Raw genomic sequence first — 72,089 nt, 5'->3', positions numbered from 1 at the left:
ACCGGTGATGGACAGTCGATCAAGACCACAACACCGATGGACAGTCAGTCAGACCACAGCACAGGTGATGGACAGTCAGTCAAGACCACAACACCGATGGACAGTCAGTCAAAGACCACAACACCGGTGATGGACAGTCAGTCAAGACCACAACACCGGTGATGGACGGTCAGTCAAGACCACAACACCGGTGATGGACAGTCAAGATTACAACACCACCACGTCCAGACAAGACCACAACACCGATGGACAGTCAGTCAGACCACAACACCGGTGATGGACGATCAGTCAAGACCACAACACCGGTGATGAGCCAGTCAGTCAAGACCACAACACCGGTGATGGACAAGACCACAACACCGGTGATGGACGGTCAGTCAAGACCTACCCAGCACCGGTGATGGATAATCGATCAAGACCACAACTTTGCCAGTGATGGACCAGTCAGTCAAGACCACAGCACCCAGTGATGGACAGTCAGTCAGACCACAACACCGGTGATGGACAGTCAGTCAAGACCACAACACCGGTGATGGACAGTCAGTCAGACCACAACACCGGTGATGGACAGTGGGGTAGAACCACCAACACCGGTGATGGACAGTCAGCCAAGACCACAACACCACCACAGTCAGGCAAGACACGCTTTTAAAAGCCCACAATTGGGCAAGAGCCCCCGCGCCCACGGCCCGGGCAGGGCCCCTTTTACACAGCCAGACAAGACCACTTCTACGGTCAGACAAGACCACAACACGACCACAGTCAGTCAGGCCACAACACCACCACAGTCAGACAAGACCACACTTTGACCACAGTCAGTCAAAGGCCACAACACCACCACATTGGGCCAAGACCACAACACCACACACACAGCCAGACAGGCACAACACACACAGTCAGACAAGACCACCGGTGATGGACAGTCAGTCAAGACCACAACACCACCACAGTCCAGACAACACCATAACACCGGTGATGGACAGTCAGTCAAGACCACAACAACACCTACAGGTAGTCAAGACTGCTTACCACCACAGTCAGACAAGACCACAACATCACCACAGTCAGACAAGACCACAACACCACCACCACAGTCAGACAAGACCACAACACCACCACAGTCAGACAACACCATAACACCGGTGATGGACAGTCAGTCAAGACCACAACATCACCACAGTCAGACAAGACCACAACACCACCACAGCCAGACAAGACCACAACACCACCACAGTCAGACAAGACCATAACACCGGTGATGGACAGTCAGTCAAGACCACAACACCACCACCACAGTCAGTCAAGGCCACAACACCACCACAGTCAGACAAGACCATAACACCACCACAGTCAGTCAAGACCACAACACCACCACAGTCAGACAAGACCACAACGCCACCACAGTCAGACAAGACCACAACACCGGTGGTGACAAGGAAGGGGAGGAGAGTCAACCCTCGCCACCGTTAAGTGCCACAACAGCTTCAAGAAAACATTAGTAACTTTTTGGTCCAGCAGTTATTGATGATGGTGACCTTAACTGTCTCCCTCTGTCACTGTCTCCCCCTGTCACTGTCTCCCTCTGTCACTGTCTCCCTCTGTCACTGTCTCCTTCTGTCACTGTCTCTCCCTCGTGAACACCTGTCACCCCGGGCTGATGCGAGGGAGGGAGACAGTAAGGAAGGAGAGGACAGGGAGGAAAGCATTGAGAAGGGGTAGGGGAACAAGGAAGGGAGACAGGGAGAGGGAGAGAGAGAGGGAGAGAGCATCAACAGTGGATAGAATACAGAGAACAATGAAAGAAGAATACAATACAAAATCTTGATAACAGGAAAAGAAAGTAAGAGAGTGAAAGGGTAAAAAAAGAGATAATTAAAAAGTAGAAGGAAACGAATGGATAAAAGTGTGAGGAGGAGGTGTAGGAGGTGGACGAAGGATGGTACGAATGAAAACAAATCGTAGGATAAGGATGGCGAGCGACGAAACATTACAAGATAAAGAAAGAAAAGGATATCAAGTCTATGTTATCGGACTTTATTGCTAATATTAACTGGGGATCTCACTAGTCCTTCAGTTTCTTCTCTTCTTTCTCTCTGTCTACCACTTCTTTCCATCTCTTTCTCATACTTCCTCTTTTTTGTTGACTTTTTTTTTTATTTGCCCCTTTCTTTCCATCATCTTCTTTAGCTCTGTTTTGCTCAATTTCTCTTTGTGTCTCTTCCTTTATTTTACCCTTCCTTTCTCTCGTCCTCTTTTTCTTTACATTATCGTTTTCCTCTCTCTCTCTCTGGCTATAACACAAGTTAACTGCGTCATTTGGATGATAATTTTTCTACATAAAATCTGAGAACACTTCAACACGGGCGGTCGTTTGTGTGTCGGATGTGGCGCTTGAGGAAGAGGAGTAAGAGGATTTGACACTCAAGGATGAAGAGGAGGAAGATATGACACATGAAGAGGAAGAGGTTATAACCCTTGAGAAAGAGAAGAAGGATGTGTCACTCAGGGAGGAGGAGGAGGAGGAAGAGGATGATGCGTCACTCAGGGAGGAGGAGAAGGAGGATGTGTCACTCAGGGAGGAGTAGGAGGAGGAAGAGGATGATGCGTCACTCAGGGAGGAGGAGGAGAAGGAGGATGTGTCACTCAGGGGAGAAGAAGAAAAGTTTGGATTGATATACACTCAAAAAACAACTTCAGTCAACGAAAACTTTACCATTGAAATACTTGTGGATAAGCAGACTTTCCGTACTTCACACCCACGAACGCACACACATACAGCCATTGTCACAAACACACACACACACACACACACACACACACACACACACACACACACACACACACACATTAGTCTTGTATATTAACCTTCGTCTTTATGGACCATATAAGACATTGTATTACCCACACAGTTCACAATGTTTCAGATAACACAAGAAAAACACAACTGAGGATCACTATAAACCTGGTTTACTGTGGGAGGTGGAGCATGGGAGTGAGGTGGAGCATGGGAGTGAGGTGGAGCATGGGAGTGAGGTGGAGCATGGGAGTGAGGTGGAGCATGGGAGTGAGGTGGAGCATGGGAGTGAACCTTACAGTAGGTGCCTTAACAAAAATAGCAATAAACTCGTATCTACCATCCATAAACACACGTAGCTCTCAAACACAACTAACATAACCTTGTATTTGTACACCCTAGGGTAGACTTATCAGTTCAGTACACCCAGGGGGCTTACCTGTCACTCTTGAGTTATTAAAACAGTTTACCTTTACACACTTTCTCGAAGAAGCATTGTATACGGGGGCTGATAACACATCACATTGGTTTGTGTCATATAATACAGGGTGCCCACATTGACATGAAACAACCTTGAAGCCTTGTATTTTTTTTTAATAATACAGTAATGTAAACAGGGGAATATATATACACAGCTCCTAGTCAATATGCTTGAGTCTCATTTGGTGTTTGGGTACATATCATTCGGGTACATTAGGGCACGTTAGGGTAGACATTCAGCATGTGCACCATTCATAGCACGGAGTAGGTCACAACAGTACTCAGTTTCCCTTCACACCATTTTTATCATCTCAGGGTTACGGAGGCCACCGTCACTGTGATACGTTCTTTCAGCTGAATAATGCACTTTGGACTTCACCTAACCCCAGAAGAAACAAAAATCGAGCGAATTAAGGTCAGGTGATCTCGGTGGCCAAGATACGGGTTCGTCTGCACCCAGCCATGTGATGAAGGAAGGAGGGGACGTCACGGGACCAGTGGGGAGGAGCCCCACCCTGCTGGAATAAGAGTTTCGGTTGGCAGTCCTCTACCTGCGGTGTCACAAACAGCTGCAACATGTCTAAGTACACTTGACCTGTCACAGATTTTTCTGTAAAGGAAAATGGGCCGACATTCCTGTTACGCATAAGACGGCACTGAACGTTTTTGTATTGTCTCTTTTGACATCATGGGTGACATGTGGAAACTCCGCTCCCCAGATGCTGCATTTGTGTCTATTAATGTGCCCACACGTGTGGAATGTTGATTCGTCAGAGGACATGACCCAGTTCAGGTATTCAGGGTAGACTGTGGAGCACGTACAGTCAAAGTAAATAGTCGCGTTACATTTCCCTTGCTTTGTTTTCTGAAACCTAAGACGAAGAATTTGGGTAAATTCTTCGTTCAGATTGGATCCTTGAAGTTTCGCTGTCACTTTACTCCAATTCTTCATCACAGATCTCGAAACATAACGCTAGAAGGGTGTAACACGACTTTTTCTTTGACTATATATAGCAAAATTTCTCCTTTTTATATGATTATCCACTCTGAGCTGCTGAACTTGTTGAAGCTTATAGGCATAGAGCTGCAGCCGTGTGCGCATGACTTTTTGCACAGCTGAACGTGGAATTTGCAATTCGGTACTGGCACGGCAGATGGACTTCCTTGGGCCTCTGTGGAAGGCATCATGTATGCATTTAACATCCTCCTCCGATGTTCTGGGTTTTCCTCCACCATGATGTTGCAGTACACCTCCAGTCTCCTCAAATTGCTTCATCCATACGATGAAGCAATGAAGGTCGATGGTTCCTTGCCAATCGTTGTACGCAATCGTCGTTACACCAGGGTATAGGTTCAGTTTGACCATCCATAACACACAAAAAAAAAACTTTCAGCACAGAAACTTAGATATTGGTGAGGTAACTGTGCAAGTTACAATATAAAAATTAACAAGGCTTCAAAGTTGTTTCATTTCAATATTGACACACTGTACCGTACCGCTGCTGGCTTACTCGTTTCTAGAATATATTTTCTACTCATTCTCGTGCTGAAAATATCTGTACCTGTGCTTGTGTCCTTTACTGTTGAGTGTTCTCTGTGGTGATGGTAATTATCATCCTGTACGCCACAGTGGACAGGTTTTATCAGAGATTATCAGACCCTTGAGAGAGTGACACGTGACGATAATCTTGTCGGTGTTGTTGTCACGCAATGGTGCCCCTCCCCCCCGCCCCCCTGTCTCTATCTCTCCCTTATCAGTCTCGTTATTGTAGCGAAGTTTATATGGTCGACACGTCTATTACAAAAATTGCAAAAGAAGAAAATAATACCAAACACTAAATAATTTTGTAAACATCGCTTAATGAGAACACAATTTATAGTCAAGGTTAGGTTAAGTTAGGTTAGGTTAGGTTAGGTTAGGTTAGGTTAGGTTAGGTTAGGTTAGGTTAGGTTAGGTTAGGTTAGGTTAAGAATATAGTAAAACCTCTCTGTACACTGCTTGCTTCTGTTTCATCGTCCGCCATCTCTGAATATGAAAAACAAAGGTCTCGATATAATGTAATTCTCCTTTTCTTTCTCATCTTCCTCTTTTAATTTTCTCGTCTACTCTTTTGTCCTCCTCTTGGTGATATATTCTGTGTTGGTGTTTCATTTTCCACAGGTTTTATTTATCCTTAAGACGTAATCTCTATAAAAGATCATTAAAAAGGTCAATTTGATATAAACGTTTTGACTAGAATAAAAAAAAATATCAAACAGGAGGAAAAAAACCAGTTCAAATGTTCCTGGTTAGATTGTATTGTTACTTACAACTCTCTCTCTCTCTCTCTCTCTCTCTCTCTCTCTCTCTCTCTCTCCCAAAAATATTGTTTAATCGTATATAATCGATGGTGTAGATTAAGACTACAGCCACCGTTAACTCTACCATCTACCTCCGTTATTACCTAAATATGCATCTTTTATTGCGATTCTAATTTATAAAATGGCTAGAAAGCTATTAGAATTTTTCCCAATGTGAAATTGCGTGGGGTGAGGGAACGAGGTTTGCCCCCCTCAGCGTTCTGGTAGAATCCTCCCCAATGAAGGCATATTGCTGCTCGCTAAAGAAGTCATTTTATTCATTATATCCATCCATCCCTATACATTCATTTATTCATTCATGTTCTAAATGGTGAAAAGTTGACTTGAAATACTTAGTTCTTGACAACCATTTTCTTAATTTATTCCTTTCACTATATTTATTGTCCTATTTTCCACTCCACATTCTTCTCTTTCCTCCATTTCCCCCTTCACACCCTCAACTTCATATTTACGATCCATCTTATCTTCCGCTATCATTAATTCCTCACTACTTCATCTCTTTATCCCTTTACAGTATCCATTTCTCTTCCTTTTTATTCCACCTCATTATTTAATCCACATTCAGGGTCATCCCCTTTGTTCCTCAGTCATCTTCACTACCTCTCTCCCCTCACTCTCCGTGCTTCTCTCTCTCCCTCCGTGTTGGACGTTTTTCTTACCCTCTCCCCACCTCAACGACCATCGGGGTTAATACAAGGTCGCTGATGCACGCCAGTCCAGGAACGTTTGTGAGAGCCAGACCCAGGAATAACACATGTAAGAGCCATACCCAGGGACAACACCTGTTTAAGCCATACCTAGGAATAACACATGTAAGAGCCATACCCAGGGACAACACCTGTATAAGCCATACCCAGGGACAACACCTGTTTAAGCCAGACCCATAGACAACACCTGTTTAAGCCATACCCAGGGACAACACCTGTATAAGCCAGACCCATAGACAACACCTGTATAAGCCAGACCCATAGACAACACCTGTTTAAGCCATACCCAGGGACAACACCTGTATAAGCCAGACCCATAGACAACACCTGTTTAAGCCATACCCAGGGACAACACCTGTATAAGCCAGACCCATAGACAACACCTGTTTAAGCCATACCCAGGGACAACACCTGTTTAAGCCATACCCAGGGACAATACCTGCATAAGCCAGAACGAGGTCAACACCACGTCCTTCAGGTAAACTTTATATAATAATAGAACTCACTTGACGTCACCACACCGAGGAGACTGACGTCACTCCATGTACACTGACGTCACACTGAAATCTCACAAACTTTAATTAATCCAATTTTATGCCAGACATATTTAATTCACAGACCAATGACTCATATCAGATATTAGGATATTTAAAATGAAGTCTTTCTTGAATGTTAACTCTTCTTTACCTAATGATACCTGACAATTCAACCTAATATATTCATTTTTATTCTAAACCTAACCTAACCTAACCTAATAATGGATAAAGTAATAATGGTCATTACAATGTTCAGAATTTCTATCAGCGTCGGTCGTGCTCTTTGATGAGTGGGTTTTACATTACCAGCTTCCGTATCACCATCAGTTACTCTAATAGCTGGCTGACTCCCTTCACTGTTGCATCAATAATGACGTTCATAATATCCGTTCCAGCTTTTAATGAGAACCCAATTATTACAGGTCGCGTCCACTGAAATATATTGCCTATTAGCTAACGATGTATGAGTGAGATTGTATATAGTTGAAATGAAGTAAGATAATTTTTGTTGGTGACATGGTGAAGGTTTTATAGTAATGTCTGAGTATATTGCAAACAGAAGGGAAGATTTTCGTTATGTTTTATGTCTGTATTGATGTTTGTTTGTGTGTCTACCTAGGAAATATCTCATAACTTAAGTAGATATATCCAATGATACTTTGGTATGATCATAGAATACAGCCTTGTATAGAGGGATTCAGTCTCTCACTCACTCACTCTCTCTTTATCATCTTCCACACGCTGACTCTTCGCTCGGATGCTATGGCTGGTTTTATTTATTCCGTTTGGCCAAAACTTTTCCAACTTCCTACTACATTCTTTTCAAGTGTCTCTCAGGTATAGTTGTACGACAAGAAACGATATCTTGTCTGTTTGTATGTAGGTGTAGCAGTGAGATTAATTTTTTTTTGGGGGGGGAGGGAAGGAAGGGAAGGGAAGCTTTTAATCTATATACCTGTAGTTATATTTCCTGTTGTTTGTTTAGTTTTATCTTCCATTACAAAAAGTCGTTCTGGTTACATATTCACCAGTATGCACGCACCCTCCCACGCACCCACCCACGCACCCTCCCACGCACGCACACCACCACCCAACGCACTTAACACCTGCAAACCCACAAATACAGGCATATACAGAGCGTCTAATTAATTCACTCGTTGAATTATTCTTTAATTAATTTTGCTGGTATTTTTATCCACAAAATTATACAATTATATGAGTGTCACGATTATGTCATTAAACAGACTAACGCTCTTACTACTTTATAGTTTTTCTTCACTCATTTATTATATTATATTTTATTATTAAGGTTGGTAGAATAAGACGATAGTGTAAAAGAAGGAAGAGGAGAAGACGAGTATAAAACAAAATATAATCAAGAATAAACATTGTACTCGTATAAATAATAAGGATAAAAAGAAGGAAAGGACGAGGAGGAGGAGGAGGAGATGGGGGAAGGGGGAGGAGGAGGAGATAGGGGGGAAGGGGGGGAGGAGGAGGAGATTACAAGCCAGCCCAAGGTGACCATTATTTACTGTTCTCCAGGACCCCGTGTAGTACTCCTGGTGGGGGTCTTAGAGACACTGAAGGTAATCTAACCTTGATGGCTCCCGGAGTCAAGAGCGACGTTTATTATTTTCTTGTCCAGTGAACTGTGGGATTCCTTTATTGGTTTGGTGACGATGTAGTCCCCACGAGTTCATCGACTGTGATTGGTTGAGGAAGACGAAGAGGAGGCTTTTCATCCACTGTGATTGGTTGGTGGAACAAAGTGATTTAGGCCTTAGGTGTTAAGTATCATCCATTGTCGAACAGAAGTTATTGTTCTTTATCTCTGTATCATATGAAATCCCTTACAGTCCTACCTGTAATAAATGGACATAAAGATGTGTTTTGTCAAGTTCCTGTTAGATCGACTAAGTTTCATTTTACTAGCGTCTGTAGAAGCTCTATTCCAACGCCTATCTACACATCAAGTCACTTATAATATTATTCATGATATTTAAATTGCTCATGTGGCCTTCTAGCTGCGCACACAATGTCTAAGTCTTTGATATCACTGGTGTGTGTAGGAGATACTGTATGGTGGATAAAGCGGTACAAGACTGGATATAAGGTATGCGGAGAACGGAGATGATTGCCAAATAGAAGAAAATGAGGAAGGTGATGATGAAGGAAACAACACGCCAGGTGGTGGAGAGCAACACGAGCGAGTTGTTTCCTCAAACCAGATATTTCCTCCGAGAATTCAGGTAAATGGTGGAGTAAATCAAGACCCAAAGCTATTTTACCTCCACCCCAGGCTACTTGGTTTTAGTTTACTGTCGCCAAGACCACAATAGTTTTATCACTGTGCTTTGTTTTAGTAAACTTTTCACTGATATCATGGGAAAGTTGTTTCCCTTCGTGATTGCGAGGATGGGATGAACAGGAGGGAAGATGGAGGTAAAGAAAACGGAAACTATACATGCTGGAGCCATTACTGTCGTCTCCTACCACCTTCTTGAGTTGCCTTATTTGCTTATTCCTCACCCTTTTTTTGGGTCTCTGAGAGCTTCTTCAGTACCCAGAGTGTTGGGCGGTGAGGGTACTGCCGAAGTCCCTCAGCAGCTACAGTACCCAAGATGCTGCGTGGTGAACGAACTCCCAGGGTCTCTGAAAGATGCGGGTACTCACTCCGAAACATATAACCTGAGGTAATTTTAAGACGTGCGGTGGAGGTCAAGTGGGGTGGTCACTGGAAGCTGGTAACGTCTTGGTGTTATTACTGTGGGTACTCAAGAGGCCCTATTGAATCTAGATTTGTCTCCTACTTCCAGATAACCAGGAATTTGTTCTTGTTTAAATACATGCACAGAGTCAGCAATCTTTGAAACCTATTTAATATACTGATCGGAGAATTAGAACTGACGCTTTTCGATACTGTTTTTAAGTGAAAAGATGAATTATTTCAGCTATCACTAAAATTTAACTCGATATTAAATTGTCTAGACTTATCTCTGTGGCCAAGAAACTAAAGGCACAGTTATTGTAAGAAAAGAAACAGACTGAGTTTCGGGAGGAAGACGCTAGTCGTCCCCCCATGAGAGGTCTTGACGATGCTGGTCACAAGATGATGTTAATTTACAAGATACGACTCTCTGCCTCTATCACTCCCAAGGGAACCTTGCAAGCTCTGCAGCCTGCCCACGTGCTTGAGACCGCCTGCAGTGTTGGGTTAATAGGTCGTCTAGACCCTGATCACAGGACGGTGAAGGGAAGGGAAACAGGAATTAAGGCTACAGTGACTTATAGAGACTCAAAATTATACAAATCAACGAAGCTAACTATACTGTGGAAGGAATAAAAATTTGAGAGACTACAGGATTTTGCACACAGAAAGAAGAGACTGATTAAGTTTTGGAAACATAGAGTTGCTCCAGGTGGCAGTAACATACAGCCTAAAAAGCTCACCTTTATGACAGCTGACATCTGTGTTCAATTTGTTACTAGTATCCTTGGTCTGATAGTACATCTGTTTGATAACTTTATAAGGGAGAGGGATGAGTAGTAGTAGTTTTAAGAGACGAAAGGGGGGAGGAAAAAATAAATAATGTAGAGAAGAGAGAACTTGGTGAAGAAATGAGGGAGAGAAGAAGGAAAGTGATAAAGAGGGAAAGAAAGAAAACAATTAAAAACCTACGTGGAAAGATAAATATAGTGAGATATATACAAACAAATATAGAAATCCGTAAATAGAGGGAGAAAGAAAACAACACAAATCTAAGTGGAAGAATGTCACGTGAATGTTTCAGCGCCACCTTCACCAGCTAGTGGCCACACGGGAGAGCGACCATCCTTCTCCCGACCGGTTCTCATATACTTTTCCACAAATTATTTTTGACAGGTGCCAGAGGTCAGTGTTAACCTAAGGTGTACCAGAACCTCCACTTGTATGAAATTTAGATAGAATTGTGTGGTCTTGTGCAGCGTTAGTCGACCTTAACTCTCTGTTCATATGTTGTGCCATCGTCTGATATAATTAGATTAGATTTCTTGATTCATCTTTTGCATTATTTTTTTTTTATTTTCTCTTTGTGCACATCATCCCTCTCCTCTCCCTTACGTCTCCAAGTGCCGCATGAAACTCGTGCATTGTGGCCTTTGACTGTAGCTGTTCACTTGTTTATTTCATCTCCAGAATCATTTGACTCTTGTGTTCTGCTGTTTCTTGTTTATTATCAACTCGAAAAAGACGTAACTTGAGAAACGACAGATGTGCCATTTGTTTCGAAAACCTAAGTGGGAAGAATTGAGTTCACAAAGGAATGTAGACCAGCCGATTTTACACTTGGAAGAATTGACCTAAATTTCGAGAAAATTTCTTTATTTTTCCCAAAAATACGAGGCAAGAAACTATTCATTACAAGGACTCCCAGCCTCCCTGTGCTATATTTTATACCTTGCTGACATATTTATAAACGATTTAAATTTAAGGAGCTTCTCGCCTCCATAATGTTAAAGACTAAGTTTGTTTTATAATACAGTGTGTTCATAGCGATTATAACGTAAATTACAGGTATGAGGAACGTGTCACAGGTGGCAAGATGACTTAGTTTGGCAGTGGTGAGGAATTTATCACAGTTTAAGGATTGCGGTGTGTGTGTGTGTGTGTGTGTGTGTGTGTGTGTGTGTGTGTGTGTGTGTGTGTGTGTGTGTGGACGTTAGAGATGGCTTACCTAGCTGTAAAAAACATACTGTATGTCACAAAGTGTTTACATAAATGTGTAGTGGGCAGTACTGATCGGTAGGCAGTTTAACACATCAGTTTAATCGCCCAACAGTACTACTCCTTTTTTTCAACATCTTCAACCGCCTGATAATCCCAAAAGTATCACAAACGGCAGAGAAAATTTATGAGATAGAATAATGCATCACTTTTCACCCCAAACATTCCCTACCCTTGCCTTGAATATGAGTGTAACTATTAACTGGTGTACGGGCGTGTGGTCGCAGGTGTATCAGGTGTTCACTCACTGGGATGTGTCTCAGCTTATACAGAATGGCAATAAGATATACCTCCGTGTGGTATTTATAAAGGTGTCAATTAGATGTTACGAAACTCTGGAGAATTTAGTTACCACTGTCAGGTGTCTTTCTTTGAGGTGGTTTATTTTATTGTGATTTTTTTTTTTTTTTTCCTGAAAGGCGAGTCAATTTGTTGAGTACATACCTAAGATAACCTGTATATCCTCCTGTCACTCCGATACTGTATCACTGTACCACTCCAGCACTGTATCACTCTACCACTCCAACACCGTATCACTGTACCACTCCAGCACTGTATCACTGTACCACTCCATCACTATATTACTGTACCACTCCAACACTGTATCACTGTACCACTCCAACACTGTATCACTGTACCACTCCAGCACTGTATCACTGTACCACTCCAGCACTGTATCACTGTACCACTCCAGCACTGTATCACTGTACCACTCCAACACTGTATCACTGTACCACTCCAACACTGTATCACTGTACCACTCCGACACTGTATCACTGTACCACTCCAGCACTGTATCACTGTACCACTCCAACACTGTATCACTGTACCACTCCAACACTGTATCACTGTACCACTCCAACACTGTATCACTGTACCACTCCAGCACTGTATCACTGTACCACTCCAACACTGTATCACTGTACCACTCCAACAAGATGACGCCCAGACATTAACGTGTGTGGTTAGGTTACGGTAACAATGTGCTAGTTTACAAAGGTGAATGTGGGTGTATACACTGTACTACTAAGCCACAGTACACGGAGAAGAACCGGTAGCCTAAGTAAGGTACGTGTGTACGTAAACCATTTACGTGTACAAGCACCAGTCGAACCCACACAAGTCACAGGTGCTTGGTGGTTCTTGTCAGATGAGAATTTTATACTCCGAGAATAACTTTTACCTCCCAGGCAAGACAACAACCACAGTCCTCACATTGACCTTTTGAACTGAAGCCAGATTCTGTTTCCAAAACCCAATCATTCCCCATACAAGACAGTACAGGGTCAGGCGAGAGAAGCTCAGAGCATACACACGGGCAGGATATACTTAAGGTCAATACATTAGAAGTTATTATACTCTACGTCTTATACAGGGTACAGCTTAGTTAAGGTTGAAACAGTAAGAATATGTGGATGATTTACCTATGGGGTTATAATTTAATGACTAGACATGTCCTCAAGTCCAATTAGTATCAAGGGGAAATCCCAGTGGAGTGTTATTCCTAATTAGTATTTCAGATTTTAGTTGGAATTCAGAACCAAGTAGAGGAACACAAAGGCAGATGATCACTTATAAGTAGGTTCCTCTCTGTTCCTTCCACTTGAAAATCATAAGAGGTTACTTAACGGGTCATATGGGAGTGTTAATGAGCCGTTCACTCTTTGTAGTCGTCTCAAGAGGTGTGGGAGAGACAGTTCTATACGTCTGTAATTATGGATCACAGAAAAGAAACAATTATTCGCCTTCATAGAGTTACTGAGGACGAAGATACTAGTCTATATAAGTAGTGCACCTTAAGAGTCGCAAAATCCCTCTCTATTGATAAAGGATAACGTTCTTATCATCCCTCCTGTCGTTACTTAACACTCACTTGTATAACCCCCCCCCCCCTGTACTTTTTTTTCCTTAATCATTCGCTTTTATTTTTTTCCCTTTTTTTCGTATCTCTTGTATTAAACCCTCTGTACTTTTCTTTTTGTTTCCCTTATTCGCTTTTGTTATTTTTATTTTTTTTACTTCGTATCTTTCATGAAAGGGATAGTGCTGTATAGTTCTCTTGAAGCCGTGATAACCTGACCAGATCCTCTCAGCTTTCATTATTCTGCCTCTTCTAATAATGTATTTTGGCTCACACTAATTATGTTTCCTGGCTCACTATAGTTATGGTCATGGCTCACACTAGTAATGTTTCCTGACTCACGATAGTTATGGTCATGGCTCACACTAGTAATGTTTCCTGGCTCACACTAATTATGTTTCCTGGCTCACTATAGTTATGGTCATGGCTCACACTAGTAATGTTTCCTGACTCACGATAGTTATGGTCATGGCTCACACTAGTAATGTTTCCTGGCTCACACTTGTAATGTTTAATGGCTCATGCTTGTAATGTTTCATGGCTCACGCTTCTAATATTTTGAGGAGGGAGGCGCTAAACAAAAACACCCTCACATCACATGGTATCGTCTCGTCACTCCAAGAACTATCTATTATAAAATTATGCTGAGAAAATATGACACAACGGACGAAGGATTTTGACAACCCTACCGAGACAACAGGAGTCACAGTGTTCATTCTGAAACTCATCGATCGTCCCAAGTACAGATAATTTTTTGTGTGGCTGTTTATCTAAATACTTAATATATATTCGCTCATATATCCTTATAATAGTCGTCCATCTGTGCTTACACAATTTATATCGCCGATAAAACTCCCCCTCCGCCCCCCCCGACTTGGCTGGTCTGTTATTTTTCGATTATTCATTTTAATGATATGAAGTACTGTTCCAAATAAGTTTTGGCAGGGAATAAAATATAATGTATTGTATTTATTTTAAAGACTGCAAAGTGAGGGTAAAAGTTTTGTTGGGTGTAATTTCTATGTTTAATTTATAGTATTTTATGAATGTAGAAATATTAACTTTGTAAACAGTTGCTTATGTGTTTTTGTTTTGTTTTAAGAGTGATGATACACATTGCCATACACTAACACTTAATTATACCTACATAAAATATATAACATAAAAAGTTTAATTTGTATTCGATCTAAATGAAAGAATTAACACCATTACAGGTGATTTAATGGAAATACAGGCCATCCAATGTAACTTCACAGAACCCAGTGTAAACGTAAATGAATAAGTATATATGTTAAAAAAAATTACCACTCTTTTAACATAAATATATAGATTTTAATGCAAATATTAACATCGTTTTAAACAATTTAATGCAAATGTATATATTTTCCTAGCAATATATAATTAATCATAAACGCATCTTATAAAACGTTAAAAAAATGGTAATAAATGCAACTGGAGCTAAATTGAACACAAGCATAAAGAACTTAAAGTATCTCGGGGGTCAGTACCAGCTTCAGTTCTTTCACCAATTCTAGTACCATTACATCCCCCAATTCTAAACTCCTGCATGTTTGAGGTGGCGAATAAAGATGGCATTATTTCTTAAGTGGAGAAATATGCTTATCTATGCTTGTCTTGTTATCGCCCCTTAACCCTGCCAGAGTGTTGCTAAGGCTTGTATCGATGCATTTTAAGGATTTGGAATATTTTTTTTTTACGCCACTTAATTCAATGTTCGTGAGTGTGTGTAAATCTAGTTGGTGTTAATACCTGTTAACTTATTGCACTATATTTTTATGACAATCTCCCACTATTAAAACTGGTTCCATTAGTATATTTGTTCATTATTGTGAATACTTTATCTGATAAAGTAGAGCTGTTCATTGTCACCTTCTTCCTGGATTATTTTTTTAAGGGTTAATTTGTTGATTAGAACTAGGAATTATTATTATTATTATTATTATTATTATTATTATGATTATTATTATTATTGTTATTATTATTATTATTATTATTATTATTATTATTATTATTATTATTATTATTATTATTGTCATTAATATTATTAATTTTATTATTACACACACACACACACACACACACACACACACACACACACACACACACACTCCATGTGTCGTATAACACCTCAGCTCTCGGTAATTACCTGTCTGGATGCTATACAATACTCCACGTTCGACTAATTCATTAAGGTAAATGTATTAATCATTAGTCATATACACAGCATAATAGCTCCCATCTCTCCTCTCGTATCACCACCATAAAGGACTTTTATAAACCAACTCACTATTTCTCTTACGTTAACTTCACTATATCTAGGTTTATTTACAGTAAATCTGGATACATTATAATATTCTCCCTCACATTGTACATAACACCAACTGTAAAAGGTTTCATCTCTAATTAGGCCGTCGTATTATTTGTTTCACTGTGTTATAAATAATGGGCAATGGCCTGCATGAACAAACTTTATAATTAAAGTACAAACACAATTATTTGAGATTCATGAACTGTGTCCATCTCTAATAATAATAATAATAATAATAATAATAATAATAATAATAATGCTCAAAGGAAGGTGGTAATGGAGGCTATAAGGCTCACTGGCACTGACCATGAGTCTTATTATTGAACAAATAAGTATAATGACACTCCTGGGATGATGATAAGTTTGACGTATTGTGTTCTTTTATGCATTGTCTCCGAGCAATAATTAGTTAATTAATTATTTATTTATTTGTGTATTCATTATTATTATTATTATTATTATTATTATTATTATTATTATTATTATTAGCAGCGCTGACTTCTCCTACTCCACCTCCCAAGGGCCACATCCTCGCCTCCCTCCCCCTCCTACTCCATCTCCCAGGGGCCACATCCTCGCCTCCCCTTCCCCCCTCCTACTCCACCTCCCAAGGGCCACATCCTCGACTCCTCTCCTCCTCCCTCCTCCACCCTCACCCAAGGGCCACATCCTCGCCTCCCCTTCCCCCTCCTACTCCATCTCCCAAGGGCCACATCCTCGCCTCCCTCCCTCCCTCCTCCTCCTCCCACCTCCCAAGGCCACATCCTCGCCTCCTCCCCCCATCCTCCTCCACCTCCCCAAGGGCCATATCCCGCCTCCCCCCCGTCCTCCTCCACCTCCCAAGGCCACATCCTCCCTCCCTCCCCCCTCCCTCCACCTCCCAAGGGCCACATCCTCGCCTCCCTCCCACTCCACCTCCCAAGGGCCATATCCTCCGCCTCCCTCCCTCCCCCTCCTCCTCCACCCTCCCAAGGGCCATATCCCCGCCTCCCTCCTCCTCCACCACACCCTCCCAGCGGGCCATATCCTCGCCTCCCCTCCCCGTCCTCCTCTCCTCCACCTCCCAAGGGCCACATCCTCGCCTCCACCTTCCCCTCCTCCTCCACCCTCATAAGGGCCAAGCATCCTCGCCTCCCCTTCTCCTCCTCCACCTCCCAAGGGCCACATCCTCGCCTCCACCTTCCCCTCCCTCCTCCACCCCTCATAAGGGCCACATCCTCGCCTCCCCTTCTCCTCCTCCACCTCCCAAGGGCCATATCCTCGCCTCCTCCCTCCTCCTCCACCTCAAAAGGGCCACATCCTCGCCTTCCCTTCTCCTCCTCCACCTCCCAAGGGCCACATCCTCGCCTCCACCTTCCCCCTCCTCCTCCACCTCATAAGGGCCACATCCTCGCCTTCCCTTCTCCTCCTCCACCTCCCAAGGGCCATATCCTCGCCTCATTTAGCGCAAAATAGAAGAAGACAAATTGGTGTCCGGTGACCAAGGGAACAGGTTAATGGAAGAAAATTTTTTGCCCCCGGTCATCACACCTTCTATAATCATTAATATGATAATGAAATACCTGACCCGCTGACCAGGCTCGAGGCTTCCTTCAGCTGCTTCAGAACGACTCAGGCTTCGAATCACCTTCCTTCTCCTCGAATCACCGGCTTCGTTCTGCAGCTGTTTCATGATTACCGAGATACCAACTCTTTCCATCAGCTCTTTATTAACTTCTCAACTGCTAAAGAACTTCTCTTCTGAACCTAACCTAACCTAACCTAACTTAATATACTGTACATAGGTATACATACACTGTTATGTCTCTTACTCACTGTTACTCAGACAACCTGATAAAGACATCCTAGTACGTCCCTATATCTGTTAGTGAAGAGATAATATATACAATTAATTACCTACACAACCAGAGAAAAAATTCCATCGTCATTACAACACTTACTGCCCCCCCCACCACCACCACCACCCACCCACCCACCACCACCCCCACCCACCTACCCACCACCACCCCACCCACCACCACCACCACCCCACCCACCCACCCACCACCACCACCCCACCCACCCACCACCACCCACCCACCCACCACCACCACCACCCCACCCACGTCCTTCCCAAACAAACCAAATTTATTTTCTCACTTCATGAATACCCCCAGAAACAAACAACAAAGAAGTACATTACAAAAGTTCTCCTGTCTTCCTATTCGTTTTTTTTTTTTGCATCTTATTCCTTCTTTCTTCCTCTACCTCTCTTCCTCCTTCTCCTCTCTTCCTCCTCCTCCTCTCTTCCTCTTTATTGTCTGTATTGTGTTTATCTCCCTGTGCTCCCCGACCATCGCTCAACCCATCATTATTAAACTGTAAGGAGATGTCGGAGTGGTTGAGGAGAGAGGGAGATAAAGAAGAGATAGAGGGATAAAGGATTGAAAATGAGAGGAAGGTAAGAGAGATGAAGGAAAGAAAAAGAGGAAGTTTGTCGTAATGTAGGTGGAATTTTTAGTGTCAGCGGGGAGAGAGAGAGAGAGAGAGAGGAATGGGAGGGTGGATGGGTAGGGGATAAAAGGGGAAAGGGAGGGAAGGGGAGGCTAGGGGAGGTTAAATGACGAAGGGAGGGCGAGAGGAGTTACTGCGTGAGGCCTCGGTAGAGTTTTAAAGCTGATTTTGTTGCAATACTAGTGAGATGAAATTCGACAAACTGATACAAAGAGTCGTGAAATTAGTTTTTATTTTTCTATTGTGAACAGGACTTGATTTTATCAATGCTGGGAGACGACTGTGACACTGTATACGAAACTCTGTAGCATAGACACCCTGCAACAGCGTTTAATTTGAGTTGTAGTATTAATAATGCATGGATATACATTAGTGCCACAGCAAATATTTACCTAAACATGCAAATACGCACAAAAGTATGCACACACACACACACACACACACACACACACACACACACACACACACACACACACACTACAAACAGGACTCGAGAAAACGTAAAAAACAACTCTCTCTCGAAATACTATAATTATATCCGATATAAAGGGAAGGAAAAAAGTTCTAGTGATCAGTGAACGAGTAAATGGCGCTATTTACCCAACCTTTTTAATACCTTTTCTATTAAGGAAATTCAGGGCTGGACTAAACCTTTTTAAGTTAATGTAAATGTAAATCCTTATTCAAAGATTATAGTTTCCTTTAAAATAATTATGACCTCCTCTATCGAGCCCTGAAACACCATAACTAACACCATAACTAAGATCATAACTAACACCATAACTAACACCATAACTAACACCATAACTAACACCATAACTAACACCATAACTAACACCTGTGGATGAGGATATTGACAGCAACAAGTTATACTCTAATAGTCTTTCTAGCTTGAAGAGGTGTATGAGTGTGTCTATATATTGCTATCAAACTCTTCATCATTCTATCAACGTATTTTATTATACATGAGTTAACTCGTTACCATGATTCAATTTCAATAAAGCTACATGAACACTCCCCTTCTCAGCGTCAATACATCTGAAAGTCGAATTTTACTCAATAAAATGTAGACCCACAAAGATCAAGTGATGATGGTGGTTGTCGACTTGGCCTGAGAGTTGAACCTCTTTGTTTGTTTACTGTGTTTACCCACAGAGAGACGACCACTTGGGGGAGAGAAGGTTGTGGTCGAGTTAAAGTTTGTGTAATAGTCTGTTGTACTCTGTGAAATACTGTTCCTCAATATCTTATTTTGTCATTTTATTTCGTATTTTGAGATTTAATGTTAATATTTGTTGATTTTGTTTTTAATATAGGGGGTGAAGGGGAAGATAATTTGATTTTTTTTATAATATTCTGGAATTCATTATTTTGATTATTTTCACGCACAACTTCTAATCCTTTCCTTTTCGACTAAATTTAAAGTTATTTGTAAATATTAACTCTGCAGAAAGTTTTATATATAATTTAAGGTAACTTTGTCTACCTCAAGAGACTAATGACATTAGGGAACTTTATACCTGTAGTAGTAGTAGTAGTAGTAGTAGGTGTGGAAAAAGGTGCGGAAAAAGGCACTGAAGACTCGAGGAGGAGCCGGCCCTTCAGGTCTGGATGCAAACGGTTGGAGAGTCATCCTCAGCACTAACAAGTTTGGCCCTGTAGCAAGCGATCTCTGCACTGCCATTGCTGCCCTTGCAAGAAAGCTTGCATCCTCTTGCTGCCATCACCTCCAGGCCCTGACGGCCTGCCACCTTATTCCTATGGAAAAGAAACCAGGATGTAGACCTATAAGGGTGGGGGAAGTGCTGAGGCGGATCATCGGAAAATGCATAATGGAGGTGGTAAAGGATGATGTCAGGGCAGCAGCAGGGAACCTACAAGTGTGTGCTGGCCACCAGGCTGGTGGGGAGGCCGCCATTCACGCCATGAGATTGATATTTGAGCAGTGTGATTGTGAGGCCGTTCTCCTGGTGGATGCTTCAAACGCATTCAACATACTTAACCGCAAGGCTGCACTGCACAACATCAAGATCAAATGTCCAAGCTTTGCAATGTATGTTGAAAATTCGTATAGGACTCCATCAGACCTCTATATAGTAAACAACAAGACTCTAAGAGGTGATAACATCTTACAGTCAACCGAGGGAACAACACAGGTGGACCCTGTTGCAATGGCAATGTGTGCAATTAGCCTATCAGTGCTCCAACAAGAAATAAAATTTGAAACAACTGGGGTCAAACAAGTGGCATATGTTGATGACCTTACAGGAGCAGGAAAAGTGGAGGGCATCAAAAAGTGGTGGGACTTGGTAGCATCGCGAGGTCCACAAATAGGGTACCACCCAAACGCCAGCAAGTCCTTCCTCATCGTGAAGCCAGAACATTATGAACGGGCATTGGAGGTTTTTGGCGGAAGTGAGATCAAAATAACTAAGGACGGCCAAAGACATCTAGGCGCAGTAATTGGCACTACGGACTTCAAGACCGAGTACGTAGCGGGAAAGGTGAGTGGGTGGGTTAGTGAAATCCAAGTTCTGTCTGAGATTGCTAACACAGAGCCGCATGCGGCCTTTGCTGCATTCACCCATGGAGTCAAGCATCGTTGGAACTACCTGATGCGTACTATCCCTGATATCGGACCCCTCCTCCACCCTCTGGAGGAAGTTATCAGTGTCAATTTCATTCCTAAATTAGTGAAACACCCTGACTTAACCCCAGCAGAAAGAGCACTTCTTGCACTTCCATCAAGACTGGGAGTGATGGGACTAACAAATCCAGAGGAGATTGCTGTCACTGAACATCAAAATTCACTTAAGCTCACAGCAGCCCTCACGGACCACATAATAGCCCAGAATGCAACAGGGGAAGTGGACACCAGTGAAGTAAATAAGATTCGTAGGTCCATTACGACAGATCGACAGCACTGCCAAAATGATAAGTTGCAGCAACTGTTGCTACAGGTACCAGAAAATTTGAAAAAAAAAGTAGCTACAGCGCTGGAGGTGGGCGCCTCGAACTGGTTAACTACGTTACCGATAAGGGCAAATGGTTTCAGTCTTAATAAACAAGAATTTACAGATGCCATTGCTTTAAGGTACGGTCGGCCAGTAAAAGGTTTGCCCTCCCAATGCGTGTGAGGCTCTTCCTATGATGGCGATCATGCCATGGTGTGCAAGAAAGGGGGCTTCATATGCATGAGGCATGACGAGGTAAGGGACCTCACAGCAAATATGTTGAAGGAAATCTGCCGGGATGTCATGGTAGAACCGACCCTCCTTCCATTGGATGGTGAGATCTTCCAACACAGGACTTCAAACACATCGAACGAAGCCCGTGTGGACGTCAGTGCTCGAGGATTCTGGACGCCGGGGCAGCGAGCTTTCTTCGACATCAGGATTTTTGATCCCATGGCTGCATGTCACCGTAGCCTAGCTCTCGATGCTGTACGTAGGAGGAACGAGAACGACAAGAGAAGGGCATATGGGGAGAGAATTCAAAACGTTGATCAAGGCAGCTTCACTCCTGTTTTGTTCACAACCTCTGGTGGGATGGGACCAAGTGCAAGATGTTTCTTCGTCAGACTCGCGGAGGTGATCTCCGAACAGAAGCAGCAGCCCAGAAGTTATGTTACAGCCTAGATGAGATGTCGACTGTCTTTCTCTCTCCTTCGGTCGGCTTTGCTCTGCCTCAGGGGAACGAGAGCTTCTGCCCCAACTCCGACAACTGCTGTAGATATTGACTATGAGGCTACAGTCACTGAATGCCGCATAGATCTGCGGCTCAACTAATTTAACACAGATAGGATAGCTACTTATGTATTAGGATATTTAATATTAAGGTAATTAAATGGTGGCGAAGATGTGGCTATTGGGGGAGGCTGGAGGCCACGTTAAAAAAAAAAATAGTAGTAGTAGTAGTAGTAGTAGTCCTGGGGGGCGGGGGTAGTCACTGTCTCCTCCACACGCCTTTAAGTCGTACAACCAGACCATGAACCATCTGCCAATAAAACATGCAACTATATATAAAGAGAAGACGAAAGAACAGAGAGAGAGAGAGAGAAATAAAGAAAGAATGTGAGTAAGAACGAGGAAAATGATAAGAGGGATTGTGGGAAAGAGAGAAGCGAAGAGGAAGAATGTGAAAAGAAAAAGAGGAAACAGTATTGGCTGAAGATCAACAAGACTGGTGGGAGATTTTTGTGTTGGTGAACTATATGACCCGAGGTGTCTGGCCCGTGTGTAGATGGGAGGGAGGAGGGATAGAGAGAGAGAGGAACAGATTGGGATCGAAGGAAAAAAAGTAAGGAGGGGGAAGAGATGAAAGACAGGTGAGAAGATTAAAGGAACGAGGGAAGTAGTTATGTAGGAGGGGTGAAGGGTTTTGGATCGAAGGAGAATGAGAAGAAAAAAAATTGAAATAGGAAGTTGAAAGCAATAAATAGTTACTAACGACAATATTGAGTTGACGTTAAAAATATATATATATATATATAAAGGTAATGAACATGGAATGGAAGGAAGATGAAAGTAGGAGTAATTTATTTATTTATTTATTTACTTTTTTTTTAATCGATTACAATACATGGTCAATCGTTATTCTCTTGTTTCTGTGGCAGTGGCTTGGTCCTTCCCCAGAGCAAGCTATGATGACCAACCATTAATCCCCATACATCACCTCTAACACTTAGATAATATTATAGTGTGGAGGAACTTCTAGCGTTACCTAATGGCCCAAACACATCACCTCCCATGTTGGCGTGTAATGTCCCTCCTAAAGCTAGTAAGATGTCTAAGCTGACTAAAACCTTACCATTGAACAATTACTAGAAAGCTTAAGTGTGAAATTACACCAACAGGTTTAAATAGCATTAGTGGAGAAGAATATCACTTTATATATTCAGGTGGTGAAGATATTGAGATAGGTGGATGACGCTGGGTGTATTATAGTAAACTAGAAACTGTTGGAACAGAGACCAAAGGATAAAACTTGAAAAAAGAAGGTAAAACGGAAAAAAATTCTGAGATTAAGGAAAATGAAAACAGAGGCAAGCAGTGAGGATTTGGAGAGAAGAAATAGAACAATAGTGAAGTGAATTAAGAGATTTTTAAACACTATGAGTAGAGCAATATTTGTAAGCTGCAGTGAAGCGTGAAAGAATTCTACAAAAATATAAATAATTGGAACTTCAACAGGTGGTATTGGTGATTTTTATCAGAAACAAACTAAAGGCGATGTAAGATATTGACAAGAGACAACTGCAGGGATGTGTTTGAAGATTAAAAAAATGTCCCAGATGAGAGGACAATGTTAATGTGAAACTAGAAAAAGCAAACATATTGAGATCATATCTGAGGCAGAAGTAAAGGAAAGCTGCTCCAACAAGTACTAGAAGCCGACTGGAAGCTTTCGGAATGTCAATATACAAGAAAATGGTAGAAATAAGATATAAGGTTAACAATATTATTTCTGAAAGCAATGCCAGACGAACAATCGCTCGGCATCTGCCTGCAGTATCACCCTTTTATGGCGGGGGTTGAGAGGTGTGTGACTGGGAGGAAACTGGTGACGAGGATGTTGTAACCAGCTGGCGTGTCACACCAACACCTCACGTTACTGGCGTATTGTCTTATAGAATCTTTTGTCAATATCCACATAATTTTAAACAAGTAATTATTTATCGTTACTGCTCAAAATATAAATACAAATGTAAAAGAAAAAAATATTTCAAGCAAACAAAAAAATATATGTTCTTACCATTCATTGATTTTTTTTTCCATCACTGTTTTTGCGGCTTCATTTTCCCCCTATTTTAATCCTGGGTAACAAGGGTAATCCTCCTGTATTGTATGACGCTGTGAGCTGGCGGGGATAAACGGGAAAAATATGTACCGCACTGTAAGCTACTGCCCGATACATGTCTGTGTATTGGGATGTTGGTGAAGTGTAGTTTTCCTTAGTAAATATTTTGTGTCACTCTGTAAATGAAGTATCCAAATATGTTTTAGTCCAAGTAATTTCATTTTGTTTTGTAAATGTCTGCCTGCCTGCCTCTTCTTTCCTCGACAGTACTATTCTTGTCTCATACTGTGCAGCAATCCATCGTTTCATCTTTCACCAATACTAAGGATTTGCTTTATTTATTTTTCACCTAAAAAATTCTTTGGAGGATGAAGAAAGGAGAAGGGTAACTCAGCCAATGTAGTGACCCTTTCACTGTCGTCTCTATCCCTTTCTCCCCTTCATCCACCTCTTCTAGTCCCTCACCCCTTCTTTATTTTCGTTACCCTTCGTCATTATCATCAAACCACTCCTGTTCCCTCTTCCCTCTGTGTGATCCACCCTCATGATCTGCTCTCACCTTCCTCCTCTGATCATGTTTTATTTTTTTTACTTTGTGTTCCTCACCACAATTATTATTTTTATCCTCGTTTCCTTAACCTTCTTGATCCCCTTTCCATCCTTCCATTTCTCTTCCTTCCTTCGCATTAATCCTCTTTCTCACCATAACACTTCCTTCCTGACTATAACCTTTCCTCCCTCTCCATGATTCCTCTTCCTCCCTCTCCATGATGCCTCCTCCTTCACCGCCTTCTGTCCTCCATCCTCTCTCTGGTAACTTACCTCACATGTTTGGCATTTGAGTTCGGTTCCACATCACTCAAGTTATGACGAACACTTGAAAGTTTTAATGCTGGATCCGTGTTATCTGAGACCCTCCCCTTTCCCCTTCCTTCCCCCTTTGACAAGATGAGAACCTACCTCAACACAGCTAAGAGCTCCTTCAACACAGTTAAAACACTCCCTCAACACAGCTAAAACCTAAAACACTCCCTCAACATAGCTAAAACACTCCCTCAACATAGCTAAAACACTCTCTCAACACAGCTAAAACACTCCCTCAATACAGCTAAAACACTCCCTCAACACAGCTAAGAGACTCACTCATATAACCCTTTTCCTTAACATCTGTCTCCCTTTACATACTCCTAACATATATTCATATGGTATCACCTGTGTTGCTACTGAACTAAAGAAACCTATTAACGTTTAGACACCCGTAGCAGTATCACCTGCACCAGCCCCTTGATATTTCTTATATTATAGGATCATGAGAAGCAAAAACATGCCACCTGAACCAGTCTATACCTCTCTCTCCCCCACGGGCACTAAGAGGTAAACGTAAGCAATGTTTAAACAGCTGATGCATCGTATAAAAACACACACAGTCAAGCATTGATAAAAATACTCCCCTCAAGAACCCCTGTTACGCTTCAGCACCACCAACTAACCTACTTTGTCCTAGTTATTCTTCTCTTCTTAAATTTAACCCGTTTTCTGTTTTTATTTACACCTGAATCATCTCCCTTGAGGTTATTTTTGCTTGCTGTTACAGGTAAAACTTTTACCTTCGGGTCATTAACGGCCATCCAATCAGGAGTCGCTTCTGATATCGGGTTAAAAAATTAAAATGAGTCAAAACATGGCGACCCGTCTTTGGCCACCACTAGAAAAGTCTCCGTCTTGATTACTGCCGACACACCCAGGACGGTGAGGGTCTTGTAAGAGAGAGAGAGAGAGAGAGAGAGAGAGAGAGAGAGAGAGAGAGAGAGAGAGAGAGAGAGAGAGACTCTAAGGCTAATCAAACTGCTTATATCAAAGGTGTTTAGATGCAGATAAAATGTTCACAAATATAGTAAGACATCACATGACAACAACAACAGTAATGTCCTTGGCGGTGTTGACGTAAACAACAAACTGAATACAAACTGTTATGGGTGTCTTCAGGATATTTCTGCCTCCAACCCCACCACCCTATTTTATAAACTATGACACACACACACGACACGCACAGTATACAGTGCCCCTCCCTCGCTCTCCTCCGCTGCCATATGATTGATTAAATTTCTAGGTTGTGATGAAGGTCAGGGGAAGGAAAAGTTTGAGAGGGAGTTTTGCCGCCTCACACAGCTATACCAACGACTTGTGGTAACGAGAAGGTGTGAGAATGTGGGGATGGGAAAGAGGAAAATAAGAACAGGAGAGGGGGGGGGGCCGGAGGAGGATTAAGAATGTGATGGAGGGATGAACGTTGAGAGGAATGGAGGACTGATAATGTTGGGAGGTGAAGCTAGAACGTGGGAGAGAAAGAATATGAGAGAGTGATAAAGTGAGAATGTGAGGTTAGGAGGGAAAGTTATGGAAGTTGGGGGAGGGAAGGAGGGAGGGAAGGGTGAAAAAGTGTAAAGAGAGGGGGAGGAAAGTAATGAGCCGAATAAGTTAAGTAAACAAAGTAAATATTGTGAGGACAGCAAAAAATAAACTGTTAACTAATGGGATAATTGGTTGACAGGTGGAGGGAGATGTTAATTGTCTGGTAACAGGTACAACAACAGGTGGACAGATAAAGAGATATGTTTATTGACAGCTAATTGATGAAGCAACAGGTTAACAGATGGAAAGGGACGTTAATATACAAATAACTAATAGAGAATCGGATAAAAACCGGAGTAGAGAAAGGGGTGAAGGAGAGAGAATAAATAAAATGGCTCATACCGACAATAGTAATAAAGGGAAGAACAATGAAAACACGAAACTAATTCATGAGTAAAAGGGTAACTTGACATTATTGTTCTGTCATTCTCTTAAGTGTGTTTTCCCCCCTCAGCGAACAACGATAACATGCGAGACTATTTATCTTCCCACACACTGTATGATCTAAGAGTGGAGGAGATGCTACTGGCCAACTTTAAGCTGTGACTCGTGTGTTTGTTTACCCTAGTAAGGTGCACTCGCTGCGGCGTCCCTCGTCTCTCCCATCCACAAGTGACAGTGTATAGCGGTATCGTGTCTTAAGAGTCGAGGTGAGATTCTCATTAGACTGGTGACCGCAGACTGGTGACCGTAGACTGGTGACACACAATTTATCTAGTTTCTTGTAAGGTTTAGTCAGTGATTCTACGTGTTTAATTAAGGGTAATTATCATAGTCACGCGTCATCACCCCTCCCCCCCGACACAGACATTTCGTGAAGACATACATTACAGCTCTTTGTCTCCCTCTACCAACATCATACATGTAACTTACACTATAACTTAGGTATTAACTCTTCCTCGGCTTCCCACTCTCAGTAAATTACAGAACCAGTATATTTTATCCTAACTTTCTCTCTCTCTCTCTCTCTGTCCCATATTCACTTTCTGATCCAGTTACCCTCACACGAGACAAATGTGGATCATATATTTCCTTCGACTGCGACGATGGCATACAAAAGGCCTTATGTTATTTGGCTAAGTTCCTTTTATTGTCATTTTTCATTTTTTTTCTAGCTCTTAATCTTAACCAATTGCCCTTACCTATTTCTCAATCTAATATAAACCTTCCTCCTCTTTATCATGTGTTGTTGGCTTCCTCCCTACATCATCACCCTCCCTCTCTTTGTTTGCATTTACTTCTAGTTGCTAATACCTCTCATTCACTTTATGTTTAATTATTCATTCTCTCTCTCTCTCTCTCTCTCTCTTTTGCCTGATCCTATGTATTTCAGGAGATACATTTGAAATAGCAATATGTAAATACGATTTATTTGCATGATACTTGTACACGCTAACAACTGACTCGTTATTTACACCAGCACGTAAATTATAGTTTTTCTTTATCAAATTTGTATCAATCTTTTTTAACACCATAACTGCTAATATTTTTTTTTAATGTTTGTAAACTTTCTTTTCATTGCTATGTCTTTGGTCCACATATAAAATCATACCTAAAAATAAGGAATATATCGATTTTTATTCCTTAATGTTTAGTCCTTTCAAATTGTATCACTTACTTTCGTGATAATAAAAGTATGAATTACTGGCGTCCAATTATTCACACAGTCGGTGAAGGTACGAGAATGGTACTATTGGGTCCCGTAGTTTATTAGGTGTGTCTTGACATTGGTTTCGTCCTGCTCTAAGTCATAACCGTGAAAAATGTGATTCAAGAAATGGATTCCAATATGTTTACACTCCACAGAATCCCCCCACCCCCCTACGCCGGGCGTCTCTCAGCTGTTGGGGTGTTCACGAGGCGCTCCTCTGCCACACCACCTACGATATAGACTAGACTGCTCCCCCTGCAATTACCAGGTCAACCCCCCCCCCTTCAATTCCTCTTTCCCTCCTAGACAAATACTCTCACAGGTACATCTGAGCTCCGATACAAAGTCTATTAGCTCTGGTACGATTAAATTACACCAAGAAAATAGGGGAGTTCTCTGTCTTACTTCCCGCCGACTCCACCTTCACCTCCCACTTTTACGATCCGTTGATGTTATGGCCTGAAGTTTACTGTTCCGTAGTCCATTTGTTACCCCCGCCTGGCCTCTCTTGCCGCCTCCTCCTCCGCCACCGCCTCCTTGGTATCAGGGTCTCAAGACGTTACTCGTTGAAACTGCGATTTTTTTCGTTCATTCTGAGTGTCTGGGTTTAGTAGTGTTTACGGGGGGTACTATAAGGTGTTTCAGGGAGAGTTAGACTTTTGTTTTGTACACTACTTCAGGAATAATACAAGGTTATCTTAGACTAAATAAAGTGACTCAGGTGTTATAAATCTCATCAAAGTCTACAAGTAACCTATTCATTCTTTCTATTAAATACTGAATTTCAATTTACTTCAATTCATCCGACCGAATTAATTTGTTTTTACAAGAAATATTAAATTAATCCTTACCATTGTTCCCCTCACAAACTCTGATCACCTTCCACTTTAAAACTTTCTAAGAACGATAGTTGGATTATGAGTGGGATTTCCTTAGCTTGGATTATGTACGATATTACTACACTCTGGATTATTTACGGGACTGCTGCATCCTGGGCCGTGCATTAAATGACTATAAACTTGAACTCACCGCCAAATTTATGTAACTTGAATTACGTATAAACTCCCCGAGCTGGGATTATACGCGGCAATCCTATAACTTGGACCTTTGGACTGTTAAAACTTTTTTATATTTTGTCATTTTGTATTTTGTAGTATATGTAAATTTTCTCTTTATCATATCACAGATGACTACATAATCATACAGAAAGTAAAGTAAACTCATGGAATTGTTGTTCTTCAGTATAACACAACAAATGATAACAATGACGTCAACTAATGGGAAGACAATTGACATTCATTAAAGAGAAGACAATTGTGGTAAGTACAGCGACAGATTTATACGAGACAGTTCTATAACGCTTTCAACTTAAGTGAATTACATCAGAACTCCGTAACAGTAAAGAAGAGCTTAGTAAATACCTTAATTATTACACACCTCGCGCATTGATTACAGCAATTAGAGTCTTCTTTCAAAATTATGTTATCTTAGATTCTGAAAATATACTGATCCTAATTATTAACTTTAGTTGAGGGTTAAGACAACTCGACCTGGAATTAATATGTTTCCTAGGGATTTTACAGTACAAAAGGGTTCTGGTAGCGTCAATAGCAAGACCACAAATAGCCGGAATAGCGACAGTAATAGAAGGTTGATTTCCCTATTAGATAAACGTCTCCAGAAGCTGATGAATTATTAAGGTAATTATCTAGGAGGAATTATCATGATTTACAGTGAAACAAGACCATTTAAATTGACCCGCTCGCTTACCCCAGACCACGAGGAATAACACTATCATTACTACTACTAAACACCATCACTACCACCACCATTACCACTACCACCACTACTAACACCATCACTATCACCACTGCCAGGTACACCTCTGACACTCCCAGGTACTCCACTGACACTCCCAGGTACACATCTGACACTCCCAGGTACACCACACTGGCACCCCTGGTACATCTCTCTGACACTCCAGGTACACCTCAGACACTCCCAGGTCCACCTCAGACACTCCCAGGTACACCTCTCACACTCCCAGGTACACTGCTGTCACTCCCAGGTACACCCCTAACACTTCCAGTTACAGCCCTGACACTCCCAGGTACACCGCTGACACTCCTAGGAACACCTCAGACACTGCCAGGTACACCTCAGACATTACCAGGTACACGTCAGACACTCCCAGGTACAGCTCAGACACTCCCAGGTACACCTCAGACACTCCCAGGTACACCTCAGGCACTCCCAGGTAAACCTCTGACACTTCCAGGTACACCCCTGACACTTCCAGGTACACCCCTGACACTTCCAGGTACACCTCTGACACTCCCAGGAACACCAATGACACTCTCATGTACACCACTGACACTCCCTGGTACACCTCTGACACTCCCAGGTACACCAATGACACTTCAGGTACCACCTCTGACACTTCCAGGTACACCTCTGACACTTCCAGGTACACCTCCGACACTCCCAGGTACACCTCCGACACTCCCAGGTACACCTCCGACACTCCCAGGTACACCTCCTATACTCCCAGGTACACCTCTGGCTCTCCCAGGTATACCTCAGACACTCCCTGGTACACCTCTGACCCTCCCTGGTACACCTCTGACACTCCCAGGTACACCTCTGACACTCCTAGGTACTCCTCTAACACTCCCTGGTACACCTCTGACACTCCCAGGTACACCTCTGACACTCCCTGGTACACCTCTGACCTCCCAGGTACACCTCAGACACTCCAGGTACATCTGACACTCCCAGGTACACCTCTGACACTCCCACTCCGACACTCCCAGGTTCACCTCCGACACTCCCAGGTACACCCCTGACACTCCAGGTACTCCTCTAACACTCCCTGGTACACCCCTGACCTCCCAGGTACACCTCTGGCTCTCCCAGGTATACCTCAGACACTCCTGGTACCTCTGCCTCCCTGGTACACCTCTGACACTCCCAGGTACACCTCCTGACACTCCTAGGTACTCCTCTGACACTCCCTGGTACACCTCTGACACTCCCAGGTACACCTCTGACACTCCCTGGTACTTCTCTGACACTCCCAGGTACACCCCAGACACTCCCCAGGTACACCTCAGACACTCCCAGGTACACCGCTGACCCTCTCAGGTACACCTCTGACACTCCCAGGTACACCTCCGACACTCCCAGGTACACCCTCAGACACTCCCAGGTACACCTCTGACACTTCCAGGTACACCTCTGACATTTCCAGGTACACCTCTGACACTTCCAGGTACACCTCTGACACTCCCAGGTACACCAATGACACTCCCAGGTACACCTCTGCCTCCCAGGTACACCACTGACACTACCAGGTACATCTCTGACCTCCCAGGTACTCCTCTGACGCTCCCAGGTACTCCTCTGACACTCCCAGGTACACCTCTGACACTCCAGGTACACCTCCTGACACTCCCAGGTACACCTCTGACACTCCCAGGTACTCCACTGACACTCCCTGGTACACCTCTGACACTCTCAGGTACACCTCCGACACTCCAGGTACACCTCTGACCTCCCAGGTACACCTCTGACACTCCCAGGTACACCTCTGACACTCCCAGGTACACCTCAGACACTCCCAGTACACCTCAGACACTCCCAGGTACACCCCTGACACTCCCAGGTACCTCCTGACACTCCCAGGTATACCCCAGACACTCCCAGATACACCTCTGACACTCCAGGTACTCCATGACACTCCCAGGTACACCTCAGACAGTCCCAGGTACACCTCCGACACTCCCAGGTACACCTCAGACACTCCCAGGTACACCTCTGACACTTCCAGGTACACCTCTGACATTTCAGGTACACCTCTGACACTTCCAGGTACCTCTGACACTCCCAGGTACCAATGACACTCCCAGGTACACCTCTGACACTCCCAGGTACACCACTGCACTTCAGGTACACCTCTGACCTCCCAGGTCTCCTCTGACGCTCCCAGGTACTCCTCTGACACTCCCAGGTACACCTCTGACACTCCCAGGTACACCTCCTGACCTCCCTGGTACACCTCTGACACTTCCAGTACTCCACTGACACTCCCTGGTACACCTCTGACACTCCCAGGTACCTCCAACACTCCCAGGTACACCTCTGACACTCCCAGGTACACCTCTGACACTCCCAGGTACACCTCTGACACTCCCAGGTACACCTCAGACACTCCCAGGTACACCTCAGACACTCCCAGGTACACCCCTGACACTCCCAGGTACACCTCTGACACTCCCAGGTATACCCCAGACACTCCCAGTACACCCGCCCGCCCCGCCTCGCCTGAGTCTCCAGGACCGACCCCGTCGCACCCAGGTACACCTCTGACACTCCAGGTACTCCGCTGACACTCCCAGGTACACCCAGACACTCCCAGGTACCTCAGACACTCCCAGGTACACCTCAGACACTCCCAGGCCTCCGCTGACACTCCAGGTACACCTCTGACCTCCCAGGTACACCACTGACACTCCCAGGTACACCTCTGACACTACCACTAATAAGACCTTCATCACATGCCACCACCATTGCCACTATCACCACTATTACTAACACTATTACTAACACCATTACTACCACCACCACTACTAACACTATCACTACCACCACTACTAAGAATATCATTACCACCACTACCACTAATAAGACCATCATCACATGCCACCACCATTACTAAGACTATTACTACCACCACCATTACTAAGACTATTACTACCACCACCACCACCACCACCACTCCTATTAACACAAGTCACCAGCACATAATAGTGTACTAACTATACTCAAAAACATACAAAAAACAATTCTCTCCAAAACAGTATCTTTACGGAGGAGTCAGAGTTGTCAAAATCTGTCGCCTGTTGTGTCATAATGTCTCTCACAAAGTCATGAAAACACTGCCTACACTTGACACTGTAAATCACACAGGTAACTTCCAACACATAATAGATAAATAATACTTGTACTACATACTGTTAAATACACATACGTCAGGGAAACATGAGCAAGGATAAATACCTAAACTAAAAAAAAAAATGTTGAACACAGGAAGTAATGAGACAACTCTTTGATGTATGATGCACAGTATTGACTCATTATGTAAATACTTAGTGTTGTTATTATACTCATGTGTAAAAGTAATCAAAATAAAACTCGCATTGTTATACTTCCATGTTCTCGATTCACCGTTGTTTTCGTCCCTCTCTTTGCGTTAATTTGTCCGTGTATCCAACTGATTGTTTTGTTTTGTCAATCTGAGTGTCGACCTGACCATGTTCGTTCGTCGCCCCCAGTGACTGTTGGACCGATGTTGGAAATAAGATTGACTTTAAAAATATTCTGTCGTAATTTCAACGTGTTCAGTTTATCAATTAGCAAAAGATGATGATAATATTCTTTTATGGCTATTAATGGTGACCTTCGTTGCTGCAATTCTACATCTGTAAGCTGGTTCATGTAGTAATGTTTGTCTTTAGTCAGCTGACGCGTGCCTGTGTTTTCATCTGTCAACTGACGCTAGCATTAATCTGTACATCAGTCCTGGAGTGACTCCAAACATAACATTTTCATTTTTTAGAAATAAAGATTATATATATAATAGATCTAAAGATCTCTTGATAGACCTGTAAAATATAATAGAAGTTTACAAAACATATCATAGTCAACATCACCTTGTCTTATTTTTCTTCACTCAAGATACACCACATAACGGTGCTGGCGAGTAGCACTATTTCCTCACCCATGAATGTTTCTGTCGAATATAACATTACTTTAATATTCTGGATCTTGGTTACTTTAACGTTTATTCCAGGTTCAATTTTCAAGAGATTATTATTCTTTTCCTTTGTTACTTTTTCCCCGAGCGTTGGGTTACTAGATACCTGATGCCGGTTACCACAGTGATGCATACTGTCCCTATGGAGTTATCCACTCAGCTACTACGTGCTCCTGTCAAGTCATCAATCACAGCACAGTTTTATTCCAGACACAAACATAACACACCCAATCTTAGTGTTGTGAACTATACGATAATTATTGTATCCCTACGATAGTTTTTCCTCCACTTGCCAATGTACGATAATATAGTGTTAAATAATAAACAAAAGTGTACGATAATACGCATCAGTTTCCAGAAGCCTGTCAATAATTCCAACGCTTCCAATCGTTCAAATATATGATGAATTAATAATAAAGTGATGTTGTTACTTTTTATTAATGTCGTTTTACAGAGAAATGTTAATAACGTCCGCCATCGTACTTCATCTGACACCAAAAAACACCATCATTGTTTGTTGGGTCAGTTGAGTGAGGTCAGGGCGGTCATTGACGTGTTCGGCCCCAGATTTCTAGACGTCACAACTTTAACTATTTTGATCTCAGTTAATCCCATGATAAAGTGACCTATCAAGCCGGAATAATTTTTGACGAACTGTTTGTGTGTGTGTGCGCGTGTGTGTGTGTGTGTGTGTGTGTGTGTGTGTGTGTGTGTGTGTGATATATACTGTATATATCACACCACACACACACATATATATATGAATGATATCAGTCCATGTCAACACTTCCCTGTCTGCTTTTGAAGCGTTTGAAAGCCTGTCTATCTGTGCTAGAGCGATTGCAGCCCCACGCGTGTTACATTAGGTAATAAGACTGAAGAAAATCATTGGGTGTTGAAACTTAAATATCTCTTTTTTATATCGGATACAAATTGATATATTTTGTTGAGTTCTTAAATTTTTTCTTAGCTACCTCTCATATTAATTGAACTTTCAGGATAATACTGGGAGCTGAATTTCATCTCTGATCAATAACATTATTTTAGGAGGATTATTTCTCACTTCATATCGTTACGTCAGGAGATTACTTTGTGTTTTTAAATAAATATATTTTACCTAATAACAATACACTGATTAATAATACTTTCAATTACTTTCCCCCAGCATTACTCGAGCAACACCTGGTCAAAAACTTAAAAGTACATAAAAAATAATGAAATATTTATTGATGATGTTTCCACCTGATAATTTTAATGAGTTGATAAATTTGGCAATACAAGAGATGTTACTTTTGGGAAGGGGTTGTCATAGCAGTGAGCAGTGTGTTAAGTGACTAACCTAACCTAACCTAACCAAACTGTATAACAACTGGACATATTGAAGGCACAGTTATAGCAATCAAGTAAAATTCCCCGCCATGATACAGAAGAGATCCAAGGTATAGCAAGAATCAGCTGACGTGTAGGACTTAAAAGCGTAACTGAATACACATAAAACAGTCAATAATAGCCAACGAGGAACAATAAGAAGTAGAGAGAGATAATAAATAATGGAGGGAGAGTTTATCATAGGAATGAAACACCTTAATAGAAGCAGGTGACATCCAGGAAAGACGAGGGGCACCATTTTAATGATTTAAGGAACATGGGAGATAAATTTCTGGCAATGGTGACCAGTTCTATAGGTAGGAAGAGTGGAGGCAGAGTTGATAAGAAATATCATTAAAAGGTGGAGAGGAAAGGTGAACACTGATAAAAGAAGTTAAGAATAATTCAGGAAAGTTATAAAATTACGTGGATTGTTAAAGGGGAGAGCCAAGAGAGGTCCGGGGAATATATGTATCAATGCATCAGAAGTAGATGAAATAATATGAAAATACTGAGGAAGACGGTAGTAGTTGTGGGTCTGTAAAACCTTGTGATCAATGACCAGACGGGGATACTGGAGAGCAATGAGAGTAAATAACAGCAGCTGAGGAGACGTTTAGAGGAGGAGTTGGAAGACTTAGGGGTGGCGGGTGAGGGAGAGCAGAGAACGCAATCAGCGACACCTAAAGTTCTCACCAACATATAGAAAATCCTTTTTACTTTATTTTTCCACTAAAGGTGCAGCCACTCCAAACGCAAGCATTGTTTGTGACATGTGTTGGCGACTGTTATCAACAATGTTCAGAGTCCAGATCACACAAATATAACATAGTCAGGAACATTGTTGTAAACATGCTGGACAACAACAACCAACAGTGTTAGGAGTATTGTTGATAACTGTTTAGACCAAAGCTGGTAACATTGGTGATAACATTGTTGGTAACACTGTCTAATAACGATGCCATCAATGTTACACACACCAACATTGTTTCTAACCATGTCCTGAACAATGTTACCTTGTTGTGGCCGCACCTTAAAGACACGAGTTACATAGAATGACGCCCATGACGACCTATGTTAACCTGGACAGAAGTTCCCCTCAAAATGAAATCCTCTTTAAGGCATAACATCAGTACCTAAAGTCTAGCAATCGTTGGTTAATTATAGTAACAACTAAGACCACAGTCGGTATTGGTATAAATTGGGATCTTAGAGTAACCAAAAGTAAATAATACAAGAATTGAGGAAAATCCCTCTTCATACGGTAGAAAAAAATGGAAGTAGACATTGATTACTTACAGGGAAGAAACGGAGACAGGTGAGACAAAATCCAGGTTAATGAGGAGAATGATGGACAGGTGGGCTCACTTGTCCTAAAGAGAAAAAGATTGAAGAGCTCGATGAAGAAGTGGTGATGACAGTGGTGATGACAGTGGTGATGACAGTGGTGATGACAGTGGTGATGACAGTTTGGTGATGACAGTTTGGTGATGACAGTGGTGATGACAGTGGTGATGACAGTGGTGATGACAAATAAGAGAAAAAAAGCGTGGTCAAGACAATGGGGTGAGGACAATGGTGTAAGGACAGTGACGACAACATTGTGAGGATAACATAGGGAAGACTAAAGAGTGAAGACCATATAGTGAGGATAAATGAGTGAAGTAAATATGGTAATGTAAAGACAACAAGGATAATGCGGTGAAGATATCACTGTGAGGCTAAAAGGATGAAGACAATGACTAAGTTAAGTAAACAAGGACGAAGACAATTGGATAAAGACAAAAAGGTGAGAACAAGAACAATAACAGGAGGAGGACAATATATTGGAGACGAAATACTGAAAAAATAACATGAAGACAATAAATGAAAAAAATATATGAATAAATTTTAGTGTTAATTATTTTTATGAAGACAGATGATAAAATGTTCATCTGTTCAGTTTGTTCTTGTGTTCTTCATATAGTCTCACTGGTATACCAAAAAATCTCATATTTTTTCTCACTTGTTCTCCTTTAAGCTGCACTCGTCGTCATTCCACAGTCATGAAAATTTAAAGTCAGGTCAACTGTCTGTATACCAAGTCAGGTGAAATATCAATACGAACGCTGCATTAGTGGAGGAATGTTCAGTTATTAAATATATAAGTCAGATATAAATATAACAATTAATTATGTCTCCATATATTATAGTTTCTTATACCTGACTTATAGTGATAGACCCCGATATATAATATCATTGAGTACTTGTGAGTCTTTTCTATCTGTTTTATTTCTCGAAACTCAGATCATTGGTTGTTCATTACTGTGGTAGTTTGAGGTGACATGTGGGAGTTAGAGATATGCCCCCCATACTCCTCTAACCCCCACATGTGGAAGGTGTGGAGAAGTGGAGGTGATCAGTGGAACAACATAAGAAAATAAGGAGTCTGCAATAGGCCGGTTGGCCTGTGCATGGCAGCTCCTGTCGAGAGTTACTACCACTCTCTATCATCCATGAATCTATCCAGCCTCCTCTTGAAACTTTCCTCCAGCACTTACTACAAAGTTGCTAAGCTTGTTCCACTCGTCCACCACCCTATTTGTGAACCAGTTCCTTCCTATCTCCATCCTAAACCTAACTTATCCAACTTAAATCCGTTGCTCAGGTCTATCCTGCTCGGATATTATAAGAACTTTATCGGTATCCTTTATTGATTCCTTTCACCCACTTAAATACTTCTATCATATCTTCTTCGTCTTTCTAGGGAATGCAAGTTTAGTTTCTTTAACCTATCCTGATATGGAAGGTTTCTAAGTCCCGGAATCATTTTCGTCATTCTTCGCTGCACCGACTCTAGTGAATTGATATCCATTCTATAATAAGGGCACCAGAACTGAACCGCATAATCGAGGTGCGGCCTGACTAGCGCAATATAGTTGCAATAAGACCTCTGCACTCTTATTACTTACACTTCTAGATATAAAACCCAATACTCTGTTTGCCTTATTTCGAACATTAACGCACTGTTTTCTAGGCCGTAGGCCCGGCGCCTAAGTACCCCTAGGTCTCTTTCAAGTCGACTTCTCTAGGTTGATGTTGTTAAGGCTGTATACATTATCAGTATTTGTTCTTCCAATATTAAGTATGCTGCAGTTGCTGGTGTTGAATTTCATTTGCCATTTTTCAGACCACCCCTGCAGTATATTTAGATCCTCCTGTAATGCATTTGCATCCTGCCCTGAATTAATCTGCCGCCCTATTTTGGTGTCATCCGCAAACTTGCTTATGTCACTGCTGATCCCAGTATCTAGATCGTTTATGTAGATTATGAACAAGAGTGGGCCTAGTACTGACCCCTGGGGAACCCCACTGGTTACACGGCCCCACTCAGATTTAACACCATCTACGCTGACCCTCTGCGTTCTATCGGTGAGCCATGATTTTATCCAATTTAAAACTTTCCCCTCGATACCATGAGCCTTAATTTTTCTCAGAAGCCTCTGATGCGGTACTCTGTCAAATGCTTTGCTAAAGTCTAAATAAATAACATCGTAATTTTCGTCATTATCTACTACCTCGAAGACTTTCCTAAAAAACGTCAGTAGATTTGTTAGACAAGATTTTCCCTTTGTAAACTGATCGGCCGGTAATTTGACGCTGATGCTCTGTCTCCCTTTTTGAATATGGGTACTACATTTGCCTGTTTCCACAAGTCTGGTGTCTAATGATTTTGTAAATAAATTTACGAGGGGTCCGCTAATCTGTTCCCTACACTCTTTCAAGACTCGAGGGAAAATTTCATCCGGCCCTGGGGATTTTGTCTTCTTTAGTTTATATATCCTCTTAAGAACATCCTCTTTTCTGATAGTGATATTCTTTAAATTCTCTTCTTCCTTTCGTGGGGGTCAGTGGAGGGGTGTGGAGGGGTGGAGGGAGTCAGTAGAGGGGTGAAAAGTAGTGGAGGGTGTGGAGGCGTGGTGGTCGTCAGTGGAGGGAGCAGTGGGTGTGTGTGTGTCTCTCTCACGTTCCCTCGCTGAAAGTGACAGAGACGAATGCTGTTATTTTACGGCTAAAGTAGACAATTTCATAGCAAGTAAACAGAGATAAAGTTGTAATTTTATGGGAGTCTCAAGAGGTCTTACACTAACACAACAGATGAAACTACCTGTATAGGCCTAAGTAGTTAAGTTGTCTTTACTAAGGGAGACAGAGAGTGATTTGCTATAGTAATTCCAATTTCTCTGATACTGTAGTTTTTCAGGAGCAGGAACCATGATCACTTCAATAATAGGATGAGAATAACGTTACGATAGCTGAACATTAATGCCATGGCTCCAGAGATCAAAATTCTATTGTTGTTTAACGATATTTTAACTGTTTTGCCATAATTTTATTTTTATATCGTAATCTAAACCTCTCCTTGGGACAGAGGATATCTTTAACATCATCAATTTTAATTTTGTCTCATTAATTTAGACACAGTGGTAAGAGTTACAGGTGTAGATACAATACAGTTACAGATATTATTAACTTGCATCAAAATATATGTGTAATATGCATGGTAGACTGACATCCTCTTGAACAGGTATACACAGGTATATACTTCATTAACAACACTAACACACACTATTTTAAGGTTTTCACTGAGTCTAGCGAAGATAACTCAAATCCAGTACTCGAAGTAAGACAATCAACTAATTAACTGTCTCAGACGAGTACTTAACCCTCCTCCCAAAATATAAAATGATAGATATTTATGACTTTATTGACATACCCTTCAGTTCTTATTACTTAGATAAAGATTTTAATCAAGAGTTTTCAGAAGGGAAGATCAGAACTTCAGTCTCTTCATCAATCACGCTCACTGACCTTAATGCACAAGAGGAGAGTTTAATAACGCACAGAATTTTGATATATGACACAGCAAACGGAGCGATGATTAGGCGAACATATTGCTGACTAAGGTTCCGTGAGATGGTGAAGGTGGTGTGTCTGTGAGATGGTTTCGCTAAAACTCTCTCGTTTTTATTGTTATTAAAATTAAAATTAATGTCATTGTCACCATCACCAATATTAAGAAGAATCTCATCTAAAACACCAAATTTTTTCCGAACAATCAACACCAAAAACATAGAACCAACGACCGTAGTTCTGTAATGAAACAAACAAACCAACATAAATAATAATAGAAAACACTGTAAAACAACAAGAGCTCCATTAACAATATATATCACACACGAACAACAACATTATTATCAACACCACCAGAAAAAAAAATGGACATGATGACTAGCTGAGCCGTAAGCGAGCCAACCCCACTAGACAAACGCTATCTGGGTTTACATCTCCCCAAGGTGTATGTGAGCTGAGCTTTGAGGGACTCGGTGCTGGTGGTGGGCAGTGTTGAGGCGCTCACCAAGAGTTATGGCCCACCACCACCACCGCCTTGCCCTATCTCAGTATTGACACATGTAATGACTCCCTGCCCTCCAGAGTGCCAGCCTGACTTACCAGCAAGGGGGGGGCCCTGAAGGTCACAGGGAGAGTGCCAGACTTTAGGGCAAATGTTTTTAGGGCTCAGGGAGGGGCGGGTAAGTGAATAGGGGTAGAACTAGATAGGAGACCAGAGGAGAAGCGACAGCTGTTAGATCTGAGGCGGGTTGGGAGTGACCGAACGAGCGCCTGGGGTGAGGGGGAAGTCTGGTTCAATATGGAATTAGGTCAGGCGAGATACCTTAGCGTCGGGGACCTGATGCGTGACTCAGAGTTAGGGACCAGGGGAACGAATCGTAGGGTCAGGGACTTAAGAAAAGCAGAGAGTCACAAATTACGGAAAAATCAGATCCATTAACCAGTACAAGAGAAGGTCTGAGCCATTACCGAAGACAAGAGAACATCAAATCGAGAAAAAATAAAATAAATTAGAGGGAAGGAAACACTAGAATCAGTGACCAGAAAAAGTTTACGTGAAAAAGATTGAGTGAAATGGAAGTAAATGTCAGAGTAAGGATTTAGGGTTTGGAGGGGGACGTCAGGACCAGGAACTTGAGGAAGATGAGTGTGACGTCAGGGACCTGGTGGCAGAAGTGATAAGAAATACAGAATGATGTCACAGTTCTGCCAGCACTGAGCTATACAATTATTTTTACAGGTGCCATGTGTAACTAAGAGGTGTCATGTGTAGCCAGAGGAACCAGTTGTAACCTAAGGGTGTCATATATAATCCAGGGGAGCCATTTGTTACACAGGGGTCCCAGCTATAGCCCAGAGGTGCCAATCCTAGGAAGTGTCAAGCCAGCAGAATATCATATTTATCAGTATATTGTGTCACGTAACTTGATAAACTACTCATAACAGCCAATGAAAATATAAACAACACCTCACTGTTTATATTTGGTTAACATATTTTGGTAATGGTGAAACCTTAAGAGCAGTCTTTCTTTGTTGATTTTGCATGTAATATTTCTTCATCGTTATCACGATTATCACCTCACAGCACAATAGCAGCACAACCCCCCCAAAAAATCTTCATTTGAGCATAAATATTCTTGATAGGCTCTCGTACCGAATTACTGAGAGGTGAATTTTCACAGAATTTGGCGAATTCCGGGAATTATTGCAGAGGAGGAGGATAAGACTGATGCTGGTGATTTAACTAAGAGGCCATACATAAATTACGTTTTCGAGGGGAGGGAAAAGAGGTGGGTTAAACGTGAAGCACTTGAGAACCAGGAGACGGGAGGAGGGGGGTGGGAGACAAGGGATAGGAGGAGGGATAGAGAGAACAGGAGGAGTCATGTACTATAAGAACGCTCACCATGAAGTTATTAGATTCAATATTTTTTTTTAAATAATTTACTTTTTCAAGTTTATATTTCTTTGTTGACATCGGCAGGAAAACTGAATGAAAACCTGAGTATAAAGAGAGTTTCATAATACACATTTTATTTTTGGTGTAAACAAATAATCTTTCATCAAATACATAACGTTATTGTTGTTGTGGGTGAAGATAAACAATATGTAAACACAATGCAGAAAGGAATAAAACAGCTGAACAATTGGTGAACACAGGAAATATAGTTCCAGAGGTGCTGTGTTACATGCTAGACCTGAGTGCCCTACCCCCTTCACACACTCCAGTTTTAAGTTGTAGTTTAAAGGCTGCTACAACACCAATTGGTCTAATACGTTTACATTTAATAAAAACAGAAAGGGGAACAGTACGCGGTATTGTTATAAGTTAATCTAAATGTTTATAACTAACGTCTCTAAATAATGCAATAGTAACGAGTTCATCCCGGGGCAATGATCATTTGGTTTTGGGATACTAGAAAGCCTTTATTGAAGTCTGAAGCTGAAATTTTCCTCGGCTTCTAACTTGTGGTTATGAGGACAAACAAACGTACCAACACAACGATATAGAAAGTGTCGCGTGGTGGTGAACTCAACTGTGATAGAGACTTAGACGATTAATTAACGTTTTTCCCCTCTAATATGGAAATTTGCCAGACTAAATTTTGCATATATTTGAGAACTGAAACTCTTGGATTTAAAGTCTGATTACTAATGAAGTGAAATGTGAAAAAGAATATGAACTATCCCCCCCCCCCCCAAAAAAAAAAAATCATATTTACATACTAAAAAAAAAGGTGAAAACGTGAAACAAAAAGCAAGCCAAGATCAATGATATTTTATTCTTAAAAATACAAATTCAAGAGTTTTTCCACATCATCTATGAGCGTCATATATAGATTGTTTAGTTAAGGCTACTGTTATTTAGCGTATTAACTTCTATATATATTAACAAAACTTTAACCCACACGCATCGTTTTCGTCAGAGATCTTCAATATGTTATGAAGTTCGGACAATCTAGAGACCCATAGTATCCTCACAAAAAGACCCTACATGCCTCTAAAGGACCCTGAAGACTCTTAGAGGACTCTTAAGATTCCTAGAAGCTAAATAAAGATCCTAAAAATCCTTGGAGGCCACCTGGTGTATGTGTGTTAGTATTTAGATAGATAGATAGATAGATAGATAGATAGATAGATAGATAGATAGATAGCACTCCATGTTAAAAGCCAAAGACCATTACAGTACATACAGCCAGCAGAGTACAAGGGTAGTGAACCACACCAGTACTGTAACACACTCGAGAGATTCCAGTTATTCAGTACCAAGAGTGGACAGAAAAGAGCAGAGGTACACAGTGAGGGTAAATCGTGGGTGTTCGCTATATGTGTTTCAGTTATTCTACCATTTATTTCTGGGTTTTTTCTTCTTTATTGCCCACTGAACTTTGACCTCCAGTGTTCCGGACAATAAAGCTTTCCTGCCCACGAGACATTTATCTAAACGTAGAGTGAAAACTGATCCGGCAATATAGTGTAGTATTTATTTTGTGTGTGATATGATTGTGTAGAAGAAAAATTCACTAATACTAGAGGTTGATAAAGGAAATAGTTTTATTATTGTTATGTAACGCTTTATCTATTCCAGTTCGTTTGTGAATTTTATCTAACTATTAATTTTGACCTGTGAAAATCAAGGCAACGATACTAAATAAACATTTAATTAGTTTTTGAACTAAGGTAAACTTTCAGGTAATATATCACTCAGGTTATAGAGGGAGATAAAAAACCAACATAATTATAAAACAATCTCTCTCTCTCTCTCTCTCTCTCTCTCTCTCTCTCTCTCTCTCTCTCAACAGCCCCCCCCCCGGGAACATGACCACCAACACAATATAAAGCGGTGTGGACTTTCTTACAGTGGCGAGAGGACTGGCGGCGGACCAGCCAAGTGTTCCTCCCAAAATTAGTTTGGCCGTCAGCCAGAGCCCAGACCTGTGTTTTGTGAACACCACCACACTACGACATTCCTACACCACCATACCACCACATTCCTACACCACCATACCACAACACTACCACATTCCTACACCACCATACCACCACACCACCACATTCCTACACCACCATACCGCTACACTACCACATTCCTACACCATAACACCACACTACCACATTCTGGGACAGCATACTAACACACTGCTACGCCACCACGCCACACAACCACGCCCCCACACCACTATTTTACCACATCACCACACCTCCTCACTCCTATACACCCACACTGCCATATCAGGGGGAAAACAAGCACGTCCCTCGTCTTCCTGTGGTACACGTGGTTAGTCAATTACTGTGGTACACGTGGTTTATTCAAGTGTCAATAGAATAGCTCAGATGACTTAGCAGGCTATAAAAATTGCCATATAACTCAATATTCATGAAACGTTACAAAGTTCATTGTCACGACACTCAGATTAACACTACCACGACACTCAGAATAACACCACCCCAACACTCAGAATAACACCGCCACAACACTCAGAATAACACCGCCACAACACTCAGAATAACACCACCACAACACTCAGAATAACACCACTACAACACTCAGAATAACACCACCACAACACTCAGAATAACACCACCACAACACTCAGAATAACACCACCACAACATTCAGAATAACACCACCACAACACTCGGAATAACACCACCACAACATTCAGAATAACACCACCACAACACGCAGAATAACACCACCACAACACTCCCTCTTCCTCACTATATCAATAAACTTACACATATTGAAATTGAAAGATCACATAGGTAAGGAAGAACAAAAATGCGTGTATAATCTTCAGCTCCTCAGTCAAGAGCTCTTTAAGGAATATGTCTCACACAGGAATCCAAGCAAGAGTTCCAGCTTCAGTAAAGTTCCTCATGCGGAAAGTTTGTCAAGTTGAAGACGAGAACTGACGCGTTAAGACTCACAGTAATTAACGAGGGACTAAGAGAGACCCCACAGCTAGTCTCTCTCTCTCTCTCTCTCTCTCTCTCTCTCTCTCTCTCTCTCTCTCTCTTTTATCGCGAAATTGCACGAAAAATAAGTTCATTCATCATGTGTTTCCCTAAAGTCCTTATCGCACCTATCATAACGTTGAGGACACACACACACACACACACACACACACACACACACACACACACACACACACACACATATCAACAAGTCTTGCTATCACCGGTCCTGACTAAACATGTCTTCTCAAGGGTGTGATGGGAAACCTTAGAATGCACAAGATCAAAGCATTCATCAGGTAGTGTTAATCCCTCACATGTAAGATTCACGGACTTATGGTATCGAATTTGTCGTTCGGTAATCTCAGAAAGTATTGATCATATTCAGAAAACTAAAGATACATTTCTTTCTTACAAGGAATGAGACGACGAAAGTTTCAATAAGAATAAGTCATGGGATAAAATATTAAGGAACAAGTGATTTTCAAGTCGGCTATGTTGGTGTGAAGCTTTGTGTGAAGCGTTGATGGTGTGAAGCTTTATTACTATTAAGCTTCATTAGTGTGAAATCAATAAATACAACTTCTACAATTCCTCTAAGCGTCCACCTTATTCAACTATATACAACACACACATTCGTTATCCAGCTTCAACAAACCCTATCAACAAGTTCCTGGGTTTGTGTAAATTGCATATCTCTGTCTACTGCAGCTAGGAACGACCTAACATAACTTCAGCAACATTAATTCCTAAGGCAATTTACAAACCTATCCAGATTTGTATATATTTCCCCCACTATTTCCCCCCACATGTAAAATCTCTTGTGACGTGAAATAGCAGTGTTTAGGGAATTGGTTAATGTTTGTTTACTTGTGTGGAATAATGAGCAGAATCGGAAAGACAATGAGCAATTTTCCCCCTGAAATTGCTGTTTCCAGAACACCGAGTATCCAATTCTCATTTTTAACTTTATTTTCTTGTTACTATACCTGATTCGGTTCCTGGCTTCAGTTACTTAGTGTTCAATTCCCTCTTTATTTCATGTTTGGTCTCTCCTTAATTATTCTTTCCTTTCCTCTTGTTTTCTTAGTTTTTCTTCTCATTTTCCCATCTTACTTTTACCTACACACACACTCTCTCTCTCTCTCTCTCTCTCTCTCTCTCTCTCTCTCTCTCTCTCTCTCTCTCTCTCTCTCTCTCTCTCTCTCTCTCTCCATTAATCTCCTCTTTTGGTCTCTCTCTCCCTACCTTATCATGAAGTAAATTTTAGACGAAATGTAGTTCAGGGTTTCGCTATGGATTAAACCGTTAGTTTCATCACGAATTAGACGATCAGTTAAGCCAGATTAGACTCCGGATCAGACCAGATATTGAACCAAACATGTATATTAAACCTACCAAACTAACTTAAACCAAACCCAAGTTGATGGAAACCAAAGCCTGGCTCCCATGTTGACTAACCTAACCTAACCTATACCTTATGTAAATGTAGCTTTATGTATCATGAACGGGAATACAGTATATCACTAATGGAGCAACTGTATTTGTCCTTTGTTTTTAATATGTAGTTTGGCTGCGTGATATAAGACCATGCTATAATTATCACATTTCCTGTCATTTTGTAAAGTACACTTCCATGCTCCCTATTGGTAACGACAGCTATTAACGTATTCCTATCTGGAGGCTAATAATAATAACTTTCATTAATAGGCAGTTAGGTATTATCAACAGTAATTATATTGGTAGTAACCCTCATCACTAGCGCTACGCCATTACTAAATGTAATAAATTTTAATATGAAATTTCCACTTGAGGGTGTAACGCTTAATCGAATAAAGGTCATATGAGGTACTGAACGATGCATAATCTTTTAGTTAATTTTTCAGTCAAGTTTTTTGTTAATTTTGTTGCAAAGTATAACCCTCATACCTACAATCCTTATTCGAGCACACAGAGACAAATACACTCTAGGCTGAAATTAAGTGTATAAGTGTAAATAAAAGTGTAATATGAGTTGGTGTTATGATCCAGTGCAGAGAGAGTGATATACTACACCAGGTCTATCTAGGTCTAGGAATATCTTCACAAACCATGAACTAAACTCTCACTTAACTTTCACTGTCTTTATTAGAACTTCTTCCTTAGGTTCATGTCAAATACTGTACAGTTTTAAGAGGCTTGGTGGGGTTTACTATATAACAAAAACTCTTATGTTCGGGTATCAAATGGTCACTGGATTCAACCACAGAACTGCATTATGCGGCTTCACTACCACTGACTAGTCTTTTTATTCACCCACAAATGTCACCAACAACCAAACATCTGGCAACCAACAAGCCGACAAGCAAATTCAAATATTTTTTTAGAGTGAAAAACTTTTTTGGGGGGAAATTATTTCATTCACCATCATGAAATTGGGTGTTTTTTTGTAAATTTCCAACTGGAATTGAATTACACACGCACGAATTAAGCGAGGGAAGCTGGGGTGACTGGACGCTGATGGTGTGGTTGTGTAAGGCAGCAGCTGCGTGCACATTACCGGGAGAACAATACTGATATTATGTCAAAGGTACTAGACTGCCTCTCCCAGCCTCCTGTACTGTACCTGTGTCCCCATTATGTCGCTATAACTCTCAGGTCCTATTGTACTGTACCTGTGTTGTCCCCATTATGTCGCTACCACACCCATTTTCTACTTGGGAAATTGAGACAAAAAAATAAACTTTAGTACATTATATTTTCTGTTGATTGTCAATGACTCCTGACTTTCTATTTGATCAATTGGGTCAAGAAAATAAACTAAATTTGTCTTCTCTGGTAATCCAAAATTATCTAATGGAGGTGAAAATCGTTGACGAAGCCTGCAAACACACACACACACACACACACACACACACACACACACACACACACACACACATGTTTCTTTACACATTAATATAATACTGGTATATTCATATCCTACCCAGATTATCCTTCCTGTGGCCTCTGGATCGTGCACAACTTGGAGGCCATTTGCTTAAGATTAATTGTCGTTTTACCTTACAATCAGACGGTGAAATGTAAAGGACTATTAACCACGGACAGTTGACATGATACCGACTAATAAAGCAAGGAGTTGAGTTTAGTTCTGCCTAATATTGGATTTGATAAGATGATTGGGTGAGTGAGGGGCTTTATAATTATAATAGTTTGAAAAATATATCTGGACGGCTCCTGAGAGTTGGTCTGGGCCAGGCGTGTCGTAGCGTGTTTAGCTGACCCGCCTGCCTGTTGTAACGTAACTGAGAGATTGTTGTCCCAGCTGTCACTTCCCTAGATACGTTGCTCTATTATTACTGTATCTTCACATGGGATCACTGTATTGTTCCATTTATGTTCCACTTACATAGAACTAATGTTATTATCACTGTACTCGAGACTTACTTAACTGTCAGTGTTGATATCTAAACATTGGCCAAAGAAAAATAGAACCTGCTGATTGAATATAGAAATAGGAGTCGTAGTGCAATGGTTATATGGACACAAGATTAGATCATAACAGCTGCTTTCCAATTCAACTTAGGACCACTTCCTTAACACAGCACCACGCACTTATATCACAGCGCCGCATTCAATACGTAACCCTATATTTATATGACTATCACACAATTACTGCACCTTTATACAACACACTCAACAGAACACACTTTACAAAGTACCACACGCTAAACATAGCACCAAAATCAACACAACACCACATTCAAAACAGCACTGAGAACGCATCGAATACAGCACAATACATTTAACACAACACCACATCCTCAACATGACACCACACCCTCAGTATAACACCACACCATCAGCACAACACCACACCCTCAGTATAACACCACACCCTCAGCACAACACCACACCCTCAACATAATACCACACCCTCAGCACAACACCACACCCTCAGCACAACACCATCCTCAGCACATCACTGCACCTCAGCACACACACACCACACCTCAGCACAACACCACACCCTCAGCACCACACCCTCAGCACAACACCACACCCTCAACATAACACCACACCCTCAGCACAACACCACACCCTCAACATAACACCACATCCTCAGCACATCACCACACACCCTCAGTATAACACCACACCATCAGCACAACACCACACCCTCAACATAACACCACACTCTCAGCACAACACCACACCCTCAGTATAACACCACATCCTCAGCACAACACCACATCCTCAACACAACACCCTGAGCACAACACCCACACCCTCAACACAACACCACACCCTCAGCACGACACCACACCCTTAGCACGACACCACACCCTCAGCACGACACCACACCCTCAGCACGATACCACACCCTCAGCACGACACCACACCCTCACCACAACACCACACTCTCAGCACAACACTACACCCTCAGCACAACACAGCACCACACACTCAACACAGCACCACACACTCAGCACAACACCACACACTCAACACAACACCACATACTCAACACAGTACCACATACTCAACACAGTACCACATACTCAACACAGCACCACACTCTCAATACAACACCACACACACTCAGCATAACACCACACACTGAACATAGCAACACATATACTCAACAATACATCTACTCAGCACTGTAACATACATTCTCAACACAGCACCATGCACAGTCTGCCACATTATTCAGACCATAAATTGTCATGCCCCTGTTACCACTTTAATATAACTCAGAATATGTATGTTTATTGCTGGAGGTTGACTGAGGGGGAGGGGGGATATTGAGAGCGACCCCACATAACTCCACTGACATAGCTCATTGTATTCATAACTCCTTTGGTGGATATGCTTTCCCTCTGACTCAGCGTGTCTTCATAACTCTCTCATAACTCCATACTCCGTCTTTCTTCTTTTTTCTCTCTTCATCAAATTTCTATCCTGTTCCCCTATTTCACGTCCAATTACTCTGATTTATTGTCCTCCTTACTGTAAAATAGGATCTAATTGTTCCTAATTACGACAGTTGTTTTCCTGTTTACGGTTCTCGGATTACTGTCCACGTGATCAGCCTGACCTCAGCATGTCCGTTCAAAGGCATGGGTGGTGGTGGTGGGAGTGACAGAAAGCTTGATTGTGTCATGGAAGTGGTGGTGGTGGTGGCAAAGGGGCGGGGTGGTGGTGACAAAAGGGCGGGGTGGTGGTGACCTGTTGTGTCATGGTAGTGGTGGTGATGACAAAGTGTAGCGTTGTGTCACTACTACCAGTTAATTCCTCGTATGTTTTACCTTTATAATATAGCCCGGACTCTCTATCCCTGTAACAATAAAGTTCTGTTGGTAAAAAAAAAAAAGTACAGTATATCGGGGTTAGTTTTGTTGTAATATAATATAACAAACTCCGGAAACCTGTACCTCTAGAGTTTAATATTTATATACATGAAGGTAATTACACACACACACACACACACACACACACACACACACACACACACACTACATTATTTTCCATGACAAAAATATCATAACAAAAAGATCCATTTATGAGCAATTTTACTGTTGGCGACTTTTAAACAACCCGCCGTATTCTTGTTACTATTAATTATATTAGTTTTACCTTAACTTTAAAAATAAATTACATTCATTTTTTCTCTCACTGATGTTCATAAACCTAAAGTTCTATACCTCATTATTTAGTGTTTCACCTACTGTATAAGACTATCCAGATAACTTGTTCAACCAATACTTTTTGAACACATCCTCGTCTTGAATTTATTAAACACGTCACAATAAATAATCTCCCATAGAATCGATGGATTATGAGAGATAAAACTGTTTCAAAATTTCACATTACCTGAACCATAAATTTCTATTACAATTTAGAACAAAAAGTACAATACCCCCCCCCCCCAAGAAAAAAAATCAGTTTTAAATGCGTACCTGACTTTTATATCGAACTTTATTGCCAATAGTGAAACTTTTACGCCAGAATTTAATATTTCCAGGTGTGAGTCATAAAAGGTAAGGTGTGCCGTCAACAACATCAATAGAACGACGCCTATATTGACATTCTGTTTCTATCAAAGAGTACACTAGTTAAGCGTAGATGTGTGAAGGTGAACGCCATGTTGAGTTCAATACAGGTGTGTGTGGGTGACAAAATACTCCATGGTAACAATAGAATGACTTTGGTATGTGCTATGAGTAATTACTTCCGCCAATAAAAACTCACATAACACCCACCAATAAGAACACACTTAACACCCACCAATAAGAGCACAGCATTAAGTCATACTAATTATTACCATCACATTTTTACTTCAGAATCATTCACTTAATTATTGACAAAAAATTTCTCCCAACTTTGATGTCCTAAAAAGCTAATTTCCAAAACTAGTTAATAATTTTTCATGTTTACTTAACTGTGACGACGGGATATCATGGAACTGTGATTACTTTTATCTGCCCGTAAATGATTGTCAAACATAATATTAAAATTGTGTTCACGAGAATTTCCTCAGATTTCTTGACAAAGGAAGTCATACACACACACACATGTACACACACACACTGGAGGCATCAATTTTAATTAGAAATATTTGATTTATGTTGTATTTTCCTTTGCTGTAGTGAAGAAATTCTATTACGTTTATTTTTTTTTTATTATCTAGTAATCTACAGACTAGTTAAGTTACCGAGATGCTGAGAGCAGTTGGCAATACGCGTGGAGGAAGTGGAAGCCCTAGGGAGACCAAGTGTGTGAAAGTGTGTCAGTATGTAAACAAGCCCAACGGGACAGAGATCAGGGCCTTGTAGATGAAGCCTCCAGGTAACGTTGTTTGTCGAGAATGAAGCCTCAGTGAGTCCAGCTGTTTGATGCCTTTATCACCAGTAAAAAAAACAGAAGACTAACACGTATGTCTCTCTCTCTCTCTCTCTCTCTCTCTCTCTCTCTCTCTCTCTCTCTCTCTCTCTCTCTCTCTCTCTCTCTCTCTTCTTCTTGTGATAATTTATTAACACTCATATATGATTCTTTGTTTATTGGACGCACGCGGTAGGAAAAATGCGAGAGGAAGATCTTGTGTGATGGAAAAGGTGTGGATAACGCACCCTCACACCTCACCCTCACACATCCTACACCGTCACATCCCACACCTCACATATCCCCACCCTCACATCCTACATCCTCACATCCCCACAACCTCACACATCCCACATCCCCACATCACACACCCCCTCATCACACATCCCACATCCTCACACATCCCTACATCATCTACATCCCTACACCTCACATCCCCGCCCTCACACATTCCCTACACCCTCATCCCCACTGCCTCACACATCCCTACATCCTCACATCCCTACACCCTCACACATCCCCACATCCATATCCCCACACCCTCCACATATCCCCACCCTCCACATCCCCACCCTCACACATCCCCACACCTCCCTCCCCACCCTCACATCCCTACATCCCTCACATCCCTACACCCTCACATCCCTACACCCCTCACACATCCCTACATCTCTTACATCCCAACACCCTCACACATCCCCTACACCCTCACATCCCACAACCTCACACATCCCCACACCTCACATATCCCCATCCTCCACATCCCACCTCACACATCCCTACACCCTCACACATCCCCACACCCTCACACACATCCCTCCACACACCCTACATCCTCCACATCCTCAACACCCTCCCACATCCCTACACCCCTCACACATCCCCAACCTCACACATCCCACACCCTCACCTATCCCCACATCCTCACACATCCCTACACCCTCACATATCCCCACACCTCACATCCCCTCACACATCCCCACCCCACACATCCCACACCCTCACCCCACTCCCTACATCCCCACCCTCACACATCCCCACACCCCTCACACCCATACACCCTCACACCATCCCTAGCCTCACACCTACTTCCTGCTCCTAAGCCCTAACAAAAAAACGCCCTCCTGCCTCCTGCCCAGTCACTAATTCTTTGCCAACTTTTGTGTCCCCATACTTCCTATCCCTCCTCCCTATCTCCACCTTCCTCTCCTCCCCTATCTCCCTATCTCCATGCTTCCTCTCCTCCTCCCTTCTCCATCTCTCATGCTTCCTCTCCTCCTCCCCTATCTCCATGCTTTCCTCTCCTCCTCCCTATCTCCTTGTTTTCTCTCCTCCTGTTTCCTTACCAACTCTCTCTGTGGCCCGGCTCGCTTTCCTCTGGTTCAATGTTATAAAAAAAAAAGAAACTAGTTGAAAATTAAAGGCAATTAATTTCCAGTAGCATGTTTTTTTCTGCTCCAGGTGTTACCATCTACATAGGGAAATGCTTAATTTTCTACTAACAACACCATTCTGTCACAACCAATTAGCAGTATTGTACAGCTAATTATCTCTCTCTCTCTCTCTCTCTCTCTCTCTCTCTCTCTCTCTCTCTCTCTCTCTCTCTCTCTCTCTCTCTCTCTCTTTTAGATATACATAATGCTCTCCTACTGTACATTAACAACAAGCATGTAACCTACCATACTGTAACTATACTATACAGACCATAAGATTTTTTTCATTGTTCTCTGCTGTTAACATTTTGCTAATACACTTTACCTGCTCACATTGTGTACTAATAAAAGCTGTTATATACTATGTAGTACAGCGATCATGTGAATAGCGTATAATGGTAAGAGGAAGAAGAGCAGATGATAAAGGAGACGGCAGGAGACGGTGAAGGAGGTGGGTGAAGGAACTGAGTGTGTTTTAAGGTTCCCAGGGGGTGGTCGTCCTACAGATGGTCGCTGTAAGGTTGTGTAGAGTGACAGGGATAGGTTAGGTTAGGTTAGGTTAGGTTAGGTTAGGTTAGGTTAGGTTAGGGTAGGGTAGGTTAAGTTAGGTGAATTTATTTGGGCTTTTTTGTGGAAGGAATTTATAATAACACTTTTTTTTTTTTACACCTGTAGGGATTAATGAATGATAACGAACGAAGGGACAGCCAGTGTTTGTTATTAATTACGAGCTCCTTGTAATTTAGCGAGAAAAAATAGAGTGAAAGAAAATGATAAAGTTCTTACGTCGTGGAATAAGACCATTCTTATACTGTGTAGCTGCATTATATTCTTAGATGTGATATATTGCCATTATATTCTGCTCTTATATTGTATATAAACTTCGTGTATTTTATATATTTAAACATTCTTCTTACTTATGTTGACCCCTCGGTAATGTTTAGGCTACATTGCATAACTTATACATGCAAGTCGTTTCAGAAGGTTGTTGACCCATTTTTAACAAAGTCTGGCATTTCCTTGTCAATAAAACCTTGACTCTCGCGGCATTATGTGTTTTTAAGATCCATCACAAGTTAGCCTTCACATTCCCTGCGCTCTATAGTGAGTTAACCTGAGGCAAACCCTAACATGGATGACAAATACAAACAACAATAGTCGTAATATATCAAGGCTGCCATCACTGTGTACTGGGAGGATGTCAATGGGATAATAACCCAAGTTCCCGTAATGAGATGCCGGGCACGTAGAGAGGAAGGATAACAGTGTTGACAGTGGTAACTAGACCAGTCCATCCTCCCGCTGTGTTTACTAATTCCAGTCTTCCTCCTCCTCGGGAACATCAGCTGATTGTTGTTATGTACCTGCATTGTATTAGGTGACAGGTAGAATCGAACTCGGGTATGTGTGGTGTTCAGAGTACATGTGTTGTGTTGTATTTGGTGTCTTACTTGTCGATGTAAAGTATGTCTCTCTCTCTCTCTCTCTCTCTCTCTCTCTCTCTCTCTCTCTCTCTCTCTCTCTCTCTCTCTCTCTCTCTCTCTCTCCTGTACTTGTATTCTGTGACTTGGGGAGGGGTTAAGACCTCCATCCTCCCTCGCCGCCATCGCTACTTTCTGTATGTGCTTTGACGATACTCAGAGTAATGTCTTTTTGTCGTCTCCCTCTCGGTGTGTGTGTGTGTGTGTGTGTGTGTGTGTGTGTGTGTGTGTGTGTGTGTGTGTGTGTGTGTACGTTGTCTTCAGCTAGCCATCAAAGTGTATATTTACATCTACATCAAATGGCTGTGTAAATGTGCAATGTTGAGGCTTATTGGAAGTATAAGGGCTGTAATTAATGTTAGTAGATACCATCATCTTCATCATCATCATCATCACCATCACCATCATCATCATCATCATCATCATCATCATCATCATCATCATCATCATATCACTCAACTCCTGAATGAAACACTTGTTCATTGTTTTAAGTCTTCTCTCTCTTTCAGACTTAATAATTATCATCTATGTGTCTTGGAGGTGGTGCTTCCTTTGCTGCTGACTAAGATTAGAAATTAATTTGAAATTTTAGCAGATGTATTAGAAACATTTACCACCCAGTCATTAATACAGGGAAGAGGAGGAGGGAGGAGGAGGAGGAGGAGGAGGAGGAGGAGGAGGAGGAGAGATGGGAACAAAGTGAGTACTGGAGAATGTGGTTATATTAGTGGAGAGTCGGGGAGGGGTGGATGAGGAAAGAAGGAGGACAAGGAACGGCGTGATAAGAATGGAGACCAGCAAGATGCCGGAAGAAAACATATTGTATTGGCGTAATCACAAAAATTGTCTTGGGAAAACTGTTATCCTATATATATATATATATATATATATATATATATATATATATATATATATATATATATATATATATATATATATATATATATATATATATATATATATATATATATATATGCTGATAACCACAAGGAAAGAAAAACACGAAGTTCCCAAGCGCTTTCGTGTAATTCACATCTTCAGGGGTGAGTACAGACTAATGTGTGCTATTTAAAGATTAGTAGGGTCATTACCTAATACCTGACCATTGTGGACCTGGTCTCACCCTCCTCTGTATATATACACCTTGGTTTGTATTTCTCTTTAGTCTGTACTCACCCCTGAAGATGTGAATTACACGAAAGCGCTTGGGAACTTCGTGTTTCTTCTTTCCTTGTGGTTATCAGCATATACCTAGATCACGCGCACCTACAGTGATTTACTTGCATATATATATATATATATATATATATATATATATATATATATATATATATATATATATATATATATATATATATATATATATATATATATATATATAACACCAGTCCTTTACTTCTGAAGAAATGAGAGGTTGTGTCGGTGTTTCAGTGGTGGATTACCAACACTTGGTCCAGCTCAGGAAACGTCCTGAGCTGGCAACTCACGTAAAAAATCTTTGTTCATTTATTTTCAAAGGGCAGGAAATGATGAGCCTTGTTTAAGAGGTAATACTCTGCTGGTGATGTACAAGATGCTTCCTGAAGAAGTAAATATGGGAGACAATACAGATGAAGTCTGGAGGCTGAGACAACATCCAGCAAAAATAAAACTTTTAGTTGTACCGCCACACAGCTCCGACATGAAGATCTGAAGTTCTTTGGTGGTGATGGAGCGGCAAGAGCCACCAGGAGTTTTTTCAGTATTCATATCATACCCAAGATGACTACAGAAAATATGTTAATCTCTCCCCTAACTCTTGGTATAACCGCTCCAAGAACAAGTTAACCTCGCACCATACTAGATCATACACTTACCATTGATCTTGTTTTCCATTACCTTCTGGTGTTATCCACTTTCACTCTTCAATCACTGGTGAAGCCTTCCTGTGGACATACGGTACTGCCTCCATCGTCACTTGGGTTAGCAGAAAGAGTTAAAGGAGAGTCAGATGAGAAAGTGGAATCAAAAGTAGAGTAAGACAATAGGGAGGTGGAAGAGTTACCCAAAAAGTGGATGGAAGACTGAGGTCCACAGAGACGACTAGAGCACCAACAACTACAGTACAGTATACGAGTATGCCACGTGTATACAATCACCACTGGCCAAATTCACGATATATTTTCGAAAGACCTCAACCCCACTAGAGTAAGAGTAGTTATAGCGTCTTTCTACAGCACAGGATCTGTCCTTTGTGATAAACCATCATCCTGGACAGTGATATTAAACCGCCACAGTTCTTCATTAGTTAACTTTTGCTGTTTATGAAGATCCCGTGAAAGACAAATCCCCAATTTTAATCGGATCACGTTTGTTAATAACCTTTCAGCAAAATTTCAAGAAAATATGCAAGTTTCGTCAAGAATCAACGAATTTTGACTGACATACGCAGCCCAGCACAGGATTCTATTGACAAATGCGTTTATGGGCATAATAACTCTACTGTAGATGGGGGGGAGGCGAGGAGGAGGGGTGGTGGAGGGACGAGGAGGGATGTATCAGCTTGGAAGAGACGAAGAGGAGGGGTATCAGCTTGGGGAAGGGCGAAGAGGAGGGGTATCAGCTTGAAAGGGACTAGGAGGAGGTGTTTCAGCTTGGGAGGGTTTTGTGTTGTGGGTATATTAATGATGGTAACTACTGTCCTCCTCTACATATATATTACTTCCTGGTGTATATAATAATACTCTTCATCACAACGACACTTCCTCATGCGTCCTGTTGCGGTTCCTCCTTTACTCTTTCTCCATTTGTTTCTCCTCTTCATTGGTTGTTTCATTTAGCTATCTTCTCCAATCTTCTCACTATTCTTACTCCTCCTACGTTGTTCTTTTATTTACGAATATGATGGCAAAACATTGGAATAAGTAACATAAGTATTATTTCTATTATGTTTACTTACAGGTGGGAGTTAACGTGAGGGAGCATATAGGGAGATATAGTAAATGTAAGGGAGGGTACAGGGAGATATAGTAACAGTGAGGGAGAACACAGGGAGATGTGATATTGATGATGTCATAATATTGATGAAGAAATCAACTGAAATTGCCTTTGGGTTACACTGCTCGAAGACTTATGTAAATTTTCAAGGAGATTTTTTATCTATAAGAAATATGGATCTTTAGTTCTGCTAGGAAGAAAATTATATCTGCGTGTGTTTTAGAGAGAGGGGGAGAGAAAAGCAGACATACAAACAGAAAAATACCCAAAAATATATAGAGAAAGTTATGGAAATGCGTTTAGCCAAGTGACATTTTTCCTCCTAATGGTGCGTCTTCACTTGAGCATTTTAGCCCGAACGTACCAAACGAGCAGAACGCGCCGAGCAGAATTTGGTTAGTAAGGACGTGTCTCCGAGCCGAACCGAGCCCTCCAAACGTTTTCCGTCGCTTGTTGATAGATAGTGCGGCTCAAAAGGATTCAGTTGTTCGTTGGTGCGCAGTCAGGACGGGTATTCGCGCCGTTCCAGCTATTCGGTGTGTTGTGGAGCAGGACAGGAAAAAGTGTTTAACCTTACTGGATAAATATGAGATTATCACACTTATGCGTTGCTTGGATATCTTGAATAAATACTGCAGGCTGGTATAAGAGTCCCCTGTGGCTAGAAAGTGTAGAGTTGCAGCCAAGCGATCTTTCTTTGACCGGTATGGCTGTTCGGAATGTTTTATCCTTCTTTATAATTCTTGGTCCCACAAGGTTACTTAATGTTTCAAAGTCTTCTGGTGTCATTTGAGTTTTTCAAATGACATGATCCATTTCACTCAACAGGGACATTTATTTCCGTCCAGAAAATAGTCGCCTTAACCACACTCTCCTAGATTTCTCCTTCCTGCTGCCACTGTGAGATCCATGGTTCAAGTGAGGAAAACGGTGGGATTAAGACGAGCGACCGTCGAACACACAGAATACAGAAGCTTACACTCGAACTGCTCATTCGGTTCGTTCGTGCGTTGTCCGCTCGTTTGGTTCGTTCGAGCTAAAATGCTCAAATGAAGACGCACCCTAAGATAATAGTTTTAATGTATAAACTCTTAAATTATTAAATAAACAAATGGTTCAGTAACAGCTGCTACTAAAACAGTTGTTGATATATACTGAGAACTAGAAGGGCCTCAGTAACTAAGACTATACTGTAATATTACCTCGGGCAGCGCACAATATTCTCTCTTTATTTAATTAACAAACACAAATATTCAATCAGGAAAATCCATTGCAATTAATTAGTGCAATCACTGGCATGTTTGGTGTTGTTATAGACGCTAATTAAAATTGCAGGGATTTATTTAGAAATTTATTAAAACAAAAAATTCTGTAGTTATTTTCTGGACGATGACGAAACTGAACATAATAACAAACACCCGATTTATAGCACCGATAACCGTGTAATTATCTGTATAGGAAGATACAGGTGTTATACAGATGTTAGTAGCAGTTCTCACTTTTTAAATTGTTCTACATAATAAAAAGTCCAACAGGTTCAGAATATTAGTTTTATAACATAAGAACATAAGAAAATAAGGAGTCTGCAATAGGCCGGTTGGCCTGTGCATGGCAGCTCCTGTCGAGAGTTACTACCACTCTCTATCATCCATGAATCTATCCAGCCTCCCTTTGAAACTTTCCAGCATTCCAGCACTTACTACAAAGTTGCTATATCACTTACTGCCATATAGATATTTCACTATGACATGTTCACCATATAAAGTATCTTAGTACAAACATCGTGATCACAGTGAGATAGACTCACCTCACCTGGCCACCATCCCCGGCAGTGTGACTGAGGTGTCTCACTACACTGGTCTTGTAAAGCTATGGGAAAAGGTGCCACAGGAACTTGTATGATGCGTGGCCTGTGTTGCGACGTTAAAACCTAATACACATCTGGTGACATGCCGTCCGGTGTTCGTGCCTGATCAATGACTGTTTTTCTTGTGTTCGAGCACTTTTTATCAGGACGCCACAACTGTGAAGTTTGTGAACTGTCAGTGTGTTGGATGGCTCTGCAGCGAGAGGTTATCTGTACACCCGCTCTTGCTATGTCCACGCAGGATGAAGTTGTCTTTGAGTATTTCGTAGATACCTTGATATTTCTCAGGAATGATCGCACTCATCACTGTTTGCACCACAATGTTATTTCCTTCACTGTTTTCTTCTTTATCGCACAATAACCTTCACAAAGAAGTTTTTGTTGCGCGCGAAACTGGAGCCATTGCTCGCTACACCGTGGCTGGTGTGTACGAGTACATCTCATTCGGCAAGCCTGATTGAGACTGTCGGACAGACTTCCCATGTCGGAAGGCATGTCGACAGATCTGTCATAGGCTTTACATTGACACCCTCATTCACCACCCCCACACCCTGACTCATCACCTCAACACCCTGACTCACCATCTCCACACTCTGATCTTATCACTTCTACACCCTGACTCACTAGTTCCACACCCTGACTCATCACTCCTACACCGTGACTCATCATCCCCCCACACCCTGACTCATCACTCCCACACCCTCACTCACCATCTCCACACTCTGACTTATCACCCCCACACCCTGACTCACTACCTCCACACCCTGACTCATCACTCCTACACCGTGACTCACCACCTCCACACCCTGACTCACCACCTCCACACCCTGACTCACCACCTCCACACCCTGACTCACCACCTCCACCCCTGACGCTTGTTATCATGAATAAAAGTGGTTCCCCTTTTTTTGTATCGTGAACAAATTTGCGTCTGAAATTTAGTCTCAACCCATCGAAAACTTCCGACTTCCCGAGGCCACAAATTCTTTACCCAACTTTCACCAACTCGCTAACATACAGTCGACCCGAGAGGCTAAACCTTCCTCCCATCATACTGGCGATACACAGTCCTTAACGTAGTTTGTTATTAAAGTTATACAATGTCTTACTATGATACAAGTCTCCGTAACAATGAACAACACAATATAATTCATCCTCTATGGTCTTCCCTCTCTCGTGCCGCTGCTGCTCTCCATTCCACTTCTTTCTCACAACTTGACTCTTGAAAAGTTTGGTCAAGTCTTTCTTGTTGACCAAGATATTTCAGAACCTGTTTGTAATGTGTGACGTCAGTAACGTCGTGTTATATTCGCTTTAACATATATTTTCACTTCCCATTTTCCCTAAACTGATATACAATTAAGGCTTTGTTCCTCAGCCCATTTATAATAAACACATTCTTCAGGTGAGAACAATAACAACAAAGTAAAAAGTCAACATTCTTCCTCACTCTGTCACGATCACACACTAAGAAAACACCCATGGCACTCTGAATATCTCTTACAATCAGCGTAATTTTCAGTGCACTCTCCCCTTTTGCGATGGTTCTGATACACATGTTTCCCCGATATAATAACCCTTAACAGCTCAAGAGACCATTATCTCTCCTGGAATAAAAAATTCTCTCACCTGACTAGCAATGACACTGTATACGTCGGTAATATTCCTTAATTATCTTCTCCCCCTCTCTTACTCTCAATAACATCAATGTCTAGCGAGGAAAACTTTTCTTAATTTGAGCAGATGTTTCAGTGACCCTTGTAACTCATCTCGGTAAATTTTTCCCCACAGACAATCTCAGAGATACCATTCTAACCCCCCAAGCCTCGCCCTCAGCCTCGCCCTCATCCTTACCCCTCACCCTCAGCCTCGCCCTCATCCTTACCCTCACCCTCAGCCTCACCCTTACCCTCCTCAACCTCACCCTCATATTTAGCCTCCCATTTTTTCATTTGTCACCTGCAATATACCATCCAATATCCACACTTTCACCCGGGTCTCTCAACTTCCACACCTCCACTGGATCTCCACTATCCCCTCATCCACACCCTCAGCTGGTCTCCGGGCGGCCTCCCGACTCCCCCTTCGTTGCTACTAATTGACTTGGCAAACCGGAGTCTTTTTTTTTCTTTTCTCCCCAAAACTCAACTTTTTAAGGTACAAGTTTGATCTGTTTTAGGCTAATGGATCTGGAAAGTTTACATAAAATGGGAATTTCAATCTGACTATGAAATGGATGGTCTGACTTGGTGGTGGAGGAGAGTAGTCAGTTAGCTGTGGTTGGTCAAGGAAGGAAGACCTTGACCGTACACACGCACACACGTCCTGAATACATACGAGTACACATGAATAAACTACATACACTTACTACACACACACACACACACACACACACTACACACATATCAGACACGTACAAGGATAGCAATTAGTAATTAAGCAGTTAAGGCTCAAGTTCACCTTAGTTAAACTGACAGCCATGAAATTATATCAGAGACAAATCTAATTAAATCTTGCTCCATTAAGATATGTAGCTGGGTGGTATGTTTACCTCTTGGGTATCCCTCGTGTGTTTAAGTACAGCTGAGGTAGTAGGGTGTACAGCTGAGGTAGTGGGGTGTACAGCTGAGGTAGTAGGGTGTACAGCTGAGGTAGTAGGGTGTGCAGCTGAGGTAGTAGGGTGTACAGCTGAGGTAGTAGGGTGTACAGCTGAGGTAGTAGGGTGTACAGCTGAGGTAGTAGGGTGTACAGCTGAGGTAGTAGGGTGTACAGCTGAGGTAGTAGGGTGTACAGCTGAGGTAGTAGGGTGTACAGCTGAGGTAGTGGGGTGTACAGCTGAGGTAGTAGGGTGTACAGCTGAGGTAGTAGGGTGTACAGCTGAGGTAGTAGGGTGTACAGCTGAGGTAGTAGGGTGTACAGCTGAGGTAGTAGGGTGTACAGCTGAGGTAGTAGGGTGTACAGCTGAGGTAGTAGGGTGTACAGCTGAGGTAGTAGGGTGTACAGCTGAGGTAGTAGGGTGTACAGCTGAGGTAGTAGGGTGTACAGCTGAGGTAGTTGGGTGTACAGCTCCGTGCCTTATATTCACACCCTGGGAAATATACACAACACATTTTACACTACATATTAATAGACTGAAATATATTGATGTATTCTGTGGTGAGGTCGACCGTCAGTTAAAGGATTATCTTGAACCACCAGAATTCATTTTTAATATGTACACAAAAACGTATAGGGGATTAAAGGATAGAAATAACACACGGGTGGCTCATCCGCTAGGCCACGGTAGGACGCCACCCTCCGGGAGGCTCCACATTGTCTCACTGTTCAGTCCCCAAAACTTCTTCTTCCATCAATAGTTCATTCACGGGGTATGTAAGTTCCACCATGTTTTTCACTACAACGGTACAGCAAAGTATATTTTTTTAGCATTAAACTGTTATTATTTTATTATCTAATCATCACTACATATAACACCATCCATCATCACTACATGTAACACCACCCATCATCACTACATAAAACACCATCCATCATCACTACATGTAACACCACCCATCATCACTACATATAACACCACCCATCATCACTACATATAACACCACCCATCATCACTACATATAACATCATCCATCATCACTACATATAACACCATCCATCATCACTACATATGATACCATCCATCATCACTACAGATCGGTAAAGTAGTTTCCGAGATTCTCGTGGGGACACACAAACAAACACACAGACATACTGACAGGATTAAAAGTTTACCAAAGTTGCCAAATTTAGGGGTTTTGTTCCATTAAGCCACTGATCTTCGTCCATTTTTTTTGGGGGGGGGGGACTTGGTGTTTTTATAAGGTTGGGACTGAGTGTAGGAACCATGTTGTATTTGCTACTAACTGTTGACATCTGGCGTCTGTAAGGATAGAAGGATGATAAGATTAAAGTGCCTGTCCCTGCTGCTACATACTCCCCTTCACTCCACTCTTGCTTCATCATTTTCCTTTCCCACTTCCCCCCCCCCCTTCTTTACTCCTCTCTTTTTTTCCTTTCTATCTACAATATACCTCAGAAATTCGACAAATATTTCCATTCACTCCTCCTCTTTCCTCTCTAATTAAATCTCTCTTCTTATCCTTTATATCTCCTCTTCGTATTTTTTGTCACTTTCCCACATCTGCTTCCTTTCTTGCTCTCGCTATGTACTTCTCTTACTCTCTCCTCCGTCCTTCCCATTTTTTTTGGCGTTCACTCATGCTCTTCTTCGTCCTCCCTTTGTCCCCTTTATAGTCATCTGCCCCTCTGTCCGGTCTTTCCTCTGTCATTCTGTTCTCCCCCTGCCTCTCTCTCACCTGCCTCCCTACCCTCCCTGCGTCGATTTACTCCATCTGTTATTATGTTCTCCCCTGTCCCTCTCCTTCCCTACCCTCCCTGCCACGGTGTACTCCCCTATACAAGTCCTCTACCATGGGCCACAGTCTCCACCACCTGTACTGCAAGGATCAATCTCCGGGGTCACGAGGGGTCACTACTGCCAGGGGGAAACACAGGTGCTGGTCCATTAAGGGAAGTTATTAACTATCTTGATTAGAAAATGGTTAAAAAACTGATGTCTTAAGTGATGACGCATTATACAGGAGTTTAATAAGTTATGAGTATCTAATATTTAGATAAAAACCTTTATCATAGGTGAATAAAGAATCCTTAGCATACAATTCTTCAGCCAAAACTTTCAATATACTGTACACAAGTCATATAGACACAAGTTGAAAATAATGACGTATCTTGTTGGAGTGACTTAAATATTAATGTGAAAATGATAAGTAAATAAAAAAGAGGATTTAGTTTTAACAATTAGTTTTCCTCCTCATTAAATTTCATTGCACTTTCACTGTCGTTTTTACCTCCTACACGTGTCCCTGGGCGACCATTGTATACAAGGAAATAATTATGTTAGACTGATTAAATAAATAAAATAACGCTTTGTTAGAGTTTCGTTTTAAATATAACAGGAAATTATTCTTTTTATCCTATGTCTAAAATGTAAAATATTCTTTCGATAGATAAATATTCAGCAGTAATGATTGGTACTCATTCTTCGACTCATTAAAGGTTAATTTGGCGCGTGCGTGCGTGCGTTCGTTCGTTCGTTCGTTCGTTCGTTCGTGCTTAAGAGAGCCCTGAAATGCACTCCTAGGGTGTAGAGGAAGGGCATACACCCCTCTCATCCCCTCTTACCACACTTAATAATATTTCTCATAGTAATGTCAGTTCCCTTCCTCTCCCTCTTTTCTCTTTCCTTCCTCCTCCACAATTCATCTCACTTTTGCTACATCCCTTATCATCTTCCTCCAATGACCTACTCTTCACTGCAGTTACTCACTCTCCCTCCCTCCCTCCTACTCTGCCTCCCTCCTACTCTCCCTCTTATCCTCCCTCCCTCCATCCTTCCTTCCCTCCTACCCTCCATCCCTCCTCCCCTCCTTTCTCCCCTCTCCCCTTCCCTCTCTCTATTCACATTCCAACCTTTTCCTTACTCACTCGGAAATAAATCACTGTCAACCTTTATAATGAGCTTGTTATCATAGCTAACGTAAAATTACAAATTGCAAATACGCCTAGAAATGTTAACTGAAGAGACATAGCGTAATTTAAACACCATCACCAGAGACTGTGTCGTATGAGGGAAGTTTTGGTCAAGTTAATGTTCTTGGAATTGTCCTAAAGTTGAACCACATGATGCAAATGAGGCTTTAAGTGATATGTGTGTGTTGAAAGTTATAGATCCTGTAACTTAGAAGTCTATAAGGAGATTATAAACTACTTAATTAACCGAGTTGAATACTTTACTGCAACTTGTGAGCTCTGGAGATATTTTTGTATTATTTATGTTACTAGTACTGCAGATATAGCTGATGGGGTGTATTGGTTACTTAGCCTGTGTGTTTAGTTTCATCTTTTGCCTTTTATTATTATTATTATTATTATTATTATTATTATTATTATTATTATTATTATTATTATTATTATTATTATTATTATTATTATTATTATTGTTATTGTTATTATTATTATTATTATTATTATTATTACAATTACAGATGAACAATACATAAGTTAACGTAAGTAACAACACTGCCTAAGGATAACATGGTCACTTTACACAACTACTTACAGTTTATACATTTCCTGGAAATTAAAAATGTTAAATATTTTGGTTATATAAGTTTACATATCACGTAAATAAACAAACAAGGCTACTTTATATATAGACTCAAAACATAGAAAACACGTAAACATCTTTCTATAAACTGTATTACAGGAAAAAACGCTGAAGAAATTGTATAGAAACACGTTGATATATGTAACTTACAAATTTATACACATAGTAATACATGACATTATATATTAGGACGTAGAAATGTAGTATAAGATAAAGGTAGAGTCTGGTGAGTGGCAGCTTGTGTTAAGTTACTGACGAGATAAGGTTTCACCAGAAGCGACACTCTTACCTTGAAGGGATAGTGTGTAAGACTCCAGCTAATATGTTTGACTTAGTATGTGTGAGAGAGAGAGAGGGGGGGGGTTAAAGAGAGAGAGAGAGAGCCTCTCTTCGTACACAGATATTACGAAACAAACGCTACTCTCTAGTGATAAACGAATCCCATAAAATAAAAATCCTCAGTAATATTGTAAGTCTTAATCGACGTTAAACTTCAGAAGCAACTGAGATCTTTTCTCTCCAAAGTCTAAGGCTAAGGGAGGGGGAGGGAGTAGGGGAAGGGGTGACAGGATGACATTTTACCCTGTTGCCATAACTAACAGACTCAGTTGATATATACTACATTACACAAATGCATTAATCTACTGACTTGGGGGAAGATTACAGAGTCGAGAAATAGTAAAACTCCAGAGTAAAATGATTAAACTATTTTGTTCGTAAATATGGGAAAACAAATCTTATAGTTGTTTAGTGAGATAATCAGCGGTAGTTATTCTTACGTCTCAGTTGTGGTAAATCTCTTGATTACAGGAAGCGACGGAGACCAGAGTGATGTTAAACACTGCCGCTGCCATTAACCTCCTGGAGGGAGTGTCTTCAGAGGTCATTATAGCGGCTCAAAGGTGGCGCGATACTCTGTGTGTGTGTGTGTGTGTGTGTGTGTGTGTGTGTGTGTGTGTGTGTGTGTGTGTGTGTGTGTGTGTGTGTGTGTGTGTGTGTGTGTGTGTGTGTGTGTGTGTGTGTGTGTGTGTGTGTGTGTGTGCGGATACAACACACTGAATATAAGCCCCATTTTTCGGCACACAAAGAGGGAATTTCGCCAGCACTGCACACACCAACCTACATTTCCTCAACGGCAGAGTCAGGTGCCCATTCACAGATGGGTGAATTAGGGGCGCTAGCTTTTTAGTCACAAGCTTTGGGTAATTAGGATTTATCTACAGTTATTCGAGGTACAAAGCTGAGAGAGAGAGAGAGAGAGAGGGGGGTTGGAATTTAATACAGCTGGGAAAAAGTATCAAAATTTCTTTCAGATTATATTAAGAAGTTGAGTCACCGCCGTTGTCGTATAAAAATCCTCAGCTTCAAAACTTACATCATTAACACTAAACTCCAGAATCATTCAAAATGCTCCACTGACAACTTTTCTGGAGTATTTTTTAGCAATTTGAGCTTAGTCCCAGTCAAGGCCAAATTCAAGGTCAAGATGAGAATCAGGTTAAGGTCAAAACAGTACTATCATATATGGGTGTATAAAGGTCAAGGCTTTCATTAACGGGAGAAAGTCTATTGAAGATAAGATCTATTCTGTTGATAAGGTTAAATCTCGATTCAGAATTTTGGTTAAGGTCGAGGTTAGTTCTCAAGAGATTGGGTCATCGTAAAAGGCATTATCATAGCTTTAATCAGGAATGGATAAAGCTACTAACACTAACAGACGTCACGGTTAAAATACAGTCTAACACACAGGTTAAAGTTGACATTTACATCGATGAATAACTCACATTAACACGAATAATTAATTTATCCATTAAAGAAAACGAAGATTTACTCATCCCAGATAATGACCACTATTGTTTTGTTTTTTTAAGACAAGTTGTTTTCGTTTGTTTAAGAGTTTGGAGGAACTCCTTGAAGGATTTCCAATTACCAACCGTCACGACTCTCGGTGCTTGGTGCCAGTTAGAGAGATAGAGAAAGACAAAGCGAAAGAGGAGTATACGAGGAAAAAGAAGAAAAGGTGTGAAGAAGAGAGAGGGAAAACAATAACTAGACCAGGTGGGAGAGAACTCGAGGCTGAACGCAATAATGTAGTTGTCTTGTTATATTTGGATGGTAAATATGACTTAATATTTGGTCCTGTTGTTATGTACACATAGCCGAGTTTCTCTGGTGTGTTCCTGGTGGCCAAATGTCTGTACCTGGAGGAGACTAGAGAAAGAAAATGCGTGTGTGGGGGGGGAGGCGTATGTGTGTATATGTGGAGGGGGCGTATGTGTGTATATGTGGGGGGGGGGCGTATGTGTGTATATGTGGGTGTGTGTACCTCTAGGTAGTGGCTGTTTATTGCGTTAGAATCATAATTTATTCACAAGTCACTTTTGGTGTGTAACATCTGTGAAGGAAAATATAGTCTCGGGTTCATTGATAAACACAAAAGTCAGAAATGAGATAGAAAAACATGACCTCGGCATTTCCCTTACCATGAAACACCTTCATTGTCGCCAATTTTAAACTGAGATCAAACATTCAAGTCTTGGCCGATGTTTCAGAGATATAAACAGTGTTGATGTTTTTCTCACCAGCGTTGTGTGAATTTCCTGGAAAGATCATAATGTAAATTTTCCACCAACTCGACTTCGCTGTTTATACCTCTTCACATTAATATGAAGACGTTTCTCTTTCCTGGAATCCTAGAAACATATTTGTATATATGCATTTTTTTTTTTTTACAACAAGACCACAAACTTTCCATTAAAGCTGAGTAACTCGTTCTCAGGCAAGATGTAAAGGTCTGGTTCTCTTCCCAACTCGACGTAGGAGAGTCACCCCATCAAGCTCTTAAGATGATGAAATGGGAGAGAGAGGGGTGTCAGAAGCAGCCAAAAGTGTCTTGGTGAAGATTGTATCTGAATTTTAGGATGAGTGGTTGTTCAAAATAGTTACTAGGTTACTGACTACATGTCTTTCGTCATCTGAATATAAATAATTGTTGCCAAATGGAAAGGTAATTTTATTCTGTTACAAATATTAGATACAGTAATTGTAAATTTATCCTGGCATAGTTGTAAAGAAAACTAATTACCTATTTTATAAAACCCATCCAGATTAATATTATAGCGTCAAACTGAAAAAAAAATAATAACAAATACAATATAATGAAATAAGATAATAATAATGATATCAAAATTCCTTTCACATTCCTGTCATCTGTATTAGCCAATATTAACCCCAGAGCTTCACTTTCATACTGAGTCACCAACCACCATCACAGCATCTAGGAAAAACAACAGAAATCCTTAATATCTCACAGATTAGTCATCATGAGAGATTAAATACAGAAAGAAATATTTAGCTAGCAGTGACTGTCTCATTTATATTTGCTTTGCTTTTCATTGTTAAGGAGCGTATACGGAAATGTGTTCTACGAAAGTTTGCAAATTATAGATATGTAAACTGTTTTAGAGATTCAGGTAATAAGTCGATAATATTATACGTCTATGATCTCAATATGGTAAGTTTTCGATGACACTATGGACAATAAACCTCTCAGGAAATAGGTAAGTTTAGGTTTTGGCGTGATAGCTCTCTCTCTCTCTCTCTCTCTCTCTCTCTCTCTTTTTTTTCTAGTATGTTTTGACTATTTTTTTCCTATTATAAAGGCGATAATGTTTCTATTACCCGTCATACTCGCTGTCTGTCATGATCCAATGTCAAGAGAAGCTGTGATCCTCTTCGCTACATCTTACGAAGAATGACAACAAAACAATGACTTTTTACCGCATTTACGATTCACTAACCCAATAAGTGTTTGGTTGGGAAAATATAGAGTTGTATTGAAACTTTCTATCATACACTGTTGTCATTCTTCATCATCCCAGTAATAATTATTCGACATATGACTTAAATAATCAGGTAAAAACAATGGGTGTAATTCGCTCTTTTGGGTATTTTAGTAAATGAGATCACTTGTTAATCTCCCATTTTTTTTTGGTATAATCCTCACAATCTCTTTAATAATTTTGTGTGAAAATAAACGCATCTCAAACTTCTGTCTGTTCATTGAAAGTGCAGTTTGTTTGTTGGCTCTCACCCAGTGCGTTGCGTTGGCTGTTAGACAATGACATGGAAATTAAGGCTTTGAGTAAATGAAAGGTTGAGAACAAATACCCTTTGTTAGTATTCACATCACTCTATTTTCTGGTAATTGTCCACACACACACACACACACACAACACACACACACAACAACACACACACACAACAAACACACACAACAAACACACACACATTGAAGGCGACGGTCACAGCACACTTACCGATCCACATCTGGCGTGAGAGTCATCAAGTTAAAAGCATCAGTTCACTACTCAGACAGTGTATCTTAAAAGGTGATTACTTATGAAATCAAACTTACACGTAAATTATACATTGAACTAATGAATGATGACTGAAGGACAAACAAATGAAAAACAAAACGTAAACAGAGACTTGATAGTTAAAGCTAAATATATCCTTACCCTTTAAAGTGGTGAGATCAAGGGTTTAGTTTTACCATTGATCTCCCTTGACGTAGGTTTTTGTACAGGGATTTATATAAAGCTTATTTTTAGGACCATTGACACATACTATAAATGTTATCTTTACAAACACAGATGAATTTAAACGATTCTGCCACAATAGTTACTGCAATTAGGGGAAATTTGTGCGTGTTTCCTGTATTTTTTTTCTTTTTAATTAGGTTAGGTTAGGTAACTCACAAGAAACTCACCACGTTCCTCAGAGTACTACCAGTAACTCACCACATTCCTCAGAGCACCACCAGTAACTCACCACGTTCCTCAGAGCACCACCAGTAACTCAGCACGTTCCTCAGAGCACCACCAGTAACTCAGCACGTTCCTCAAAGCACCACCAGTAACTCAGCATGTTCCTCACAGCACCACCAGTAACTCACCACGTTCCTCAGAGCACCACCAGTAACTCACCACGTTCCTCAGAGCACCACCAGTAACTCACCACGTTCCTCAGAGCACCACCAGTAACTCACCACGTTCCTCAGAGCACCACCAGTAACTCATCACAACTTCACAACACTCCCCGGTATCTGAGTCAGCAGTCCCTCATCCTCAATAAAAAGGGATCCTAAAATATTTGAAATTCGGAGTTTTCTTCACTGCCCGCCGACGTCTCATTGTGTGTGTATGAGAGAGAGAGAAAGAAAGAGAGAGAGAGAGAGAGAGAGAGAGAGAGAGAGAGAGAGAGAGAGAGAGAGAGAGACCATACGCTCTTCTCTGGATCCTTTCACCAATAGCATTCATAAATTTTTTCTCAGACTCTAAACACACACATTGGACTCTCTCTCTCTCTCTTTCTTCTCTTTCTTATTATTGTTACGTATCTTAATCGTGTTGGGAATAAATACAATTCAAAGACTGTTTTATCTCCATCTCTTGTTCTCTTTATTCCATTCTCTTACAAAGGGATTCATAACATGTTTCAACAACGGTCCAGTGAGAGCTTGGGATTAGATTCTCCAAGTATGATAGATATTTGTAAGTAAAGGTGGAAAAAGTCACATCAATGGATTTGGAAGGTAAATTGTATGAGTATAAATAACATTAAAATTTTACTGAGACTGACTCCACCTCATCCATGTGACCGCTTGAGTTGTAGAAAGTGAGTTGGGTGACAAATTAAACTAGTAAGGCTCTGAATGACAACTAGGAAGGGATAGAGTATATGACTGGTAATAGAGAGATGTTGCACTAGAAGGACTCCGAGTGAAAGCCAATAGGGATAAAAGTGTGTGAGTGTCATAGGGATGTATTACACTTGAGGGGCTTTGAGTGACAACCATAGGGGTCAAGAGTAGGTGAGAGACAAAGACGAATAAACACACCAGAAGTGCTCAATCCCTGTGACCTCCTCCCGTCACTCATGGGGGAGGCGTCAGTGTCAACCCTTGATCCTGACAGGGCAAAGGAGAGAAACTAAATAACAGTGATGTGTAAAG

The sequence above is a fragment of the Homarus americanus genome, unplaced genomic scaffold (assembly GCF_018991925.1).
Source record: "Homarus americanus isolate GMGI-L3 unplaced genomic scaffold, GMGI_Hamer_2.0 scaffold18044, whole genome shotgun sequence".
Lineage (NCBI taxonomy): Eukaryota > Metazoa > Arthropoda > Malacostraca > Decapoda > Nephropidae > Homarus > Homarus americanus.
The sequence above is the reverse complement of the archived record's forward strand: the minus strand, read 5'-3'. Positions refer to the sequence as shown.